Genomic DNA, 64,098 nt, shown 5'->3' with positions numbered 1-64,098 from the left:
TCCCCCTGCGAAACTTCAACACCGCCGTCAACACGGTCTCTGCTCCTACTGTGGGGAGTCGGACCACCCCTGGAACACCTGTCCCAGAAGGAGAACCAGGCGAGGAAGCGACAGGCCGAGGAGCCTCCTGCACTTCCCAGGTAGGCGTGGACGTGCCTTGCTCCTCTCTGTCCAGCCAGCCCGTCCTCCTCCCTGTCACCTTCCTGGACTATCCTTGTCCCCCACTGAGTTTCTCTCCTAGTGGTCTCAGGTGTTGCAGGTAATTTCCTAGACCGGTCAGTGGCCTTATCATTATGCATTCCACTAGTCCCTTTACAACCCCCTATCCCAGTCCCTGCCCTAGACAACCGTCCCCTAGGAACAGGACTGGTGAGCCAGACCACGATTCCCATTTCCCTCACAGTTGATCACAACCACCATGAACGCATCACGCTCCTCATCTTAGACTCTCCTGCACACCCTGTAGTTTTCGGTCACCCCTGGTTACAGTTGCGTAACCCCAGTATATCGTGGACAGAGGAGGTTGTTGGGTTGGTCGCAGGAGTGTCAGGGGAGGTGTCTCTTGCTGTCACCTTCGTGGAAAGTCCGGACCAGGCCACCTACATCCCTATTCTGGAGGAATACCGGGACCTACAGGTGGCTTTTTCGAAGACACGTGCCTGCCCCCTCATCGCCCATGGGACTGCACTATTGACCTACTGCCTGGTTCTACGCTACCGCTGGGGCACATCTACTCTCTCTCGCATGCAGAGACCGAAGCCATGGAGGTCTACATCCAGGAGGCGCTGGCCCAAGGATTATTTTGTGAAGAAGGACGGAGGTCTCCACCCCTGTATCGATTACCGGACACTGAATAAGGCTACGGTTAAATGCAGTTATCCCCTGCCTCTCATACCCACTGTGATCGAACAGATGCACAGTGCTAAGTACTTTACCAAATTGGATTTACGCAGTGCCTACAACCTGGTGTGCATCAGAGAGGGGGATGAATGGAAGACAGCCTTCAGCACCAGCACCGGGCACTACGAATACAGGGTAATGCCCTACGGCCTGACAAATGCACCCTCTGTGTTCCAATCCTTCATTAAAAAGGTGTTTAGAGATGTGTTGGGTCGCTCTGTAGTGGTGTACATAGACGACATCTTGGTGTACTCCACTACACGCGAGCAACATGTCTCTCATATCAGGTCAGTTTTGGAGAGAATGATAGGGCATCACCTGTACGCCAAGGCGGAGAAGTGCCTTTTCTTCCAGCAGGCGGTCTCCTTCCTGGGCTATCGGATATCCACCATGGGAGTGGAGATGGAAGAGCAGAGGGTCAGTGCAGTACGGTCGTGGCCTGTTCCCTCCAACATCAAGGCGGTGCAGCGCTTCCTAGGTTTTGCCAACTATTTCAGGCGCTTCATTAGGGGTTTCAGCACAGTGATGGCCCTTCTCAACTCCCTCCTGAAGGGAGGTCCTCGACAGCTGCGTTGGACTGGGGAGGCCAACGAAGCCTTTCGTGCACTCAAGGAACGGTTTACGAACGCACTGGTTCTGGCTCACCCTGACCAGTCTCTGCACTTCATCGTGGAGATGGACGCCTACGAGGTTGGGGTAGGGGCTGTTCTCTCCCAATGTATTGGATCGCCGCCTAAACTCCATCCATGTGCCTTCTAGAAATGGAAGCTGTCTCCCGCGGAGTGGAATTACGATGTGGGGGATTGTGAGTTGTTGGCCGTGAAGAAGGCACTGAAGGCACACTGGCTGGAGGGTGCTCAACACCCATTCCTTGTCTGGACGGACCACTGGAACCTAGAGTACATTCGAGCAGCGAAGAGGCTGAACCCGCGTCAGGCCACGTGGGCCCTATTCTTCACCAGGTTTGACTTTACCCTCTCCTACCGGCAGGGATCTAAGAACGTTAAGGCCGATGCGTTGTCCCGGGTGCATGACACAGAGGATCGGAGGGAGAAAGTGACACCCATTATTCCCCTGTCCCGCATTGTGGCTCCTGTCGTGTGGAACGTGGACATGGACATCCGTCGAGCCCTGCGACAGGAGCCCTCACCTGCCCACTTTCCCGAGGGGCGTATCTACATGCCCTCTGATGTGCGGGACCGTCTCTTTTCGCCTGGGCACACACAGCACCTGTGTCGGGGCACCCGGGTATAGCCCGTACTATCAACTCTCTCTGCCAAGTACTGGTGATCCACCTTGGCCCGGGATGTCCGGGTTTACGTCTCTTCCTGCTCCACCTGCGCACAGAGCAAGACACCGAGACACCTCCCCTATGGCAAACTCCACCCGCTGCCGGTACCAAAATGACCCTCGTCCCTTCTCTCCGTGAACTTTGTGGAAGCTTGTTTTCCTGAGCGGAATCTCTCCTACTATTTCCTGAGTACTTTATATTATGCACTGTGGGTTTCGTCACGCTTTAAGCTATGGCGCTTTAATAAATTCAGTAGTTCTAAACCTGCGACTGCCTACTCCTCTCTACACATGTGACAGGTGGCATGTCTTGTGTGGTATGTATGAGTGTCTGAGCTAAACAGACAGTTCGGTACCTTTAACACGTCAATACCTCTCACAAAGACCAGTAGTGATGCAGTTCATCTTTCCTCTACTTTCAACCAGGAGAGATTGATATGCATATTATTGATATTAGCACTCCGAGTACATTTAAGGGCCAGATGTTGCTGCTTTGTTCTGGGCCAACTGTAATTTGCCTAGGTCCCTCTTTGCAGCACTTGACCATATAACTGGGCACTAGTCCAGGTATGATAAAACTATGGCCTGTAGGACTTGTTTGGTCTATTATGATGTCAAGAAAGCAGAGCAGCACTTTATCACGGACATACCATAACATTGTGCTTAAACTCTTGTTCTTATCATGGCCATCCATGGTCCCTCAGACAGGGTTTTTGTAAGGTTGGTCCTTTCATGACGACCGAATAGGGGGGAATCTGTGGTTACAAGCTTTCATTTTTATCTCTTGCAAAATGTATATAAATACCTGCATTTCCTAACTGAATTATGCCTGATATTATAATAATGCATAGAAAAGTGAAATCAGTCAAAATGTTGTTTCTCCACCAAATATAGATTTTAGAGCAGTAAGAAGTGTCATACTGATTTATTGCATACTTCATTGAATACCATTTCATTGAGAAACTGCAGACTGCCCATGGACTAATTGTGGCATGTAGTGATCCACAAAATTGGCTAGCCATAATGCTATGTTCATAACGAAGTGGGTAGGTGGTAATTTCCTGTTGTGAAGTAGTACATATGAGTTAGATGCAGTCAAGTGCTTTGAACTCGTTGAGAAACACTGATTGGCTAATAGCAAACAAGCTGCGTCAACCATACACTAAAAGTACAGCTATCATGCTTGCAAACAAATTATAGTGTTCCAAAACCATATTAATAGATTGCTTTTTATAAATAATGTTTTGTTGAATTTAACTGCCGAAAATGCTGTTATCGTGGTCATTTCCTTAGTAGGTGACGTCAGAGGACAGCATGTTGGAGAAGTGGGAGCTCAGGATGATGGATGAGTTTCCTACTAGTAATTAGGAGTTGGAGGGCAGTTCAAGTGGATTTTTCTCAGTCATATGTGGATAATTTGGTTATAAACTCAGGATAAGAGCCCGTTAATTTGGGCAACATAATTGATAGGCATTATCTCCAATAGAGATTACTAAAATTGATATTTGGTTCATTTATTGGATAATACACTGACTAGCCTCTAACTGTTGATCCAATTTTTACAAATGTAGTTGATTGACGATTATTTTGACCAATGATAATTCAGTATGTCATTTTGGGTGGATCTTTCAAGAGTGAGGGGTGGGATTTTCGAGGTCATTCAGTACCTCGGCGTGCGTTTGAGGGGACGGGTGGTTGGAGTGGAAGGAGTTGCCGGGCGATAGTGCATCACAAACGCTTTTTTCGGGAGGATTCTTCCTAGCAAAATTGTACTTCAAAATAAAATAAAGGAATCCCTGCGACGTCTTTCTACAAAAATTTCACATTTATACGCCTGTTTTAACATCCCCGCAAGTGACGGAATCAAGGCGTTGGTGATAGCTAACATTTCCCTCACGTAGCAAGCTAGCATTATTAGTTTACTAGCTTTGAAGCACATTGCAACTTGACCGCCGCGGTCCCCGTCTCAACGCAGGACAGCACCTTGCTTGTGCGGTTGCACGCCAGCTAACAAAGCTATCGATAGTTTGCTGGAGACTGTATCTACCTATCTGTTGATCCCATTAACACCCAAGTCCCCAACCCCCTTCACCCCTCTCCCTCCACCACCCGAAACACTGGAAATCCACAAGCGGTTGGAGAGCGGCGACGGGCCAGCGGCTGCGAAGCTGGGGGTGGTACCGGAACCGCACGGAGTCGTAGCGGCTTCAGAAAAGACCAGTCGTGGGGACCTAACGTTACCGACTACTATGGACGGGCTGGCGGTGGAGGTTCGCGGTTCGAACGGGGCCTTCTACAAGGTAAAGGAAATAACTAGTGTAACTAAGTTAGTAATGCGCTAGTTGACGTTAGACAATTACACATATGAATCTGTCGACAGTGTTTTGTTTTAACTACAGTAACTAGCTAGTTAGAATATCGTCGTTAGCTAGCTGGCAGATTCGGGTCGCATCATTCATTGAGTAGGCCCAACATCAAATGATAAGGTCGCTATTCATAGATTTCTTCTTCGTCAGGGTTGGCCATTGTGGTGAACGCTTGTCGTGGCCTGTTTTTGCTAGCTAAATTCCAAATGTCTTGGCTATGCTTTGTCTGTTTGGGCTGTTCAGTTAGCTAACGTTAGCCAGTTAGCTACCTATTCTGGCATCGCCAAACATCTCGGGCACTCCTTTCTTTGGTTGGAGTTGCTAGCTAACCTCTCAAATTTGCGAGAATGAGGGTGGTAGAATGATGCCACATCTGAAATGCTGATACCAAATGAAATATCGATCTGTTTGTTTGCTCTCCCGGTTTTTCCCGACCAATATCTTTTTTTTCTTTTAATTCTCTTTCCAATGAGTAGGCTGAGTCAGCCTGCGTTGTTATTCCAGTGAATCAAATTACTTACTTTGATAGCCATGTGACTGACTGACACTCTCTGTTACCAAAAAATAATCACACCACAATGGCCTACTAACTGTAAGTGACTAAACACGGGGAAGTCAATGCATTCATTTTCAGTATGAGGATGTCAGTCCTTTTATTTAGTGACAAGTTGAGTCAAATGAATTCATTCAATGTCTGTGCCAAATGGTTGCTGTAGTGTAAGTGTGTGTACTTGGCAGACTGTTGAATAGGCCCTAGTGATTTGCTATGGGTTGAATGGCCCAGGGCTGACAGTGACTGAGGGACTGAATCAGGTGTTGGTGGAACAGATGATCCTAATCTCAACACTCAGCCAGTCAGTCAACGCTGTAGTCCTCCCCCTCTCCATGCTCTCTTCCTATCCCTCTTCTCCCCTCATCTTTCCATTCTGTCATTCTCTACCTCTTTCGTTTAGCCCCCTAGCTCACTTGTTTCCTCACTCTTTCCTGTCTTTTCTCTAGTTCCTCTCCCCTATCATTGACTCATGGTTTATACTATTTTTACTCTCTTCTCACCTGTTGTTCTGTTTACTGGCTGCCAGTTTAGCACTCCGTCCTGAAAGTACATGTTCCATTCACCCTTATTTATCTCCCCTCTCTCTCACTCTTGTTCATATAACACACCATTGTCTGATACCCCTCAAGTTCCCTAAAACCTTTGGTATTTTCTATATATTTAGAGTAGTTCTGTTTCGCCATGTGTATTCTAAAGGTGTGATGATGATTTCCAGAGGAACCAGATTGGTTGGGTAGTTTAGGTGAAGACAACATGCCTCATGCCTTGCACATGCTTAACACACACAACTACAATCCTCTTCAGCGCTGTTGTTTCTGCACAGTCATAATAACCCATACACAGATGCCAAAAGGAAAATCCTGCTATACCAGTAATGACAGGGGGGTGTGTAGCGTAGACCTGGCACCCCCACACCAGAGCGGACCCATCTTTGGGCATGTGGGGAGTTCTAGTCCTCCTGGAGCAGCACATGGCTGGAGAAGGAGTGACATCACTGTATGAATGACCACTCTAACCTCTGTGCTCTCCTGGGTCATGTGACCATCACTGTCATGCCAAATGGTTTGCCTGACCCTTGACCTGGTAGTAGAATGGAACACTCTTCATTACGTCACACAGCACATGTGGCTACTTCAGCAGGCCCTATAATGGAATATAGCTGTTAGGCCTATCTCCTTTCTTCAACCAAGGCAGCTATCAGGACAGTGTTTTTTCACCCTGTGGTAGCTACTAGCTATCCAGTCTCTGTGCCCATGCCTGCAGTTTGAGTGACAGCGACACAAACGGTGGCTGTTTGTGTTGTGACAGTGCAGTTCAATCTGGCTTCCATCTGGCTCTTTGGCCATCTCTCTCTGGGGCCTGAGAAAGCGGCAGTAGAGCTGTGAGAAGTTACTGTGAGATTGTGTGATATGAGGGAATCTGATGCTAAGGGATTTCATACGTAGCCTAATGCTCGTGCAGACTGCCTCCTGAAAGCTAAGCAGGTTTTCCTGGGAAGTGCCGGCCCTTTCATTTCCAGCAGGTGAAACTCCCTCACCTTTGACACTCCCTCTCATGCCCTAGTGCCACTGCCAGCGACGTCGGCCCCATATAAGGCAGTGTAACACTGAGCACCGTGGCAACCCCCCACGCCGCTCCACTCTACTCCCACCCTGATGGAGAGTTTATGGCACTGTGATAGGTTTGTGGAGGGCTGACTGTGATGGATGAGGAACAGATTTGGAGGATGGGTCTCTCGTAATGGCTGTTTATCAAGGATACAGTATCGCCTGACTTTCTCCAGTGGGGACAGTCGTGTGCACTTTTGATACACATGTAGTCAGACCTGTTTTTACCCTCTGACAACACACACCAAGCTCTCATTTTAATTTAATAAATGTGTCTGTCCACCACAGCAGGACTGTCTGTACTGCTGTCAAGATAATTCTGAGTTATTTGCCACTTCCCCAGAGCGCTCTCACAGCCAGAGAGAAATTTCAGTGATGTTATATCTCTCTGTCCCCAAGATGGCTACACTGTCTTTTCAGTAACAGTCATAGTTAATTCCTGGTTTATGAGTGTCCCCGTTAAGCCCTCTGCACTCCCATCAGTCAGGGGTGTAGACTGTTGGCTAACATAACATTTGAGTTTTTCTCTTCTTTTTCAGGGGTTCATCAAAGATGTCCACGAAGACTCACTCACAATAGTATTCGAAAACAAGTAAGTTTTCATTCTCTCTGACATAATGTGTAGAGTAGACCCTCTGCTTGTGTGGTTACTGACTCACAGAAGATCCATCCTAGTACACACTACCACCAGTCTAGCCACACTGCTCAAGTCATCAGTCTCTTCCCCCAGTCCTTTGGCCTAGTTTTACCCCCTCCTCCTGAAATCCCCCTGTTTCAGCACCACCTGTGGTCTGGACACAGCTGTCCACAAAACCCTTTATAGTTGTTCCCCCCCTCTTTCTGGAACTCATATCCCCCTGTCCTGTTCCATCCCATCTCAATAGCCACCCTCCTTCTACCCCCGTTCCTCTTTCTCTAGTTGACTCTGTAAATATAGTCCCCTGCTAAATATAGTGCCCTGTGGTATGCAGGCAGGGGGGCTGGACAGTGGCCCCTGCCATTCTTGGGATGGCTCTGCCGTTCCAACAACCTCCCTCCCTCCTGTCCTCTTGCCTTGTGGAAGTGTTGGAGTAGCTGGTTGTGTAAGATACTACGTGAATGAAAACCATGCTTTCTATGAGAATGCCTGCTTCTGCTCCTTGACACTATTTTAAGAATGTCTAGTTCATATTTGAACCACTTTGACCTCAAAATAGGGTTGACCTGTACACTATATCGGCTAGCTAGCCTATAATACAGCAATGATGAACCACCTCACATTGTACATAAATATCTTTCTGTGAATTTGAAGCCAGTAGGTTGAACTCAGCCGCAGTCCAGTGGGCTGTTTTTAGACCGAGCTCTCGTTTTGAGTGTTTTATGTAAAAGGACACGCTACTAACCTACCGGATATCCTATTTTTATTTATTATTTATATCCTAGTTGTATAATCTACTGATGATTATCATATATATACAGTCTTCCCGTAGATAAATGATCTACTGTAGATTATAGGTGTTGTCTTAGGATCATTACCATATATAATCCAGTAACTCTATTAGGTTAATGGCTTTCCCCTTCTTGTAAATGTGCATTACTCTCTTTCCCTGGCCCCCACTGACTGACTGTCACCAAGTGATTTGTCTGTCAGCTAGAGAACACTGCTTCAGGCAGAATAACTATTAAGCCTTAGTTATGTTAGGGGTTGACACGCTTTTTGGTCTGTCTCCTGTGTTTCTTTGTGGTACTTTCATTAGGGTCTGTGTTCAGGAAGTTTCTGCTACACACACCCCCCAGAGGAGACTGGTGGAAGGAGCTATAGGAGGATGTGCTCATTGTAATGGCTGGAATGGAATCAATGGAACAGAGTCAAACACATTGTTTCCATGCGTTTTATGTTTCGTACCATTCCATTTATTCCAGCCATCACAATGAGCCCATCCTCCTATAGCTCCTCCCACCAGCCTGCTCTGACACACCTATACACACACACACTTTATTCTGGACCTAACTGGTGTGGTGATTGATGTCTGTCAGTGTAATATAAAGTGTTGGACAGGAGGTGAGCTTTCATAAATCACATGACAGGAAGAGGGGGTCAGCTGATGTTTCTCCTCCTGTTGTGACTGAAAGGTGTTTGTTTGTTTCCCCTGTCCCCATCTCTATCTCGCTCTCTCCTCGCCGTTATCTCTCTCCCTCTCTCCCTGTCCCCCCAAAAAGCTGGCAACCAGAGAGACAGCTGCCCTTCAGTGACGTTCGGCTGCCGCCCCCAGCCGACTACCACAAGGACATTGGCGAGGGAGAGGAGGTGGAGGTACGTCTGCCTGCTCATGTTATTATGTCCCCATATTCTCCAGACCCCGCTATCTCCCGCTAGGGTTGCAAAACAGATTCCAGAAACGTTCCAGGAATCTTCCAACTGGGAATTCTGGGGAAACCTGGGAATTTTGGGAACGTTTCTGGAATTTTGCAACCAATTCCCTTCATTATTGTCTGAGGGCCAGGTGTTTTTCCTCACCATGTGACCTGACCAGAAAGACAGGGAAAACTCCTACCTGTGTTGGTTTCTACCTCCTGTTTAGTCCACTACCACACAGTCCGTGCTATTCAAGATCTTTGGGATGTCCCTGCCCCATTGAAGTTGACATTTTTAAAAGGGTTAAGTTTAGGTAAGGGTAGGGGACGTCTCATGGATCCCGGATAGCAATGACCATGCCCACATAAAGCATACCATACCACACATGAATCACTATCAGTGGTTTAGTTTGCTTCCTCCGTCGTGATTCCATTCATAGCTGGAGATTACTACCCGTGAGCCCGGGTCCTAGCCAGTCCAGAGATTACCCAGAGTCCCGTTCACTACGGCAGAGCGATGTAGAGACGGATTAACCACAGTCCAATTTAGACATGATTAGCAAACTAGGATTCCATTCTTCATCACAGCAGCACTCTCATCACCATCACCATAGAGACAAACTCCATCTCACTGTAAATATCATATATATCATACATCCACAATTATCACTTTACACAATCTTTTGCCTGATCTGAAAGTAAAGTGGATGGATAATGTTAAATGGTAGATTTCAGAAAGTTCTCCCTCCCTCTTCTTGTAATTGTCCAGGTATCATTGGTCTGGCGTCATCTTTGCTGTCTGCATCCCTAAGCAGGTATTAGGGTTGCAAAATTACGGTAACTTTCCAGTTTTTTTTTAGAAATCTCATTGGGAAGATTCCTGGAATCAGGATGAAATAAACAGGAAATCCAGAATTTCTGGGAAACCTGGGAGTTACTGGAATTTTGCAACCCTAGCAGGTATAAACATCTGTCTAGGTATAATAATCTCTCCTGTCGTCTACCCCTCCAACAGGTGTACTCGAGGGCCAACGATCAGGAGCCATGTGGCTGGTGGCTGGCCCGGGTGAGAATGATGAAGGGAGAGGTGAGTCAGGGACTGGTGAGTTAGGGGTCGGGTGCACGCTGGGGTCGGCATGGGGTCGGTAGGGGGGGGGCACTGTGTGAGTGTGATTTTATATTTTTCCTGTGTGTGTGCTTGTGTGCAACATGGTCGGGTCTTACGCTCTTATGTGAACAGAGGTGATGAACATCCCTGTATCTCAACCAAGACTTTGGTGTATTGTTGCGAAATAGTCCTCTTTTAATGTTCCTGATCAATCGAAGTGGTCATTTGTGCAATGTCATGTGCATGTTGTGTGATGCAACAGCGTTTTACACACCCGCCCCGTCCACTATGGGATACCCCTCAGTCATCCCTTGGTTAGACCCACAGACAGCAGTCTAATGTAGGCTAATTGGGTTAACTAACGCAGCAGGAAGCACGTGGTGTTTAAAGCAGGCATGCACATACTGTAGGGTCACCTAGACGACACAGAGACTACATTCCATATTGACCCCTAGCACTGCTGTAGATCCCACCTAGTCTATGAGAAGGAAAGCTGAAGCAACTACCATTGTTTAAACCTTTCCAATCCTCCCAGATCTTCTGGAGTGGCTATTGAGTAGGGGCCTAAGGTCGATTTTGGAATTCAGCGACTAACATAAAACACTATTCCCTGTCTGACACACTGGGTGCGTCCCTATGCTTACTATATAGTCACAGTTCACTATGTTTTAACCAGAGCCCTGGCCAAAAGTAGTGCACTATTGGGACGCAACCACTTTGTCCTCCAGACAGGCAGACTGACCCTGGGTCAGTAGAATGAGACTGAGGAGGTGTTAAGGCTTCCTCATGCTTCGGTTTGGCTGGCGCCGTACTTAAATCGGCTAGGCCAACCGAACAAGTCTGCACGCATACTTAAAAAAAAAAAAAAAGACCTTTGCTTGAAAACCGAGAGCGGCAATAGAACTGTTTGTTCGTCTTGAGACACCGTAGCCAGTATACACTTCCTCAAAATAGTCAGAATTAATCTAAGATGACTCAAGAAATCGGTCAAATGTTTACGATTTCGCGGAGGAGATCTAAGTCGCGCAATTTCCCGTCTAACTAAGATGTTTGGTGCAGTATTTCTCAATGAAACACTGCATGAAAACGAATGGTCTATCGTTGAATGACAAAAAACACTTAATTGAAGAATCCCTACTGTTGACTTCGGCTCCAAACTTCGGCTTGGCTCAAAAAGATGTGTGTGCACGAACAGCCGAAAAAAAACCTTGCCAAAGACCAAAACGAACAGAAATGTCACAATGTCGTCATAATATATGCACAAACTGTTCCGAACTGTTTCGGATGGGAAGCCTTTAGTGAGGCTTGATGCTGGATTTTACCACTGCATTTTGATCAGCGATAAAGGCTTGTTGGAATGTCAGCTTTGTTGAGTGATGGTTTTTATACTGGCCTTAGAGCATGGTATGTGGAGTTCCATCTCTCTCTCTCGCTCTTTCTTGCTCTGAAGGGTCTAGGAAAATGACTATTGGTTCATTTATCACATGAATAAGACCTTAGCTGAATTACATTTTAAAGATAAGTGCCATTTCTGATTAACCTGGCCCCAAAACCCTATGAATATTCAATGTCATGGAGAAGTAAGTTGTCTTGTGTGTGGAATGAGTAATTGCAGTCTTTTGGTCTGTTTTTGATTTTTTTTGCCGTGTTTGCTCCCTAGGTAGTTGGGTAGTAGTACCTCGTCTAGCCTAACACAATATAGTCCCCCTTTCTTATTATTCGGCACATAAACGTTTAGTTCTCTTGCCATTTCTCAATCTCTGAACCCTTGTTATTTGAAATGACGTTGTTTGTTTATTAATAAAGGTATATGGTGGAGCTTATGTGTATGCATGCTCTGTATAAAATAAATATACATTGTATGATCCTTGTTATTTTCCCTATATTTATATTAATCTGGGTCTGTTTCTATTTATTAAATACTCTTTAGTACATACTTTTAGGCTTTCTTTCTCTTGCAATTTCGCTATCTCTGAGAACCCTCTCTCTATTTGAACCCTTTAGTTCTACGTCATCGAGTACGCAGCCTGCGACGCCACATACAACGAGATAGTCACGCACGAACGCATCCGGCCCGTAAACCCCAACAGCCCTTCCTCCCGAAACTCCTTCCACAAGGTCCCCATCGCCATCCCAGAAGACCTACGGAACATGTGAGTTTGACCTCTGACCCCGGCAGTGCACTACACCAGCCTCACCACTGGGGCGGCGCTGTAGCACTGCACTCAGATTGAACGACGAGAGGCAACATGTTACTCCACTGTGAAGGGGTTCTTGTTAGACAGTTATACACATCGAAATGTTTTCATTGGAGCTTTGTCTTTTTGGGCAGGCCAACAGTCTCACAGTAGCTACATGGTGCACTGTTGTTGTGAATAACTGTGGTTTGACCCGAGTTCTTTTTTTAACCAACAGCTGTGCGAACGACAACATCCACAAAGACTTCAGGAAAGCCATCGGAGCCAACTGCATTTTCTACAGTGCAGCCTCACACGAGCTCATCGTGCTGGTCAGCATCACAACCACTACTACTTTCAGGGCCTGTATTCACTAAGCTTCTCAGAGTAGGAATGCTGATCTAGGATCAGTTTGCCTTTTAGATCAGTATTAGTAAGATTACATGGACAGGGGGGACCTGATCCTAGATCAGCACTCCTACTCTGAGACATATTTTGAATGTGCTACAAGGCTAGTCTTTCTAGTATTGTCCCTTTCTTTCTGTAAACAGCTTTCTCAGACTAACACTTTCTCTTTCTCTAGTCAACGAACGAGACAACAGTAAAGCGTGCTGCTCTCCTGAGCGACATGCACTTCCGCAGCATCCGTACCAAGCTCATGCTCATGTCCCGCAACGAAGAAGCCACTAAACACCTTGAGGTATGCACACAAACACTTCTCCCCTCATGTTCATTCAATTAGATTCAAAAACGCATGAGAATGTAACTTGGAGACTGGCCATCAACATGCACACTACCGGTCAAAAGATGTAGAACACCTACTTATTCAAGGGTTTTTCTCTATTTCTACTATTTTCTACATTTGTAGAATAATAGTGAAGACATCAAAACTATTAAATAACACATGGAATCATGTAGTAACCAAAAAAGTGTTAAACAAATGAAAATATATTTCATATTTGAGATTCTTCAAATAGCCACCCTTTGCCTTGATGACAGCTTTAAACACTCTTGGCATTCTCTCAACCAGCTTCACCTGGAATGGAGTTCCCACATATGCTGAGCACTTGTTGGCTCTGTCGCAGCTGGCCGCGACCGGGAGACTCATGGGCGGCGCACAATTGGCCCAGCGTCGTCCAGGGTAGGGGAGGGAATGGCCGGCAGGGATGTAGCTCAGTTGATAGAGCATGGCGTTTGCAACGCCAGGGTTGTGGGTTCGTTTCCCACAGGGGGCCAGTATAAAAAAAAAAATAAAAAAAAAATTAAAAAAAATTAATCACTAACTGTAAGTCGCTCTGGATAAGAGCGTCTGCTAAATGACGTAAATGTAAATGTAAATGTTGTTGGGTGCTTTTCCTTCACTCTCCGGTCCGACTCATCCCAAACATCTCAATTTGGTTGAGGTCGGGGGATTGTGGAGGCCAGGTCATCTGATGCAGCACTCCGTCACTCTCCTTCTTGGTAAAATAGCCCTTACACAGCCTGTAGGTGTGTTGGGTCATTGTCCTGTTGAAAAACAAATGATAGTCCCACTAAGCCCAAACCAGATGGGATGGCGTATCACTGCAGAATGCTGTGGTAGCCATGCTGGTTAAGTGTGCCTTGAATTCTAAATAAATCACAGACAGTGTCACCAGCAAAGCTCCCCCACACCAGAACACCACCTCCTCCATGGTTTACGGTGTGAAATACACATACAGAGATCATCCGTTCACCCACACCGCGTCTCACAAAGACAACGGCTGTTAGAACCAAAAATCTCAAATTTGGACTCCTGACCAAAGGACACATTTCCAGCGGTCGAATGTCCATTGCTCGTGTTTCTTGGCCAAGCAAGTCTTTTCTTCTTATTGGTGTCCTTTAGTAGTGGTTTCTTTGCAGCAATTCGACTATGAAGGCCAGATTCACGCAGTCTCCTCTGAACAGTTGATGTTGATGTCTGTTACTTGAACTCTGTTAAGCATTTATTTGGGCTGCAATTTCTGAGGCTGGTAACTCTAATGAACTTATCCTCTGCAGCAGAGGTAACTCTGGGTCTTCCATTCCTGTGGTGGTCCTCGTGAGAGCCAGTTTCATCATAGCACTTGATGGTTTTTGCGACTGCACTTGAAGAAACTTTCAAAGTTCTTGAAATTGTCCGTATTGACTGACCTTCATGTCTTAAAGTAATGATGGACTGTCGTTTCTCTTTGCTTATTTGAGCTGTTCCTGCCATAATATGGACTTGGTATTTTACCAAATCTTCTGTATACCCCCCCTACCTTGTCACAACTGATTGGGTCAAACGCATTAAGAAGGAAAGAAATTCCACAAATTAACTTTTAAGAAGGCACACCTGTTAATTCAAATGCATTCCAGGTGATTACCTCATGATGCTGGTTGAGAGATTGCCAAGAGTGTGCAAAGCTGTCATCAAGGCAAAGGGTGTCTATTTGAAGAATCTCAAATATAAAATATATTTTGATTTCTTTAACACTTTCTTGGGTACTACATGATTCCATATGTGTTATTTCATAGTTTTGATTTAGTTACAATGTAGAAAATAGTACAAATAAAGAAAAACCCTTGAATGAGTAGGTGTTCTAAAACTTTTGACCGGTAGTGTAGACACACACACTGACACCCTATTGTCCTTGTCCCCCAGACCAGTAAGCAGCTGGCGTCCGCGTACCAGGAGGAGGTGAAGGTAAGGGAAGACCTGATGGGTCTGGCCATTGGCTCCCACGGTGCCAACATCCAGCAGGCTAGGAAGGTTCCCGGCGTCACCGCCATCGAACTGGAGGAGGAGAGCTGCACCTTCAGGATCTACGGAGAGGTGGGTGGGTATGTTTGGGTGAGAGCGGGGTCTTGATGTGTGTGTGTGGCAGGCTGTCAGTCGCTCTCTCTCTGTGTTTAATAGCAGGTTGCATTGATGTTGTGTTTGCGTTGCAGACCCCAGAAGCAGTGAAGCTGGCCAGGGTTTTCCTGGAGTTCAAAGAAGACTACTTCCAGGTGCCCAGGAACCTCGTAGGTGAGTCGACACCCACACCCATGATTTAGTCAATCAGAAAAGGTCCTGCATATACATGTATTGAAAAACAATGATTACTATCTGAATTGTGCCATCTTTTATAATTTGATATAAACTTGACTCTTCCAACTAATCCTTGGTTTCCAAATGTCCCCTCTTCTACCTCGCTCTTCTCTTCCAGGCAAAGTGATCGGCAAGAACGGCAAAGTCATCCAGGAGATTGTGGACAAGTCGGGGGTGGTGCGGGTCCGGATCGAGGGGGACAATGACAAAAAGCTTCCCCGTGAGGAGGTAGGCAGGCAGGGGGCTGGCAGAGAAGACACTGCCCCTAAACAAGAGGTGAATGGAGCGCTGGGGCTGCCCAAACAACTGTAACCTTACCAGGGTGCTAGCTTCTGTTTCCACCGTCACCACCAACGCTGTCCTTTTGACTGTTAGACTGTCTGTTGTAAGGTTGCACAATACCGGTAACATTCCTAAAATGCAGAGGTTTTCCAGAAATCCCTGTAGGAAGATTCACGGAATCACAAGAGAATAAGCAGGAAATGCAGGAATGCTTCAACCGGGATTTATGGGATTTTGGAGAAGTAACCAGAATTTTGCAATCCATAGGCTCTGTCTGTCGATGCTGTCACAGTTGTCCCATTTCAGTTTCCACAGCATGTCTGTACTGTACGTTACCCGTTCTAGGGGGGGGTTGGCTGTGGTCGCTCCATCGGTTGGTGTATGTCACTGTTCAGTGTGCTTCCCCTGTGATTGTGAGCGTACACGCAAGTCCACTTTCTTTTCAGAAAATGTCAGTTCAAAGAGAACCCTCTTTCATTCTATGTATTTCTACATCAACGTAAAGACACCATTTCTTTGGCCTTTACGAAAATGCACAAATGTGTCCAAATGTCCATGACTAAACATCAGGACTCGCCCACCTCCAAATGTATAATGAAGCGTAACAGTCTACCAGTCCACTCTCTCACACCCTCTCCTCCTTCTCTCCAGGGCATGGTCCCCTTCGTCTTTGTGGGAACTAAAGAGAACATCAGCAACGCCCAGGCCCTACTGGAGTACCATGTGGCCTACCTACAGGTGAGACGCGCACACACTGAGAGGGGAGCGATCACCGCCAGACCAATAGGGGGCAGCACTCAGGCCTGACCTCTGCTCATGTCAATTAAACATCGGACCCGTCTCTGTTACGACACTTTCTGCTATATATTGACCCTATATGCCTTTGAATATATAAAGAGTAAGCCTAAGGCACTGAATGACTGTGGGCAAATGGCCTGAAATATACACGCATGGTAGGAGTTCCCCTTACCCACAGATCTAGGATCAGATTACCCAACCCCCCAATGCTAACCTTAACCATTAAAGGAATGAAAAAATATCTGACCCTGAATCAGGGGCAAGTTCTAGTCTACCTACTTTTGTGTGGACACTCATGGAAGACTGTGTCTTACACTGGTTGGTATTCTTCTGTGTACTCTACACACCATCACCTCTGTATGGGGTGAAGGGAGTAGAGGCAGTCTGGGGTGGGTGGAGGTGTCAGATCATTCCAGATTGGTTACCTGTCCCCCCTCCACCCACCCTCCTCCACCTACCTCGTGTGAAAGCTGCTGAGAGCGACTCCATTTTGCCCTTACCCTGTGCTTTTAAAAATAGTCCCCTACTCAGGGTTGGGACAAGGGGGAGAGGAGGGGGTAGGAGTGTAGATTACAGGATATCTGGACCCTAGCCTCCAAAAATAACACCCCCTCTACTCATCCTTGCACCCGCTCACCCATAGTCAGCCACCTCCCACAAGGCTCAGCGGCGGCAGCTGTCGCATTCTGAAGTGACACCCTCCAACCCCCCACCCCCACCCTCAACCACCTAACCAAAAGGCCCCAGTAAACTGCTGTCAGTGCACTTTAGCCCCATCCCTAAGACTCCTAAACTGACCACCCCCTTGTCCACACTGCAGAACCCGTCTAAGGTTGCATCCCAAATGGCGCCCTATTGCGCCCTATTCCCTTTTGTAGTGTACTACTTTTGAGCAGGGCGCATAAGTATGGGTGGGTCCCTGTATGTAGGCAAAATAAATGAATTATCAAATCATATACAGTGAGGGGAAAAAAGTATTTGATCCCCTGCTGATTTTGTACGTTTGCCCACTGACAAAGAAATGATCAGTCTATAATTTTAATGGTAGGTTTATTTGAACAGTGAGAGACAGAATAACAACAAAAAAATCCAGAAAAACGCATGTCAGAAATGTTATAAATTGATTTGCATTTTAATGAGGGAAATAAGTATTTGACCCCCTCTCAATCAGAAAGATTTCTGGCTCCCAGGTGTCTTTTATACAGGTAACGAGCTGAGATTAGGAGCACACTCTTAAAGGGAGTGCTCCTAATCTCAGTTTGTTACCTGTATAAAAGACACCTGTCCACAGAAGCAATCAATCAGATTCCAAACTCTCCACCATGGCCAACCAAAGAGCTCTCCAAGGATGTCAGGGACAAGATTGTAGACCTACACAATGCTGGAATGGGCTACAAGACCATCGGCAAGCAGCTTGGTGAGAAGGTGACAACAGTTGGTGCGATTATTCGCAAATGGAAGAAACACAAAAGAACTGTCAATCTCCCTCGGCCTGGGGCTCCATGCAAGATCTCACCTCGTGGAGTTGCAATGATCATGAGAATGGTGAGGAATCAGCCCAGAACTACACGGGAGGATCTTGTCAATGATCTCAAGGCAGCTGGGACCATAGTCACCAAGAAAACAATTGGCAACACACTACGCCGTGAAGGACTGAAATCCTGCAGCGCCCGCAAGTCCCCCTGCTCAAGAAAGCACATATACATGCCCGTCTGAAGTTTGCCAATGAACATCAGAATGATTCAGAGGAGCACTGGGTGAAAGTGTTGTGGTCAGATGAGACCAAAATGGAGCTCTTTGGCATCAACTCAACTCGCCGTGTTTGGAGGAGGAGGAATGCTGCCTATGACCCCAAGAACACCATCCCCACCGTCAAACATGGAGTGCTGTGGAAATTCACCACTATACTTTATTAACAATCAAAGATCTTACAGAGTTTTTGTTGAATCAAGATTTACTTTATTGAATTTCAATAAAAGGAAGCTGGTCTGCAGAGTAGCCTCTCCCTCCCTCTCTCCATCTTATATAGTACCCTCCAGACACCCTAGCTTTAAAATCCCTCCCTCTTCAGTTTCCTGCTCTTTTATTGCTCCGCCCACTCCCTTTGTTTATGGTGGCGGCTAAATTTGACTTTCATTCAGTTCAGAATCAATAGTAATACACTCAATCAATCCCTTATCTTGCAAAAACACTCATGTTTAGTTTAAACTGTTCAACCCGGGCACCACTCTTTATCACTTTGTTTGAGGAGAGAGACAAAAGGCCACAGGATTAAGTTCTTGCCTAGCCACAGAAAATGTTAACTATATGTTCATGATTAACTCAGTTTTATCTCATAGTCCACTACAAAATCTCCAACAGGAGGTGGAAACATTATGCTTTGGGGATGTTTTGCTGCTAAGGGGACAGGACAACTTCACCGCATCAAAGGGACGATGGACGGGGCCATGTACCGTCAAATCTTGGGTGAGAACCTCCTTCCCTCAGCCAGGGCATTGAAAATGGGTCGTGGATGGGTATTCCAGCATGACAATGACCCAAAACACACGGCCAAGGCAACAAAGGAGTGGCTCAAGAAGAAGCACATTAAGGTCCTGGAGTGGCCTAGCCAGTCTCCAGACCTTAATCCCATAGAAAATCTGTGGAGGGAGCTGAAGGTTCGAGTTGCCAAACGTCAGCCTCGAAACCTTAATGACTTGGAGAAGATCTGCAAAGAGGAGTGGGACAAAATCCCTCCTGAGATGTGTGCAAACCTGGTGGCCAACTACAAGAAACATCTGACCTCTGTGATTGCCAACAAGGGTTTTGCCTCCAAGTACTAAATCATGTTTTGCAGAGGGGTCAAATACTTATTTCCCTCATTAAAATGCAAATCAATTTATAACATTTTTGATATGCTTTTTTCTGGATTTTGTTGTTGTTATTCTGTCTCTCACTGTTCAAATGAACCTACCATTAAAATTATAGACTGATCATTTCTTTGTCAGTGGGCAAACGTACAAAATCAGCAGGGGATCAAATACTTTTTTCCCTCACTGTAGATGTTTGCCAGTCCACATAGTCTACACCCATACGGATTTAGTGGGATTAAAATGCATTTCATTGTAATTTTGTCAACGATCTACATAATACTGTGTAATGTCAAAGTGGAATACAATTTTTCTACAAAAAAAAGATTCATGAGAAATAAAACGCTAATATACCTTTTATTAGATAAATATTCACCCCTGAGTCAAGACATGTTAGAAACACTGTTTGCAGCGATTTAGATGTGAGTTTTCTTGCGTAAGTCTCATCAGCGCTTTGCACACCTATATTGTGCAATATTTGCCCATTTTAATTTTTTTTAAATTCTTCACGCTCTGTCAAGTTGTTGGGGAACAGCAATTTTCAAGTCTTGCCATTGGCCACTCAGGAACATTCACTGTCTTGGTAAGCAATTGCAGTGTAGATTTGGCTTTGTAGGTTATTGTCCTGCTGAAAGGTGAATTCCTCTCCCAGTGTATGGTATAAAGCAGACTGCAGCAGGTTTTCCTCTAGGATTTTGCCTGTTCTTAGCTCATCCCGTTTATTTTCATCCTGAAAAACTCCCCCGTCTTTGCCAATGTCAGGCATACCCATACCATGATGCAGTCACCAGCATGCTTGAAAATAAGGAGCCAGCTACTCAGTGATGTGTTATGTTGGATTTGCCCCAAACATAAGGCTTTGCAAAAAGTGTAGGCCTTTGCCGTGTTGTTTTTGCAGTATTACTATAGTGCCTTGTTGCATACATATGCATGTCTCCCATGTGGCTTAGTTGGAAGAGCATTGTGTTTGCAACGGCCTGGGTTGTGGGTTCGATTCCCACGGGGACCAGTATGTAAAATTACAAAAATGTATGCACTCACTACTGTAAATCGCTCTGAAACATGACGCATTCTCTATTGCACTTCACACTGCCCTTTCACACCTTGACTACAGCTCGGCGTTCAACACCATAGTGCCCTCCAAGCTTATCACTAAGCTAATGATCCTGGGACTGAACACCTCCCTCTGCATCTTGATCCTGGACTTCCTGACGGGCCACCCCAGGTGGTGAGGGTAGCCGCCACGCTAACCCTCAACACGGGGGCCTCCTCGGGTGCATGCTTAGTCCCCTCCTGTACTCCCACGACTGTGGCCACTCATGACTCCAACACCAAGTTTGCAGACAACATGACGGTGGTAGGCCTGATCACCGACGACTGAGACAGCCTGTAGGGACAAGGTCCAAGACCTGGCAGTGTGGTGCCAGGACAACCTTTCCCTCAACGTGAGCAAGACAAAGGAGCTGATCGTGGACTACAGGAAACGGAGGGCCAAGAACGCCCCCATTCACATCGAGGCTGTAGTGGAGTGGGTCGAGAGCTTAACGTTCCTTGGCGTCCACATCACTAAGGATCTATCATGGTCCAAACACACCAACACAGTCGTGAAGAGGGCACAACAATGCCTGTTTCCACTCAGGAGGCTGAGGATCTGAGGTCCCATGCCAAATATTTTCAAAGTTCTATAGCTGCACCATCGAGAGCATCCTGACTGGTTGCATCACCGCTTGGTATGGCAACTGCTCTGCATCCGACTGCAAGGCACTACAGAGAGTAGTATGTACGGCCCAGTACATCACTTGTGCCGAGCTTCCTGCCATTCAGGACCTTTATACCAGGCGGTGTCAGAGGAAGGCCCTAAAACTTGTCAGACTCCACCCTAGTCATAGACTGTTCTCTCTGCTGCCGCACAGGCAAGCGGTACCGGAGCGCCAAGTCTGGGACCAAAAGACTCCTTTACAGCCTCTACCCCCAAAGCTTAAGACTGCTGAACAGTTAATCAAATGGCTACCCGGACTCTTTGCATTGACCACCTTATTTTCTTATTTATTCTTATTTTTTGCACTGACTCTCTTGCTCTGGCTCGACGTACATTCACTGGACTCTAACCACACACACACACACGCGTATTGACGCCACACACATACTGTACATTCACATTCCTTCACATTCTTCACATACACTGCTGCTCTTTTATCTATGCATAGTCACTTTACCTACATTTACCTCGACTAACCCGTGCCCTGCACATTGTCTTTGTACCAGTACCCCCTGTATATAGCCTCGTTATTTTGTTACTATTTTTCCTTTTAGTTTATTTAGCAAATTTCGTACATATGGCATTGTTGGTTAAGGGCTCGTAAGTACGCATTTCACGGTAAGGTTGTTCTATTCGGCGCATGTGACAAATAACATTTGGTTTGATGTTTTGGAATATTCTGTATATTTTTATTATTTTCACGCTCATTATTGTGGATTCACTACAATGTTAATCCATCCTCCGTTTTGTCCAATCACAGCCATTGAACGCTGTAGCTGCTTTAAAATCACCAATGGCCTCATGGTGACATCCCTAAGCAGTTTCCTTCCTGTCCTGCAGCTCAGTTCAGCTGGATGACTGCATCTTTAATGTGTCTGGGTGGTTTAATAAATCATAATTATTAACTTGACCATGCTTAAAGATCTATTCAATGTCAGATTTTTTTTTGTTACCCATCTACCAATCACTGCCCTTCTTTATGAGGCTTTCAAAAAGCTCCCTGGTCTTTGTAGTTGAATTTGTGCTTGAAATTCAATACTTGACTGCGGGACATTATGTATGTATGGGGGACATAAAAAGTCATGTCAACCCCTATTTCGCACAGTGAGTCTATATAACAGCCAAATTTGACTTCTGAACTAATTCTGGCTTGCCTAAACAAAGGGGTGAATACTTATGCTATGACTATTTTAGTTATTACAATAATTATTTTTGTATTTTGTGTAGATCAATAACCACGTTTCCAACCATTTCATGCAGATGAATTACCTGACGCGTGAAAAAAGTCACGACCAGGCTGATGGTAACATGAAATGCTAGTACAATTTTATAAATTCCGACAGACAATTTCTTTGTTCGACATGGGCTCTTTTTGTGTCTGTAAAATTAATTATGCGAGAAATGGCGGAAATGCCTTTACGCGCAAATATTGATAGAATAACCATCATATCGAAGTAAATTTGGAGTCACGCCATATGTTGTGTGGTCCTCCCACTACGTCTCGGGAAACCACAGTTTATTGGGCTACATATGAAGTAAGTTACGTGAACTTCACAGTGTGGTGACTGTGCTAGGTGATGAGGTTGATACTCCTTTCCAATAAATATTGAGGGTCTGTTTGACAAATGCAAATAATATCGCTCTTCTCCATAATAATCTCAATGTAGGTCAACTACCCGCACTGTATGTGCAAGCTGTTAGCTAGAGCGCTTGTGCCAAGACCAGAGTGAACACATTGGCAATACAACGCAACTGTCAGTTAAATGCGATGGAAACCCATTTAACTTGTACTTATGATTCGGTACATGGGAATTTAATGGCAGAAGTTATTTTTGTGTGCACTACGTCATCATGCACAGCCTTTTATCCGCAACAACTCCGTTTGATGGAAACATCTCTGGTGGGAAAATGCACATTGTTTTAGGCAGATTTGAGAATATCCGCATGAAAATCTGTCGTAAATTGAATGGATTAAATGTATTTCAATCCCAGTTTATAACGCAACAAAATATGAAAAGTTTAAGGGGGTGTAGACTTTCTATAGGCACTGTATGTCCTAACATGTACCTCTGTCTCTCTGCCCTATAGGAATCTACCTAGTTATATGTTCTAACGTCCGTCTTTGTCTAACAGGAAGTGGAGCAACTGCGTCTGGAGCGGCTGCAGATTGACGAGCAGCTCCGTCAGATCGGGGTGGGGTACCGTGCCCCCCCTAGTCGGGTCGGGGGCACCGGCCCCGGGGACAGGGAGAAGGGCTACCTGACAGACGAGAGCAGCAACTCCACCAACCTCCACACCTCCCGCACCTATGGAGGCCGTGGCCGAGGACGCAGGCCCTCCAACAGCCAGTACTCTGGATATGGTGAGACTAGACTACAACTCCCATGATGCCTCACTGCTAACTGCATTCTATAATCTGATAAGACCAATATCTCAATATACAAACATTTATCATACAAGAGGCCAAACTGAGTGACGTTTCAAATGTTTACTCAGCGAAGGTGTACAGCTGAATACATTTACATTTTAGTCATTTAGCAGACTAGTGTCCACTTGTACCCTGAGCTCTCACCCCCTCCCTTCCACAAAGATTTACTTTTCCATCACCCAGGATTTCTCCATGCTCCTCCGTACATATCAAAGGACTTCTCATCAGTCAGGAGAGGCCTTGAGCTATTGGGATTACACATACCTACAGTCCACTAAATAACTACTCTTCTCATACACAGAGCTTGTCCCGAACACTAGTTTCAATCTCTAAGGATATAAAAACAATCTATAGAATGTAAAGCTATAAAACAGTAATTTACAATCTATCAACCCAACAATCTGCGCATGCTTCCATCTAAAACAGCAAATCATAATTTTGAGTACAAGTGGATAGTTTGGTTCTGTGTGAACTTGGTGTTTGCAGGCTACACTGTCAGTAGTTGACATGAATATCTGGTTAAATTTTGAGCTTTGCTGCAGTGAACATCAACCAGTCTGACACTATTTGGTGTTCTCTCATGGGTTTTCTGCTGAGACAACTGGTACACGACACACACTTGGGACTAAAAACTACACTTTTGTACAAAACACCCCACATCCCATTCCTGCTTCACTCACACCTTTATCCCCCTCTCGGCATCTGTTTATTTCACTCCATCTCTGTCAGAACAAAACATTTTAGAGCTGCTAATTTACTAATCTATACTATTGTCTGTTGAAGTTTAGTCTCTAGCTGCCCCTTACTCTGTGTGTTTTCCAGGCACCAACTCTGAGCAGTCCAACGCTTCTGAGTCCGAGGACCTCAACGAGCGTGACCAGCGGCCCCGAGGCGTGGGCGGAGATGAGAGGGGTTCCCGTCGGGGTGGCAGGGGCCGTGGATCCAACACCGGACGGGGCCGCGGAGGACCCACCTCAAGGACTACCAACTCTATCAGCGCAGGTGCAATACAGCAGGCTAATTAATAGTCCAAGCTGGGGTACTGGGTTGTATTCATTGGGCACCAAATAGAAGAAAACAAACTGAAATGGGGAGGGACTTCCTGACCTTGTTCAATGAGAAACGTCATTTTGCGTGTTCTGTTCCGGTGTGCTGTAATTAATCAATCAGTCCTTGGTTATACTGGGATCTTTCAGGTCAAACCTCATGGTCAAGTTTTCCTTCATTATGACTGGAAGGTGGTGCAGTTTGATATGCTAGGCCTCACTTTTTCTTTCGCTCCTCTCTCCTGGTCAGTGCTGAGGGACCCGGACAGCAACCCGTTCTCCCTGCTGGAGGGTGAGGGTGAGCAGGGCGATACGGACACCAGTGAGGGAGTGGGAGGAGTAGACCGCAGGAGACGCTCCCGCCGTCGCCGTAACGACCAGGAGCCGAGCGTGATGGACGCCGCCGCCACAGAGTCAGACAGCCAGGCCGGACCCAACGAGAACGGACTGGGTAGGAAGTCTGGAGAGGGCGGACATTTTGTAGAGTGCCAGTTGGTTATGCTGTGTGACTAGTTTGAAGTTGAAGTGTTAAAGTTTAGTTTCTCATACTTCCTCCCTCTCCTTTTTTAAAAATCAGATGAGGAGGGCCGACCCCAGCGCCGCAACAGGAGCCGCCGCCGCCGTAACCGTGGAAACCACCCCGAGGGAGGATCCTCCAGCCGTGACAGACAGCCAGCCGAGGGTGAGTAGTGTCAGACTTCCCAAACCTCTCTCCCTGTTGTCAGTCTGGACCTTAAAGGAAAATGGTATCCTTCCTTAGTCTCATTCCTCACTGTGTTGTGCTGGTTTTGTCATTAAACTGTATATCCTGTTGAAATCACTGTTCTCTGGGTTCTTGTCTGTAGTGACCGTGGCAGACTACATCTCCCGCGCCGAGTCGCAGAGCCGACAGAACCTTCCCCAGGAGACACTCGCTGCTCCCGAGCCCAAGGTACACACACACACACACACACACACAGTAGAAGATATCAGCTTATAGCAACTTGTTAAACTGACACTTTCCCTTCCTCTGCTGTTTCCCCAGGAGAACGGGAGCAGCGCCAAGAGGGATGAGCTCACGGCGCCCACAATGCGGTCCCCTAGCAACGGCATGGCCACGCCCAGCGAGACCCTGGTCAACGGCGTCTCGTAGAGGACTAGGTCCCGCCCCCTAAAAACCCACGTCTAGAGCAAGACTTCATGGCAAACTCTGTCCCTGCTTGCATTTACTTAAACCTTAAAACAGATGAGTGAAAAACAACAAAATACCTGATTCATACTATGAGCGAGAGAGGGGGAGAGAAAAAGTACAAAAAAACGACAAACGCATCTTAAACACACGTAACGGTGTATGTTATCCTATCTATCAGTACTTAGTGCTTATTTTAAAAAACAACTAGCTTGCCAAAAGGGCTGGTGGATGTGACTTGATTATAAAAGAGAACTGAATCACAGAAAACAGGACGAGACTTTTTTTGTTGTTGTTATTTTTGTTTTATTTTGATGTTATCACTGGTTTGGACTTGTGGTCGCTCTCCCATTCAAACAGATGCATCTCTAAAAGTCCAGAGGAGAGGAGGATAGATGCCAACTGGAGAAAGGGAGGGATAGGCGGATGAGTCCAAGAGGTGAAGAACAAGTGACAGGAGTGCTACGTACCCTGGCCTAAACGTCGGTTGGTGATGACGGACAGACAGATGGGATTATTGATAGACATTGTGCCTTGAATTTGAAAAAAAGTTCATTGTTGAGTTTTGTTTCACAGGAAAGGGGTTTTTATTTTCTTTTTTGCTCAGAGAGAACAGACCAGTAGCGAGGGGATGGGAGTTAAACGAGTGCAGAGGTGTTAACTGTGGTAGGACAGAAAACAAGGGAACGAGTAACTGGCCAGAGAGTCTGGTGCCAAACAAAAAATTCAAGGCGCTTGTCCTCAGTGAGAGTGGACTGGACAGCGTTTGGGCTGTGTGTGTGTGATTGTGTGTTTGTACGTACGTGTGCACAGTTGAGAGAGCTGGCAACCACATGATTAAAATCGGGAGGGATGAGAACGCAGAATTCTTGGAACATAGCCCTGGGTCAGTGGTGAGGTCAAAAAGGCAGGCGAGGCCGCTCTATTTGCTGGGCGGGTAGGAAGAAGTGTTGCGTCACTTCCCGTCTCCAATGTTCGACACTAGTGTCCAGGGCTGTCCCTACACAGCCTTACAGACAGACTGACCGACAATGAGTGATTAAGGACTTGATGATCTATGGATTGATTTAGATTTTAAACAAGATAACTTTAGTGCCTCTTTCTCCTGGCCCACAAGCAGTGTGGAATAGGGAGGTAGGGTAGCACGGCGCTCTAGCTTCCAGCCACACTAACTAATGCCTGGGTGAACTGCAGCATGGCGGTCTGAACGTACACGCCACGATGACCACGAGGGGAGGGAGGTAGACTGTTGAAATCGAGCCACGTTGTTTCACCCTTCTAGAATGGTCCGTGTAGCGCGGGTGGGGTAGGAGACAGGCAGACTGACTGTGATGCGCACAGCTTCATAAGGGATGAGTAGAGCCATACACACGCAGGCTTACACAGATGCACAAACCGTGCAGGACCGCACCACGACACTGTTGCAATTCAGTCACGGGTGGTGGGGTTCAGTCAGTGTGGATGCCTGCGCGTTGCGGTCGAAGGAGAAATGACAGTGTTTTGAGAAACTATAAGCGAGGTGGTTGTCCTGTTCCTAAAGGTGGTGGTCGACAGGCAAGGGGCGGGAGGGAGGGGGGAGTGACTCAGAAACCCTCGGTGGCTCATGTTACTGTCTTGGTTACCGCTCTCAACTACGTTTTGTTCTTTCCACATAGAAAATATGAAATAAAATGGAAATGAAATCAACAACTGTCTTTTGAGATGAACTGATTGATTTCTTCTGAGTTCGCACTATTTTTCTAAATCAATCAACAAACCAACTGCATGATCATTCAGCACTAGCTTTGCACGAGGGAGAGGGTTTAAGTTTCTGTTTCACCATTATTTCATCCACTACTAGAACTGCTGCTAATGTCCACCTTTGAATGTCTTTTAGAATCCACACCTTAGACACTTAAGTACTGTTGTGGCTTCTGAATACCTTTCCACCACTCAAATTCACCCACAATATGGCCGCCTTTTTACAAGGATGACTAAGAATAAAATAAATCCCATCTCCTTAGTGTAATTGTTTCCTACACTGAGTATTACGATAAGTATTTAACGAGGGAAACATTGAGCATGATAGGTGATCACACAAGTATTGAGGCTAGTTAGGGATGGTATGGTGTTTACTGAATTAAAATCACACAGATTAATTGACCCCTTTGGGTTCAACTGTGGGTGTTTAATGCGTCAGTATGAGCAGCGCACTGAGTATTTCTACCTTTGGTTCATTTGTGCATGCCTGCATGTAAGATTTGAGAAAGATGGAGCACTTAGTCTTGTTTTACTGTGAAATGTATACCACTCAGTTGTGTTTGTTGAATACTATCTGCCGCTTGTGGCTCACTATCCCCATGTCTTTCTGGGTGGAGAGAATGTTGACCTTTCAGTGTGTGTATGCTAGTAGTACTGTTTCGGGACTGTCAACTCCTCAGTGTCAGGTAGGCTGGTCTTCTCACTCATGTTCTGATGGCAATAAAGAAACTTCATTTTTTGATAAGCATTTGTACATTTGGCTAAATCAAGAACATTTGACACACAAACCTTGGACTGATAACTGAAATCACTTATCACTCACCTGATGACAGGAACATTGAATAGTTTAGTCTAATGCCAACCTTTACACTGTAAGTCGCTTTGGATAAAAGCGTCTGCTAAATGGCATATTATATTATTATTATTATAGTCTTCTACGGCAGGATTTCCCTAAACTGTCCTGAGGCCCCCCCTCGGTGCACGTTTTGGTTTTTGCCCTAGCACTACACAGCTGATTCAAATAATCAAAGTTTGATGAGTTGGTTATTTGAGACAGCTGTGTAGTGCTAGAGCAAAAACCAAAACGTGCACCCAGGGGGGGCCTCAGGACCGAGTTTGGGAAACCCTGTTCTACAGCAGCTTTACATTGATGTCTACATACAGAAAAGAGCTCTGTTAATAAGAAAGAAAGCAGTCGCTGAGCATTTAGATCTGACCCATTATGGCTGAGGCAGCACGGCACCCTGGATCTTGTTAGTCTCATGGCACTATATATATATATATATATATATATATATATATATATATATATATATATATATATATATATATATACACACAGTTGAAGTCGGAAGTTTACATACACCTTAGCCAAATACATTTAAACTCAGTTTTTCACAATTCCTGACATTTAATCCTAGTAAAAATTCCCTGTATTAGGTCAGTTAGGATCACCACTTTATTTTTAGAATGTGAAATGTCAATCATAGTAGAGAGAATGATTTATTTCAGCTTTTATTTATTTCATCACATTCCCAGTGGGTCAGAAGTTTACATACACTCAATTAGTATTTGGTAGCATTGCCTTTAAATTGTTTAACTTGGGTCAAATGTTTTGGGTAGCCTTCCACAAGCTTCCCACAATAAGTTGTGTGAATTTTGGCCCATTCCACCTGACAGAGCTGGTTTGAGTTAGGTTTGTAGGCCATTTTGGCACAACTTTGGAAGTATGCTTGGGGTCATTGTCCATTTGGAAGACCCATTTGCGACCAAGCTTTAACTTCCTGACTGATGTCTTGAGATGTTGCTTCAATATATCCACATAATTTTCCTTCCTCATGATGCCATCTATTTTGTGAAGTGCACCAGTCCCTCCTGCAGCAAAGTACCCGCACAGCATGATGCTGCCACCCCCGTGCTTCACGGTTGGGATGGTGTTCTTCGGCTTGCAAGCATCCCCCTTTTTCATCCAAACATAACGATGGTCATTATGGCCAAACAGTTATATTTTTGTTTCATCAGACCAGAGGACATTTCTCCAAAAAGTACGATCTTTGTCCCCACCCAGTCTGGGTTTTTTATGGCGGTTTTGGAGCAGTGGCTTCTTCCTTGCTGAGCTGCCTTTCAGGTTATGTCGATATAGGACTTGTTTTACTGTGGATATAGATACTTTTGTACCTGTTTCCTCCAGCATCTTCACAAGGTCCTTTGCTGTTGTCCTGGGATTGATTTGCACTTTTCTCACCAAAGTACGTTCATCTCTAGGAGACAGAACACGTCTCCTTCTTGAGCGGTATGACGGCTGCTTGGTCCCATGATGTTTATACCTGCGTACTATTGTTTGTACAGATGAACGTGGTACCTTCAGGCGTTTGGAAATTGCTCCCAAGGATGAACCAGACTTGTGGAGGTCTACAATTTTTTTATGAGGTCTTGGCTGATTTCTTTTGATTTTCCCATGATGTCAAGCAAAGAGGCACTGAGTTTGAAGGTAGGCTTTGAAATACATCCACAGGTACACCTCCAATTGACTCAAATGATGTCAATTAAGCTAATAGAAGCTTCTAAAGCCATGACATCATTTTTTTATGAGGTCTTGGCTGATTTCTTTTGATTTTCCCATGATGTCAAGCAAAGAGGCACTGAGTTTGAAGGTAGGCTTTGAAATACATCCACAGGTACACCTCCAATTGACTCAAATGATGTCAATTAAGCTAATAGAAGCTTCTAAAGCCATGACATCATTTTTCTGGAATTTTTCAAGCTGTTTTTAAGGCACAGTCAACTTAGTGTATGTAAACTTCTGACCCACTGGAATTGTGATACAGTGAATTATAAGTGAAATATTCTGTAAACAATTGTTGTAAAAATTACTTGTATCATGCACAAAGTAGATGTCCTAACCGACTTGCCAAAACTATAGTTTGTTAACAAGAAATTTGTGGAGTGGTTGAAAAACAAGTTTTAATAACTCCAACCTAAGTGTATCTAAACTTCCGACTTAAACTTTATACACACACACACACACACACACTGAACAAAAATAAGCACAGCGTGCAACAATTTCAAAGATTTCTGAGTTACAGTTAAGGAAATGTCAATTGAAAATGTCCCAGTTATTCCATGGCCTGCATACTCACTAGACATGCCACCCATTGAGCATGTTAGGGATGCTCTGGATCGATGTGTGTTCCAGTTCCCGACAAAATATCCAGCAACTTTGCACAGCCATTGAGAATTGGGACAACATTCCACAGGCCACAATCAACAGCCTGATCAACTCTATGCGAAGGAGATGTTGCGCTGCATGAGGCAAATGGTGGTCACACCAGATACCGACTGGTTTTCTGATCCACGCCCCTACCTTTTTTTAAAGGTATCTGACCAACAGATGCATATCTGTATTCCCAGTCATGTGAAATCCATAGATTAGGACTTAATGAATTTATTTCAATTCAATTTATTTCAGAGGAGCCTTGTCTGGCAGCGAAACAGTATATTCAGCCTTATTTACTGCCTTTTTAAAAACCATAGCTGATATGGCTGACTTGCTTAAACAAATGTGGTTTCTACTGACAATTGCGATGTACAAATTATGGCATAAGGGGACGACGAGCGGATGAGATGCAATCCGTAATTTCGATTTAGACATTTAATGAGCGAGCTAGGACGCACGTAGTCACTATAACTATTTGTTCAGCACTTTTGAAATGTACAGTGACAGAATTCAGAACATGGCCCGTTCTTACAGTATTCTACCTGTACACCAAGTAAGAACCGTAGGATAAATAAAGGGGGCATGTAAGCAGACAATGAAAGCTCTTACAATATTCAATGATGACATTTCTCTAAAACAGGTTATAGGCTACATGTGCACCACTAAGTCAGAACAGTAGGCTAAATTATTAGGGAAAAATTGACCAAATGATTAGGGTGAGGCACATGGGCTACTAACAGTTTACTACACAACATACACTTAGTATTACTTTCTTAGTTACAGTATACATATCTCCCTGGCATATTACATCATTTATGCAGGAGCATACAATACATTTTTGGACTCACTTGAACAGGAAGGTGGCACGGCGGTCCTTCGTGGGCAAATTTTGTCATCAAAGTCTGGCATTCTCTGGATTTATGGTGCTTTCAAGACAACTTGGAACTCTGGAAAAAAAAACAAGGTTGAATCATGATGACGTCAGTAATCTTCAGGCTCTAGAAAGAGGCCTGAGTTCCCGACTTGCAATTCCAAGTTGGATGACTGTTCAAAATGTATTTTCCCAGTTGGAGCTTTTTTTTTCAGAGTTCCCAGTTGTCTTGAACTCACTGAAGTCTGAGATTTCAGTTGTTTTGAGAGCAGCAGAAGTCATGCTGGATTGACAGCATGGCCAATGTTGAATGTTTATCCTTTTAAGCTTGGAAAAGAGACCTTTAAACCCAGACTTGGACCACACACCCACTTCACTGAATAGCAGGCTAGTGATTTCTTAGCAATGCTTGCAGTTAGCCACTGATTCCTTCCAAATTACTCATCGTTGAATTTGCGATTTCCAACTTGTTGTGTAATGTTTATGTCCAGCGGCCGATGAGCAGTGATACCTTTTATTTATTATTCCTCTTCATTATTTCTGTTCATACAGTGGCTTGCGAAAGTATTCACCCATGTTTCCTATTTTGTTGCCTTACAACCTGGAATTAAAATGGATTTTTGGGGTGTTTGTATCATTTGATTTACATAACATGCCTACCACTTTGAAGATGCAAATTTTTTTTGTGTGTGAAACAAACAAGAAATAAGACAAAAAACCTGAACTTGAGCATGCATAACTATTCAACCCCCCCCCAAAGTCAATACTTTGTACAGCCACCTTTTGCAGCAATTATAGCTGCAAGTCTCTTGGGGTATGTCTCCCTAAAACACTTTAGCGAGCAGGCCTTCCTAATTGATCTGGCCCAGGTATCCTGGATGGATATAGATCTCATTCCGTCAGTAGAGGATGCCTGGTTGTTCTTTAAAAGTAATTTCCTCTCAATCTTAAATAAACATGCCCCATTCAATAAATACAGAACTAAGAACAGATATAGCCCCTGGTTCTGCTCAGACTTGACTACCCTTGACCAGCACAAAAACATCCTGTGGCGTACTGCATTAGCATCAAATAGCCCCCGCGATATGCAACTTTTCAGGGAAGTTAGGAACCAATATACACAAGCAGTTAGGAAAGCAAAGGCTCATTTTTTCAAACAGAAATTTGCATCCTGTAGCACTAACTCCAAAAAGTACGATCTTTGTCCCCACCCAGTCTGGGTTTTTTATGGCGGTTTTGGAGCAGTGGCTTCTTCCTTGCTGAGCTGCCTTTCAGGTTATGTCGATATAGGACTTGTTTTACTGTGGATATAGATACTTTTGTACCTGTTTCCTCCAGCATCTTCACAAGGTCCTTTGCTGTTGTCCTGGGATTGATTTGCACTTTTCTCACCAAAGTACGTTCATCTCTAGGAGACAGAACACGTCTCCTTCTTGAGCGGTATGACGGCTGCTTGGTCCCATGATGTTTATACCTGCGTACTATTGTTTGTACAGATGAACGTGGTACCTTCAGGCGTTTGGAAATTGCTCCCAAGGATGAACCAGACTTGTGGAGGTCTACAATTTTTTTATGAGGTCTTGGCTGATTTCTTTTGATTTTCCCATGATGTCAAGCAAAGAGGCACTGAGTTTGAAGGTAGGCTTTGAAATACATCCACAGGTACACCTCCAATTGACTCAAATGATGTCAATTAAGCTAATAGAAGCTTCTAAAGCCATGACATCATTTTTCTGGAATTTTTCAAGCTGTTTTTAAGGCACAGTCAACTTAGTGTATGTAAACTTCTGACCCACTGGAATTGTGATACAGTGAATTATAAGTGAAATATTCTGTAAACAATTGTTGTAAAAATTACTTGTATCATGCACAAAGTAGATGTCCTAACCGACTTGCCAAAACTATAGTTTGTTAACAAGAAATTTGTGGAGTGGTTGAAAAACAAGTTTTAATAACTCCAACCTAAGTGTATCTAAACTTCCGACTTAAACTTTATACACACACACACACACACACACTGAACAAAAATAAGCACAGCGTGCAACAATTTCAAAGATTTCTGAGTTACAGTTAAGGAAATGTCAATTGAAAATGTCCCAGTTATTCCATGGCCTGCATACTCACTAGACATGCCACCCATTGAGCATGTTAGGGATGCTCTGGATCGATGTGTGTTCCAGTTCCCGACAAAATATCCAGCAACTTTGCACAGCCATTGAGAATTGGGACAACATTCCACAGGCCACAATCAACAGCCTGATCAACTCTATGCGAAGGAGATGTTGCGCTGCATGAGGCAAATGGTGGTCACACCAGATACCGACTGGTTTTCTGATCCACGCCCCTACCTTTTTTTAAAGGTATCTGACCAACAGATGCATATCTGTATTCCCAGTCATGTGAAATCCATAGATTAGGACTTAATGAATTTATTTCAATTCAATTTATTTCAGAGGAGCCTTGTCTGGCAGCGAAACAGTATATTCAGCCTTATTTACTGCCTTTTTAAAAACCATAGCTGATATGGCTGACTTGCTTAAACAAATGTGGTTTCTACTGACAATTGCGATGTACAAATTATGGCATAAGGGGACGACGAGCGGATGAGATGCAATCCGTAATTTCGATTTAGACATTTAATGAGCGAGCTAGGACGCACGTAGTCACTATAACTATTTGTTCAGCACTTTTGAAATGTACAGTGACAGAATTCAGAACATGGCCCGTTCTTACAGTATTCTACCTGTACACCAAGTAAGAACCGTAGGATAAATAAAGGGGGCATGTAAGCAGACAATGAAAGCTCTTACAATATTCAATGATGACATTTCTCTAAAACAGGTTATAGGCTACATGTGCACCACTAAGTCAGAACAGTAGGCTAAATTATTAGGGAAAAATTGACCAAATGATTAGGGTGAGGCACATGGGCTACTAACAGTTTACTACACAACATACACTTAGTATTACTTTCTTAGTTACAGTATACATATCTCCCTGGCATATTACATCATTTATGCAGGAGCATACAATACATTTTTGGACTCACTTGAACAGGAAGGTGGCACGGCGGTCCTTCGTGGGCAAATTTTGTCATCAAAGTCTGGCATTCTCTGGATTTATGGTGCTTTCAAGACAACTTGGAACTCTGGAAAAAAAAACAAGGTTGAATCATGATGACGTCAGTAATCTTCAGGCTCTAGAAAGAGGCCTGAGTTCCCGACTTGCAATTCCAAGTTGGATGACTGTTCAAAATGTATTTTCCCAGTTGGAGCTTTTTTTTTCAGAGTTCCCAGTTGTCTTGAACTCACTGAAGTCTGAGATTTCAGTTGTTTTGAGAGCAGCAGAAGTCATGCTGGATTGACAGCATGGCCAATGTTGAATGTTTATCCTTTTAAGCTTGGAAAAGAGACCTTTAAACCCAGACTTGGACCACACACCCACTTCACTGAATAGCAGGCTAGTGATTTCTTAGCAATGCTTGCAGTTAGCCACTGATTCCTTCCAAATTACTCATCGTTGAATTTGCGATTTCCAACTTGTTGTGTAATGTTTATGTCCAGCGGCCGATGAGCAGTGATACCTTTTATTTATTATTCCTCTTCATTATTTCTGTTCATACAGTGGCTTGCGAAAGTATTCACCCATGTTTCCTATTTTGTTGCCTTACAACCTGGAATTAAAATGGATTTTTGGGGTGTTTGTATCATTTGATTTACATAACATGCCTACCACTTTGAAGATGCAAATTTTTTTTGTGTGTGAAACAAACAAGAAATAAGACAAAAAACCTGAACTTGAGCATGCATAACTATTCAACCCCCCCCCAAAGTCAATACTTTGTACAGCCACCTTTTGCAGCAATTATAGCTGCAAGTCTCTTGGGGTATGTCTCCCTAAAACACTTTAGCGAGCAGGCCTTCCTAATTGATCTGGCCCAGGTATCCTGGATGGATATAGATCTCATTCCGTCAGTAGAGGATGCCTGGTTGTTCTTTAAAAGTAATTTCCTCTCAATCTTAAATAAACATGCCCCATTCAATAAATACAGAACTAAGAACAGATATAGCCCCTGGTTCTGCTCAGACTTGACTACCCTTGACCAGCACAAAAACATCCTGTGGCGTACTGCATTAGCATCAAATAGCCCCCGCGATATGCAACTTTTCAGGGAAGTTAGGAACCAATATACACAAGCAGTTAGGAAAGCAAAGGCTCATTTTTTCAAACAGAAATTTGCATCCTGTAGCACTAACTCCAAAAAGTTTTGGGACACTGTAAAGTCCATGGAGAATAAGAGCACTTCCTCCCAGCTGCCCACTGCACTGAGGCTAGGAAACACTATCACCACCGATAAATCTACAATAATCGAGAATTTCAACAAGCATTTTGCTACGGCTGGCCATGCGTTCCACCTGGCTACCACTACCCCGGCCACCAGCTCTGCACCCTCCACTGCAACGTGTCTGACCTAGAGTATGTGGACAACTACAAATACCTAGGTGTCTGGTTAGACTGTAAACTCTCCTTCCAGACTCACATTAAGAATCTCCAATCCAAAGTTAAATCCAGAATCGGCTTCCTATTTCGCAACAAAGCCTCCTTCACTCATGCTGCCAAACATGCCCTCGGAAAACTGACTATCCTACCGATCCTTGACTTCGGCGATGTCATTTACAAAATAGCCTCCAACACTCTACTCAGCAAATTGGATGTAGTCTATCACAGTGCCATCCGTTTTGTCTCCAAAGCCCCATACACCACCCACCACTGTGACCTGTACGCTCTTGTTGGCTGGTCCTCATTACATGTTCGTCGTCAAACCCACTGGCTCCAGGCCATCTATAAATCACTGCTAGGCAAATCCCCGCCTCATCTTAGCTCATTGGTCACCATAGCATCACCCACCCGTAGTATGCGCTCCAGCAGGTATATCTCACTGGTCATTCCCAAAGCCAACACCTCCTTTGGCCGCCATTCCTTCCAGTTCCCTGCAATGACTGGAACGAATTGCAAAAATCTCTGAAGCTGGAGACTCTTATCTCCCTCACTAACTTTAAGCATCAGTTGTCAGAGCACCTTACCGATCACTGCACCTGTACACAGCCCATCTGAAATTAGCCCCCCAACTACCTCATCCCTATATTGTTATTTATTTTGCTCATTTGCACCCCAGTATCTCTATTTGCACGTAATCTCTTGCACATCTATCATTCCAGTGTTAATACTAATTGTAATTATTTTGCACTATAGCCTATTTATTGCCTTACCTCCATAACTTGCTACATTTGCACACACTGTATATATATTTTCTGTTGTATTTTTTTGACTTTATGTTTTGTTTTACCCCATATGTAACTCTGTGTTGTTGTTTTTATCACACTGCTTTGCTTTATCTTGGCCAGGTCGCAGTTGTAAATGAGAACTTGTTCTCAACTGGCTTACCTGGTTAAATAAATGTGAAATAAAAAAAATAACCTGGCACATCTAGCCACTGGGATTTTTGCCCATTCTTCAAGGCAAAACTGCTCCAGCTCCTTCAAGTTGGATGGGTTCCACTGGTGTACAGCAATCTTTAAGTCATACCACAGATTCTTAATTGGATTGAGGTCTGGGCATTGACTAGGCCATTCCAAGACATTTAAATGTTTCCCCTTAAACCACTCAAGTGTTGCTTTAGAAGTATGCTTAGGGTCATTGTCCTGCTGGAAGGTGAACCTCCGTCCCAGTCTCAAATCTCTGGAAGACTGAAACAGGTTTCCCTCAAGAATTTCCCTGTATTTAGCGCCATCCATCATTCCTTCAATTCTGACCAGTTTCCCAGTCCCTGCCGATGAAAAACATCCCCACAGCATGATGCTGCCACCACCATGCTTCACTGTGGGGATGGTGTTCTCGGGGTGATGATAGGTGTTGGGTTTGCGCCAGACATAGGGAATTCCTTGATGGCTAAAAAGCTCAATTTTAGTCTCATCTGACTAGAGTGCCTTCTTCCATATGTTTGGGGAGTCTCCCACATGCCTTTTGGCGAAAACAAAACGTGTTTGCTTATTTTTTTCTTTAAGCAATGGCTTTTTTCTGGCCACTCTTCCGTAAAGCCCAGCTCTGTGAAGTGTACAGCTTAAAGTGGTCCTATGGACAGATACTCAAATCTCAGCTGTGGAGCTTTGCAGCTCCTTCAGGGTTATCTTCGGTCTCTTTGTTGCCTCTGATTAATGCCCTCCTTTCCTGGTCTGTGAGTTTTGGTGGGCGGCCCTCTCTTGGCAGGTTTGTTGTGGTGCCATATTCTTTCAATTTTTTTATCATGGATTTAATGGTGCTCTGTGGGATGTTCAAGTTTCTGATATTTTTTTATAACCCAACCCTGATCTGTATTTCTCCACAACTTTGTCCCTGACGTGTTTGGAGAGCTCCTTGGTCTTCATGGTGCCGCTTGCTTGGTGGTGCCGCTTGCTTAGTGGTGTTGCAGACTCTGGGGCCTTTCAGAACAGGTGTATATATACTGAGATCATGTGACACTTAAGATTGCACACAGGTGGACTTTATTTAACTAATTATGTGTCTTCTGAAGGTAATTGGTTGCACCAGATCTTATTTAGGGGCTTCATAGCAAAGGGAGTGAATACATATGCACTCACCAACAAAATAGGAAAAACGCCAAGGGGGATGATACTTTTGCAAGGCACTCTATGACAAGGATTGAAAAGGATTTGCCAGTAGATTGTTGACTTGATTCATGATGATGACTGCTAGCTTGCTAGCTAAGATTTTGAAAGTATGATGTTGACATGATCAGTCCAATCAATGCTACTGTAGATATAACGTGATTTGACGTCATTTTATCTGTGGCCAATGTTTGAGCCTCCTTGGATGGGCACTTCGATTGTAACTCTAGGGCAGCACCCACTCTACTTGTAGATTTTGTGGTGACGTAGTATCACCATGAGTGACAGAACACTGAGCCAATCACGGCACAACTAGAGAACATTACCAACCCCTACGCTCCGTATTTTCCGCTGGCGGCCCACCACCACAGAAAGCACTGAGCTAGGCTGAAACACCTGCATTTTGGAGCTGCCTTACTCAAGAAAGCTAAAAAGAGAACAAGTTTGTATGCGCCTTATGAACTCAATTATTATTATTTTTTACATTCTTTGCAAACTGATATGTAACACTTATTAATGCCAAAATAACATGCAAAAAAGGCAACAACAACCAAATATATATATATAGCTAAACAGGGCTCTGCCCCCACCTTCCCTGAATGACGGGTCGCCACTGCTTATGCAGCGTTCAGAACAGGGCATACGAGGTCAAATCATGACGTCAGTGACCTTCAGGTCGGAAAGTCGGAGCTTTAGAAAGAGGCCCGAGTTGGATGACCGTTGAAATCGATTTTTCCAGCCGGAGCTGGCTTTTTTCGCAGTTCTCAGTTGTTATGAATGCACTAAAGTCGAAAGTAGGAGATTTCCGAGTTCCAATTTCCCAGTTGTTTTGAACGCGGCATTTGACCAGGGTAAAAAAAAAAAACATAGATCAAGTGTATTCAGGATGCTTTGAACATTAAATGGACGACTTTGTTACTTTTGTGGGATGAAATGTAAGCTAATATTTTTTAGCCCTTTTTCGTGATATCCAATTGGGAGTTACATTCTTCTCCCATCGCTGCAACTCCCGTACGGAGGAAACACCGTATAGCTGGCGACAGAAGCCAGCGTGCATGCGCCCGGCCGCCACATGGAGTCGCTAGAGCGCGATGGGACAAGGACATCCCAGACGGCCAAACCCTCCCCTAACCCGTGCGACGCTGGGCTAATTGTGCGCCGCTTCCCGGTCGCGGCCGGTTGCGACAGCCCGGGATCGAACCCGGATCTGTAGTTAGGCCGCTGCGGCACTCGGGAGCCCCGCAAATGTTTTTTTAAACATTTTTTGGGGGGTGGTTTGATGCATCATTCAGACAGTAATGAAGTGAGATAGGGAGACAGGCAAGTGCAAGAAACAGTGGGAAGTTTGGAAGCAGGGATTGATCCCTGTTCTCAGGTAGAAAGTTGTATGGTACACGTGCTGGGGAGTGTTACCACTATATCAAGGCTCTGCACGGGATTGTTTTTATATTAATGGTTGATGGCAGAGGATAACCAAATCATAGATTGCTATCTCTTTGTCCATAGACTGCTTTCAAGGCAAGGACACAAACATTTTGTAATTTGTGTGAACTATCTCTTTGAAATAGGGCTGGAAGAAAATCCTGCTTGCTTTCCATGAGGGTTGGCCACCCCTGATCAAGTGCTGGGTGTTTGAAAATATTATTGTTATAACAATTCATTTCTCTAAATCACCCAACCTTCAAGAAAAATCGAATGAATATATTCAGGTGGTTTATGCCTACTAGTTGAAGATCCTTGCCGTCATTTTAATCTATATAGACAAAATATGATGTTTATGAGTTGTGAGTCCACCATCTCTGCCAAGCATGTGCATAATACTAAAATGTCAAATTATATTTCATTCCTGGTGCATTTAATTTATTCAAAACAGTCCATAAATGGCTGCAAAAATACATAGCCTCATATCATTCATTTTCAAATACACAAGTAGGCATATCAGATTTATAATATGTGATTACACTGGCAAAATTGGGAAGAAGTGGAATAATAACATACTTTGGGAAATAACAGTATTGTTCTTGCTGACAAGCACAGTAATTACCCTATATTTTAGCCCATTAAGAATGAGAATTGTTCCACTGATCAGACTAAGTAAAGGAAATAGATAATGAAATCTCCTGAAGACAAGATGACATAAATCTGCCCCTACACCCTAACCAAATTATGTTCCTATTTGTTTTCCCACTCTAGAATCAAATGTAATCTGTTTGACAAAATTATTTTAATAGTTACAAATTAGGTCACCCTACATCTACCAAACTTCCATGCTAAAACGTACTGTAGGTCTGTCTGCTGCCTTTTTGTCGTCACAGCCTAAATGCCAATCACCAAACTAGGGGACTAATGCAAGTGTGGATTAAATCGACTTTAGTACATGCTGTCAAAAGGCTACATTCTGCAATAGATGTATGGAAGGGAGTAACAGCTACCAAATTTAGTTGACATTTTACATAAAACAGCGCTACCATGGTGCTCTTTTTAAAGTTTTATCAAATCAACGGAGAACGTTCTTTCTCTCCATTCAGCTCCACTCTAATCTTCAGGGGCGTTTCTTTAAAACATGCAATCCCCTTGATCCCTCACATAACTAGACCAACCATATGCTTCAATGTGCCGCGGTTCACATCTGCGAGGGTTGAGGTGAGAAGGGCAGGAGCGATCTGACCCTGAGCTCGGAGAGAAGTGAGGGAGAAACCGAAGGTTAGCGATCAATCGTTGATAAACAAACAATCAAACTTTACTCGGTGTGGCGGCGGTTCGGCACGGCTGTGCTGTGACTGTCAGAGATGGTAGGAGATAGTGATGGAGAAGAAAGTGAAGCAAGTATGGAGCATAGTGGTACAAATAAAGGAAGGAGTAAGAAAGAGAAAAAGAAAGCGGGAGAGAAAGGGAGGAGGAGTTTGAAGGGGAGCGAGAGGTCTATGGAGGCAGAAAATGAAGTTTGAGGAGAGCAACAAAGTTTCCAACGTTAGCGGCAGTTCGGAGGTAGAAAGTGCCGAGGAAGGGCAAGATAAGACGCGAGGGGAGCATGGAGGTGAGGAGGAGCATAAAGTGATTCTGAAGTTTAGGGAGGAAGGGGGAGTTGGGGCCGATAAGGTTGACGGCTGTGATAAGAGTTGATTGGGGAAGTTGTCAATGCTAAAGTGTTAAGAGATGGGAGCTTGTTGGTGTTCTGTAAGGACATTGCGCAGAGGGAAAAAGCTCTGAGTGAAGCAAAAAGGGAAGTGTAAAGTGGTGTCGAGCAGCTGGACTGATCAAGCAGGGAAGCAGTGGGATTAAAGGGGTGATAACAGGAGTGCCTGTGAGTGTTAGCACTAAAGAGATAAGCCACAATTTGAGGAGGTGTTCTAGTGAATGTTTAAAGATTGCTAGCAACAAGGGGTGGAGTTAGGGTAGATAGCCTGTCTATTCTGTTACACTTCAAGGACAGGGTACTGCCAAATAAAGTAACCATAGGATATATGAGTTATTATGTGAGGGTTTATGTACCAAAGCCTATAAGATGTTATAACTGCCAGAGGTTTGGGCATGTGGCAACAGCCTGTAAAGTATGAAAATGTATGCACTCACTAACTGTAAGTCGCTCTGGATAAGAGTGTCTGCTAAATGACTAATATGTAAATGTAAAGAGAAAAAGAGGTGTGCAAGGTGTGGAGGGGAGCATTAGTGTGGGGATGGTGTACAACCAAAGTGCTGCAGCTGTGGGGGTGCTCATAGTGTGGCATATAGTGGGTGTGAGGCTATGAAGCAGGCAGTGGAGGTGCAACAAGTGAGAGTGGAGAGAAGGGTGTCATATGTTGAGGCAGTGAGGGTGATCCAGGTCCAGGGAGATACAGGTTCAAGGGAGAGATGGGTGGGAGCATCTAGACTGGGGATTACGGGGCAGGTGGGTGGTGATATGGTATACATAGATAAGAGAAAGCTGGTGATGTTCATAGCAGGAGCTATCAATAGCACTGCTAATGTAGAGTCTAAAACAGAGAGGATTCAGCTAATAGTGAAAGCTGCTGGGAGACATCTAAGTATGACAGGGTTGACATGGAAAGAGGTTCGAGATGACCTCAATCAGCCGAGGGTGGAGTCATGTATTACTGGATCTTAGTTATGGTGGTAGTACTTCAATGGAATGCTCGAAGCCTGTTGGCTAATGGGCAGGAGTTCATGCAGTTCATTGTAGATATGCAAGCTAAGCCTGTGATTTGTGTGCAGTAAACATGGCTCAAACCGACTGTGGAGTTTATCACACTGGGATATGTAGTGGTTCGTAGGGACATAGATGTAGGGGCGGGGGGGGGTGCCACCTTCCTAAACCAAGGACTTCCCTACAGGATGCTAGGCAAAGGTATTGAACAGAAGGTGTGTGGAGGTGTGGTTGAGAGGAGGGGTGATAGTGGTAGTGAACTACTATAATCCGTGTCAGACGTGCTGGAGAGGGTGGCGGGCCAGGATAGAAGTAAGGTGGTGTGGGGATTTTAATGCCCATAACATGCTCTGGGGGGGAAACGGATGGATGGAAATGACCAAGTGATAGAAAATCTGATTGAAATGAAAGATCTGGTGTGCTTGAATGATGGCCGACGGACCAGGATTGATGTAGCCACAGGGAAAGAGTCTGCCTTGGACCTCACTCTGGTATATAGTGCGATGGCAGGAATATGTGAGTGGAAGGTATGGGAGGAGTCGACAGTAGGGAGTGATCATTACCCCATAGTATGCACAGTAGGCCGGAGGGAGGAGGAGGTGTCAGTGGATGGGGTAGGCAGGTGGGTGTTTGGAAGGGCAAAGTGGGATCAGTTTCAGGAGCTGAGTGAGCAGGTGATGGCTCGGGTGGATATGAGAGGGGATGTGGATAGTATGAATAACTGGGTGAGAACAGCGTTTGTGGGGGCAGCTACTGAGGCTATACCAAGAGTTCAGGGAGGAGGAGGAGGAAAGCAGTCCCATGGAGGAGTGTGGGGCAATGGTGAGGAGTAGGAACAGGGCATGTAGAGTACTGAAAAGGATGCATAACTTCCAACATCTGATTCAGTATAAGCAGGCCCAGGCCCTGGTGAGGAGAACTATCCATCAGGCAAAGAGGTCCTGTTGGCGTCGGTTCTGTGACACCATTGGAAGGGCGACACCTGTGGGAGAAGTGTGGGGGGTGAGTGGGGTCAGAAGGGAGTTCGGATTATCCAGTGTTGACATGTGGGAAGGATGTGTCAGTAACAGATGAGAAGGCAGAGATGATGGCCAAAGCGTTTGTCCAAGTGCATAGCTCTGTAAATTTGTCAGAGGAGGGGCAGAGGGGGAGAGAGAGAACGAGAGAGGCGTATCCTGGAGTGCTGGATAGGAGGGAGGATGTAAATGATGCTTTGAATGCACCATTTACCATGGCAGAGGTGAAAAGGGCAATAGGTAAGGCTGGGTTAACTTCACCTGGGAAAGATGAGGTGTGCTATGTTATGTTGGCCCATCTTAGTGATGAGGCACTGGATAAGGTATTGGTGTTGTACAACAGAGAGTGGGAGGAGGGAAAACTACCAGGCAGTTGGAAGGAGGCAGTAGTGGTACCAATCCGGAAGCCAGGGAAAGACCTAACGATGCCAACAAGCTATCGGCCAATAGCTTTAACATCACATGTATGTAAGATTATGGAACGTATGATTACGGAGAGGCTAACTTACTTCCTGGAGAGCAGAGGGCTAGTATCGCCACATCAGTGGGTTCAGGAAGGGTAGGGGAACTATGGATCCAGTGCTCTGCTGAGAAGCAGAGGTCAGGAAGGCTCAGGTGAACAAGGAAACTGTTGTAGCTGTCTTTTTTGATGTGGAGAAGGCGTATGATATTATGTGGAAGGAGGGGTTGTTAATCAAGCATGATATTATGGGGGTAGGAGGAAGAACGGAATTCCTGTTTGGAAGGTCTATCCAGGTGAGGGTGGGGAAGTCTACCTGGTGGATAACGGTACACCACAGGGGAGCATGATTAGTCCTCTGTTATTCTCAATCATGATCACTGATGTTTACTCTCAGGTACAGCTGGATATTGGGAGGTCGTTATTTGGGAGGTCGTTACTTCCTTATGGAAGAGGGGAAGAAATGTGCCATACATAGTCAGGAAGATACAGGAAGCAACTGATGAGGTAGAGCGGTGGGCAATAATGTGGGGATTCAGGTTCTCTGTAGAGAACTCAGACAGTGTTCTTAAACAGGTGGGAGGTGAGGTATGCTTGAGGTTATATGGGAGAAACTTGGAGAGGGTGGGGGCCTTCAGGTTCCTTGGGGTATACTTTGACACTAGACTGACCTGGGCAGAACACATTGAGAGAGTGGTGGGAAAGTGTAAGATGGTACTAAATGTGATGCGCTGTCAGACGGGGAAGGATTGGTGGGCTGGGTCGTTCCTCATTGAGGACCATGTATGTTGCATTGATCCGATCTGTAATAGACTATGGCAGTATAGCATATGGTTCGGCAGCCCGGACCTCACTGGAAAGGCTAGATGTCATACAGGGGCAAGGACTCAGAATATGTAGTGGGGCGTTTCGGACGTCCCCAGTGGCTGCACTACAGGGAGAGATGGGGGATATGCCATTGCAGATTAGGAGACAGCAACTGGCAATTAATTATTGGGTCAACCTACAGGGACATGAGGTGTCTCATCCAGCGAAAGGGATTTTAGATGTACAGTGGGGGAAAAAAGTATTTAGTCAGCCACCAATTGTGCAAGTTCTCCCACTTAAAAAGATGAGAGAGGCCTGTAATTTTCATCATAGGTACACGTCAACTATGACAGACAAAATGAGAGAGAAAAAAATCCAGAAAATCACATTGTAGGATTTTTTATGAATTTATTTGCAAATTATGGTGGAAAATAAGTATTTGGTCAATAACAAAAGTTTCTCAATACTTTGTTATATACCCTTTGTTGGCAATGACACAGGTCAAAACTTTTCTGTAAGTCTTCACAAGGTTTTCACACACTGTTGCTGGTATTTTGGCCCATTCCTCCATGCAGATCTCCTCTAGAGCAGTGATGTTTTGGGGCTGTCGCTGGGCAACACAGACTTTTAACTCCCTCCAAAGATTTTCTATGGGGTTGAGATCTGGAGACTGGCTAGGCCACTCCAGGACCTTGAAATGCTTCTTACGAAGCCACTCCTTCGTTGCCCGGGCGGTGTGTTTGGGATCATTGTCATGCTGAAAGACCCAGCCACGTTTCATCTTCAATGCCCTTGCTGATGGAAGGAGGTTTTCACTCAAAATCTCACGATACATGGCCCCATTCATTCTTTCCTTTACACGGATCAGTTGTCCTGGTCCCTTTGCAGAAAAACAGCCCCAAAACATGATGTTTCCACCCCCATGCTTCACAGTAGGTATGGTGTTCTTTGGATGCAACTCAGCATTCTTTGTCATCCAAACACGACGAGTTGAGTTTTTACCAAAAAGTTATATTTTGGTTTCATCTGACCATATGACATTCTCCCAATCCTCTTCTGGATCATCCAAATGCACTCTAGCAAACTTCAGACGGGCCTGGACATGTACTGGCTTAAGCAGGGGGACACGTCTGGCACTGCAGGATTTGAGTCCCTGGTGGCGTAATGTGTTACTGATGGTAGGCTTTGTTACTTTGGTCCCAGCTCTCTGCAGGTCATTCACTAGGTCCCCCCGTGTGGTTCTGGGATTTTTGCTCACCGTTCTTGTGATCATTTTGACCCCACAGGGTGAGATCTTGCGTGGAGCCCCAGATCGAGGGAGATTATCAGTGGTCTTGTATGTCTTCCATTTCCTAATAATTGCTCCCACAGTTGATTTCTTCAAACCAAGCTGCTTACCTATTGCAGATTCAGTCTTCCCAGCCTGGTGCAGGTCTACAATTTTGTTTCTGGTGTCCTTTGACAGCTCTTTGGTCTTGGCCATAGTGGAGTTTGGAGTGTGACTGTTTGAGGTTGTGGACAGGTGTCTTTTATACTGATAACAAGTTCAAACAGGTGCCATTAATACAGGTAACGAGTGGAGGACAGAGGAGCCTCTTAAAGAAGAAGTTACAGGTCTGTGAGAGCCAGAAATCTTGCTTGTTTGTAGGTGACCAAATACTTATTTTCCACCATAATTTGCAAATAAATTCATAAAAAATCCTACAATGTGATTTTCTGGATTTTTTTTTTCAATTTGTCTGTCATAGTTGACGTGTACCTATGATGAAAATTACAGGCCTCTCTCATCTTTTTAAGTGGGAGAACTTGCACAATTGGTGGCTGACTAAATACTTTTTTTCCCCACTGTATGCTGGGAACATGAGCGAAGACAGAACACAAGCATTGGATGTGTGGCTAATACCCCGGCGAAGGAGATGGGACTGTATGGAAGGGAGTTTAGTCCAACGGTAGCTATTCCTGTAAATCCACCAAGACTCCTCCCGCCTCCAGTAGTTGATCTAGAAGTGTTGGAGAGACTTGTGGGGATCTATTCTCTTACAACTAGATGTGATGCCTAGCTTAGAAAGAATACATTAATGATTAAACATAATAGATTTGTGCTGTACTGATATAGATTGTTTAACATAACAAGCTGTGATTAATGTGAGGAACCGTCAGGGGGTAGGCTGAGATAAACTTGTGACTCACACACACACACACTGCCTCTTTGTTAAACTGCTCAAGGACATGTGTACTGCTACAGAAACAACTAATGCCCGGCAACAGGGATGCGCCAAGGGGCTGGGACCAGCCTGAGCGCCAACGATAGGTTGGGTAAGTTTAAACCACACCCAGCCTCTACTCTGACAGGCCCAGCCTGGAGCAGGAACTATCTCTGTCAGAGTATTAAAGAAGAACCTTTGGTTGAAAAAGTTAGTTCTCTGACTGCCCTGCGTGGTGTTTCAGTGGGCCCGTATATACGAATATCATATTTACCATTCAAGTGTTTGCATTAATTAAAATACTAGTCTATCTTAGAAGACGTGTATTGACCTCTTTTTGTTCCTATACCAGATTTGAATTGACGCAACTTGACAGACTACAGAAAGATAGGGAGGGTGTTGATCCATCTGATTTGTTTAAGAGATGTCTGGATACAGTGTATGGATTTTGTGGCCATTTCCACAGATGGTTCAAAAGATCCAAGGACAGGATGTACTGGGTCAGCATTTGTAGTGCAGGAATGTGGGGTGGAAGTCAGGAAATGTATTACAGATCATCTGGCTGTATATACGGTGGAGCTGATGGCCATACTGTTGGCCTTGCAGTGGGTGGTGGAAGTCAAGCCAGACAGAGTAGTTATTTGCTCTGATTCATGTGCAGTGTTAATGAGTCTCCAGTCCTTTAGCTCACGTAGCTGACGACCTGCTTTATGAGGTGCTACAAACCGGCAGGATTAAACAGATGGGTATACAGATAAGATTTACTTGGGTCCCAGCCCATGTGGGGGTGGAGGGGAACGAGGCAGTAGATGAACAGGCTAAACAAGCACTTAGTAGTGGGGATGTTGGTGTTGTAGTTTCAATGAGCAAGGCAGAGGCAAAAAGCCTGATATGGACAGTGATGGTGCAGAGATGGCAGGAGCAGTGGAATAGAGATACTAAGGGCAGGCATTTATTTCAAGTACAGAGGGGAGGACGACAGGAAGGGACAGAAGAGAGGCGTCTATTTTTTACAAGATTAAGGGTGGGACACAGCCATCTGAATAAGACCTTAAATGTGATAGGAAAGCATCCAACAGGAAAGTGTGATTATTGCCAGGAAACAGAGACCATGGAGCATGTATTGCTACAGTGTGGGCAGTATCAGAGGGAAAGAGAGGCTGAGATCTAGTATGAGGGAGAAGGGGATACAGGAAATTAGTTTAAAGTGTATATTGAGTAGAACGTCATTAGATATAGTCTCAAATATTGTTATATTTTTTAAGCGCAACGGGGCTGGCAGGTAGGATTTAGTTTCTCCCTGTCTCTGGCTCACACTCCAGTACAGTAGGTGGCGGTAATGCACCATAACGTTGGATGCCAACCGCCGATAAACCCCACCCGAAGAAGGTTCACAGCTGTGGAAAGACAGGATAATGACAGAGGTTACGCTCGTAATGTTACATTGCAGGCGCAGATGCTCCGATTTCAAAACGATTTGGAGCACAGTTGAAAAGTTAACGCGCTAATGGACTAATTAGAAAAATAAAAGCTGTAGTTTTCAATGCATGAGATTTGAGGTGTTCTGAGAGAAGTGTCAAATGTGTGTGTCTCACGGCCAATCGTGAGAGTTGGCAGCTCTGCATTGTTGTTCCGAACTCACTTCACTCGCGCTAAAGAAGGAGGCTCGCTCGGCTGGTGCCAGTGTTGCCAACTCCTCAGTAAGGAAAGTAGCTATTGGCTGTCCTAAAAGCCGCTAGAAGTCGCTAAATGACTTCATCACCTAATTTGCATAATTGACCATGTGCATGTAATTGTGATGGACGCTGTAGGAGAGAGGAATAACGTCGTGGGAGAGACAAAAACGGAGTAAAAAAACACCCTAAATATGTTTAGAACTATGAATGAACTTTCTTCTGTCGATTCTTGTTTTTAAAAATGTTTTACATTTACATCCTGCCCTGAATGTAAGCCAGGGCGGGATCAGCCCTTCCCGCATGCACGATTCATTTGCAGTCTGCACTCGGAGGGGTGAACATCTCCTGCTCTGACTGCAGCTGGGAGGGACTGCTGCGCGAGGACTGGGCCGCCTGTGAGTGCTTTGGGACGGGGGTGGTGGGGGTGGGGCCCACGGCAGCACCCGCTGCTCGTTGAGAAGAGTAAGAACGATACGTGCTTTCACGTCAGTCTCCAATAACACCAGAAAAAGTCGCTAGATTGGCAACACTGGCTGGTGCTAGCACATGAGCAGATCAAATACACCCCAGGAACGCAGATTAAGGTGTTTACATGTCCTAAAAAGTCTAAATATTTCACAGAAAACCAAGTGTTTTAATCGGTGTAACCTTATTTTGATTTTGACCTTACACCAATTTAAGATAAACAGAGTAAGGTGTTTATATGACTTGCATAATCTGCCTACTGCCACAATATTTAATTATTAGTGTGCATGTAAACGTACTCATTGTCAATAACACACAGCACCCTTGAGTGAAAGGCACTTGTAAATAGGGATGATGACAGAATAACAAGACATGCTGATAATATAAGGCAGAATGGCGGTCTCTAGTCTCCCAAGAGTCCCTGTCACTTAAGACAAATACACTCCAGTTAATTGCAGAATGTGTTTTTACAGTATCTTATCTGGGGCTCACTCAGAGGAAGATGTATACTACTGTGCCAGAATATACATTTTGCAATCCCTATACATCCAAGTTTGACCAAAACAACACATTGACTGCTTAGATAGGATTTGCCGTTTTTGATTGTAGTTGTCCTTTACATGCATACATTGTATAAATGTCTTTGCTACAAATGGGTGGCACAGGATCTGATTGGCAGGATTATTTGAAGAAGAACACTGTTGTAACCCTCAGATCAGTGTGCACTGTGGGTCTACATACCAAATGGCACCCGATTCTCTGTATCAGGGCTACAGGACGGTAGCTCTCCAGGAACAGGGTTGGAGAGTCCTGCTCTATATAGTGTACTACAATTGACCAGGGTCCATAGGGCTCTAGTCAAAAGTAGTGCACGGTGTAGGGAATAGGGTGCCATTTGTGACGCACCTCAGAGAATACCTCTGTTTTACCACTTCTGTTTAGCTTAGCATGAACCCAGTGTTCTACAACCACTAGCAACACCCATATACAGTAGGATTCTTACTAGGCTCCTATTAGCGTGGTCGCAGATCTGTTTGTGCTCTTGCAAACTCCATTGCTGGCTTGACAATGAGTTGGCATGATAGTACAAAAATATATTTCTTACAGCCAATGAACAAGACTGTCCTTTGAGATGTCATTTGAAATGACATGTTTTATGTCAAGCCTATGTGAAATCATTGTTGTATTCTCTACACACAGTGGAGTGTAGTCATGGACGCCAAGGGAAGCCACATTTTTTAAACCAATTTTTAAAAATAAAAAACATAAAATACTTTATCTTTCATCTCTGTGTTTAATCATTTGCCTTCAATTCGCAAGAGGCTGAATGTATCTCACAGCAGAAAGCATCTGAGCAAGCGAAACAGCGCCCCTCTGTCTCTCTACGTGTAGGCCATCTATCTGATACTGTCTGGTCCAAATGAGTATTACATTGTTGCCGGCCATAGCATTGAATGCAAGGGAAGCCAGTGAGCATTTGGCCTCCCTTGACAAAAAAAGTATAAATTAGCCAATCAGCGTTGAGCTAAACTGAGTGAGCTCAACTGTGAATGGTCCTGGCAAAAATAGAAAATTAACAGAAACAACTTTAATTGTTGCATCTTGTTGTGTTGTTGTCCTCCAGTGGCTAGCTAGCTAGCTAGCAAGCTAAAATGGGCCCTTTTCTAAATTAGCTATGGATGGAAATAGGGATTTGGACTAGTGGTTTTACTTAATTCTCCGTACAAACCATTAATTCATACATTGTTGTGCCCCTGGCCTGAGAGGATGGAAGTTCAATATGTAGGTAGATGTAGAAGGCTAATGTTAACTAGCTAACATTGCCCATGAATGGAAGCTAGGCTAATGAGCAAGCATTTTAGCCGGGTAGCCTAGGACAACAAAAAATAAAAGAGTGTACTGTATGACAGTGTGATAGACCGTTTCGTCAACATGAGAGAGAGGAGGATGGCATTGGCGGTTCTCTAAGTAGGGTGAGTCAACATGTTTTTCTACTTGTGCACAAACAGAAATCAGAACCATGGACAGCCAAATCATATTTAGCTTATGTTGATTGGACTAAATTGTTTTTGGTGTCTTTTAGTTTTCACTGTATTAGACTAAGCAGAGGTGATTTGATGATGTTGAAGTTGAAATGGTGCTGGAATAGTGAAGGCAGCTCCTGTTTTCTTTGCGACTTGCGGAAACTCTCTGTGGTTCTAAATCAATAATTGTTGAATAAATAAAATGTGGGAAACATTAACTCGCTTAACCATGCTGTCCGTTACATGTAATATGCGTAGTGGACTTCACTGGACGGAGGTTGCTATCCTGTTTTGTGATAAAACAAAGGTGTGGTTGAATTTATTCTGCCACTGTCTTCTTATTGTTTTGGCCTTTAGGCCTATATATCATGGTCGCAAGGCATATGAATTAACAGCAAACAACGCAATTATCACAACACGTACAGTGATATATAGGCCTGAAGGTTGTAAGTGTAGGTTGCTATATTGGGGGCTTGGCTTCCCCAGTGATTTTACCAACACACCGCTACTGGCTACACATTCAAATATCTTGTGTCGTAGTAAATATAATTTGTTATAGATTGGTCTGACTAAAATGTTCTGTAAGACCCAGTTGGAGCCTGTTTTCAATAAATGCTGTGCCAGGTCAGAGAGCAAAAGGTCAGAGAACAAAAGGACAGAGAAAACCTTATCTTATCACCAAATGGCCTAGGAATGTGATAATAGACAACACCCCCACCTCCGGCCATAAACAACAGATACTCCTCAGGAGTTCCCTGGACACACACAGACATCTCAATGTGGACGCACACTCATTCTCAAACCCCCCCCTCTACTGGTCGGGTGCCAAGGGCAGAGGACTCTGCCGTGCACCAATGGGGCTTCTACTCTGGACAGAGCAGACCCGCCTCCTACGCCTCGGGAACCAATCAGGGACTAGAAGAAGGACCCCTTCCTTTGTGTTACATTGTATAAAGTATGCTGTAAACTCTGTTTAATCATCCTTCTCAACTGTCTCCATAAGAGGCAATTGATTGGGTCCATGCATGTTAATTAGCAGGATCCCATGCATGTAGCTTGAGCAGTACCAGCTATCTCTGTGTTTAATAAATTGCCTTTTGCTTAAGCAAATTCCTCTCTGTCTAGCGTCGTTGGTTTTGTACTTCCTCTCCTTATGGTTTCACCAACACTTGCCTGAGATGACTTTGAACTTCCTGTTCTACAGGACCTATCACTGTGAAGCAAGTATAATGTGTGATACAATTGTTGTACTTGGATTATTATTTTCCTGTCAATGGCGCTTTACCATACATATCGTGTATGCAAGTGGAAACAGGTTGAGTAAGGAGTACATTGTTTTTGTGTGAATGTTGGATGTTTTCTATCTCTTGTTGATGATGCGTTCTCAAGAGCACACCCCCATCCACATCGACGGGGCTGCAGTGGAGCGGGTTGAGAGCTTAAAGTTCCTCGGTGTCCAAATCACTAAGGACTTCAAATGGTCCACTCACACGCACACAGTCGTGAAGAAGGCGAGACAGCGCCTCTTCCTTCTCAGGAAGTTGAAAAGGTTTTGCATGGGCACTCAAATCGTTCTACAGCTGCACCATTGAGAGCGTCTTGACTTGCTGCAGCACTGCTTGGTATGGCAACAGCACCGCCCTCAATCACAGGGTGGTGCTGACAGCCCAGTACATCACTGGGGCCGGGCTCCCTGCCATCCAGGACCTCTATAACAGGCGGTGTGAAAGAAAGGCCCGGAATATCGTTAAAGATTCCAGCTACCCAATCCATAGACTGTTCGCTCTGCTTTCACACAGCAAACGGTACTGGTGCATCAAGTCTGACACCAACAGGCTCCCGAACAGCTTATATTCCCAAGCTATAAGATAGCTAACAGAATGGCTACTGTGGGAAATTATTCTCTTATATTTTAGATGTGCTGTTAGCTTAATAAGAAGGCATTAATGATTAAACATAAAAGGTTTGTGCTGTACTGATATAGACTGTTTAACATAACAAGCTGTGATTCATGTGAGGAGCTGTTAGGGAGTAGGGTGAGATAATAACTTGTGTCTCACATACAGTGGGGAAAAAAAGTATTTAGTCAGCCACCAATTGTGCAAGTTCTCCCACTTAAAAAGATGAGAGAGGCCTGTAATTTTCATCATAGGTACACGTCAACTATGACAGACAAAATGAGGAAAAAAAATCCAGAAAATCACATTGTAGGATTTTTAATGAATTTATTTGCAAATGATGGTGGAAAATAAGTATTTGGTCAATAACAAAAGTTTCTCAATACTTTGTTATATACCCTTTGTTGGCAATGACACAGGTCAAACGTCTTCTGTAAGTCTTCACAAGGTTTTCACACACTGTTGCTGGTATTTTGGTCCATTCCTCCATGCAGATCTCCTCTAGAGCAGTGATGTTTTGGGGCTGTCGCTGGGCAACACAGACTTTCAACTCCCTCCAAAGATTTTCTATGGGGTTGAGATCTGGAGACTGGCTAGGCCACTCCAGGACCTTGAAATGCTTCTTACGAAGCCACTCCTTCGTTTCCCGGGCGGTGTGTTTGGGATCATTGTCATGCTGAAAGACCCAGCCACGTTTCATCTTCAATGCCCTTGCTGATGGAAGGAGGTTTTCACTCAAAATCTCACGATACATGGCCCCATTCATTCTTTCCTTTACACGGATCAGTCGTCCTGGTCCCTTTGCAGAAAAACAGCCCCAAAGCATGATGTTTCCACCCCCATGCTCCACAGTAGGTATGGTGTTCTTTGGATGCAACTCATCATTCTTTGTCCTCCAAACACGACAAGTTGAGTTTTTACCAAAAGGTTCTATTTTGGTTTCAACTGACCATATGACATTCTCCCAATCCTCTTATGGATAATCCAAATGCACTCTAGCAAACTTCAGAAGGGCCTGGACATGTACTGGCTTAAGCAGGGGGACACGTCTGGCACTGCAGGATTTGAGTCCCTGGCGGCATAGTGTGTTACTGATGGTAGGCTTTGTTACTTTGGTCCCAGCTCTCTGCAGGACATTCACTAGGTCCCCCCGTGTGGTTCTGGGATTTTTGCTCACCGTTCTTGTGATCATTTTGACCCCATAGGGTGAGATCTTGCGTGGAGCCCCAGATCGAGGGAGATTATCAGTGGTCTTGTATGTCTTCCATTTCCTAATATTTGCTCCCACAGTTGATTTCTTCAAACCAAGCTGCTTACCTATTGCAGATTCAGTCTTCCCAGCCTGGTGCAGGTCTACAATTTTGTTTCTGGTGTCCTTTGACAGTTCTTTGGTCTTGGCCATAGTGGAGTTTGGAGTGTGACTGTTTGAGGTTGTGGACAGGTGTCTTTTATACTGATAACAAGTTCAAACAGGTGCCATTAATACAGGTAACGAGTGGGGGACAGAGGAGCCTCTTAAACAAGAAGTTACAGGTCTGTGAGAGCCAGAAATCTTGCTTGTTTGTAGGTGACCAAATACTTATTTTCCACCATAATTTGCAAATAAATTCATTAAAAATCCTACAATGTGATTTTCTGGATTTTTTTTTCTCAATTTGTCTGTCATAGTTGACGTGTACCTATGATGAAAATTACAGGCCTCTCTCATCTTTTTAAGTGGGAGAACTTGCACAATTGGTGGCTGACTAAATACTTTTTTTCCCCACTGTACACAAACACAGCCTCTTTGTTAAACCGCGCTCAAGGACATGTGTTCTGCTACAAACTGTGTCTATGGGTGCTGACTCGGGACAAGTTGTGGAGATAACAATTAATGCCTGGCAACAGTGAAGCGCCAAGGGACTGGGACCAGCCTGTGCGCCAACGATAGGCTGAGTAAGTCTAAACCACGCTCAGACTCTACTCTGATAGGCCAGCAGGGAGCGGGAACTATCTCTGTCAGAGTATTTGGAGAAGAACTTAGAACAATGGATCAGTTCTCTGTCTGCCCTGCGTGGTATTTCAGTGAGCCCGTATACGAACCTTCATACTTATCATATATACATTTGCATATAATAAATGTAGCTTGAATTGAATACCTCTTGATCATGTTTTCTCTTATTCCAATACCAGATTTGAACTAACGCTATTTCTAACACTACACTGACTATCTGAGCTGACCTTTGTATTTTATGCACACTCACAGGATTTGACACTGACACGCCAACACACACATAACATGCACACACATTTATACTGACTCTATACACACACACACACATACAATGTGGTCCTCTGTAGCTCAGCTGGTAGAGCACGGCGCTTGTAACGCAAAGGTAGTGGGTTCGATCCCCGGGACCACCCATACACAAAAATGTATGCACGCATGACTGTAAGTCGCTTTGGATAAAAGCGTCTGCTAAATGGCATATTATTATATTATTACAATCATCATATACGCTGCTGCTACTCTGTTGATCAAATATCCTGATGCCTAGTCACCTTACCACTATACATATGTACCTCTATCACTCCAGTATCCCTGAACATTGTAAATATGGTACTGGAACTAACCCTGTATATAACTTCTTACTTTCTCATGTTCTTCTTACTTTTATTTCTTGTGTGTTTTTGTTCTACCTTATGTTATTTTTAGTGCTACATTTGATTTTGATTACTGCATTGTTGGGTTTGGAGCTTGCAAGAAAGGCATTTCACTGTACTTGTGCACGTGACATTAAAACGTGAAACTTTAAACAAACCGTGGGTTACTCAGGTTTGAAGTTTCCGCACCAATCATAGCGACCAACACAGCCAGAAAAAAAACACTAATATTGCAGTAGTGTCTTTCTGTGGTCTTCAATAATCTCTTCATCAACATTACCAAGAAACTGTGTATGTGTGAGAGAGAGACACAGAGAGAGACAGATTCATAGAGGGAATCAAAACCATAAGGTTACAGTGAGGAATGAGGAAATTAACTGATCTTTGTCTTTAATCTGTCACAAGCTTTTCATCCCATTGTTTAACTGATTAGTAGGTGGGAATGCAGGTGCGTCAGTGCGTTTGAATATTCACCCATCATAACTACACTCATCACAACCAGCTCAACAAGTCTCCCAACGTGGACTCAGCACAAGAACCACGGTTGCATCTCACAGTGGGGACAAAATTCTCAGGTAACGTGTGCTTTTATTTGTAATCCATTCATTTTAAATGTTTAACTCAAATATACTGAACAAATTGTTTTACGCAACATGTAAAGTGTTTCATGAGCTGAAATAAAAGATCCCAGAAATATTCGATATGCACAGAAACCATATTTCTCTCAAATGTTTTGCACAAATATGTTTACATTCCTGTTAGTGATCATTTCTCCGTTGCCAAGATAATCCATCCACCTGACTGGTGTGGCATATCAAGAAGCTGATTAAACAGCATGATCATTACACAGGTGCACCTTATGCTGGGGACAATAAAAGGCCACTCTAAAATGTGCAGTTTTGGCACACAACACAATGCCACAGATGTCTCGGGTTTTGAGGGAGCGTGCAATTGGCATGCTGACTTCAGGAATGTCCACAAGAGCTGTTGCCAGATAATAATGTCATTTTAGAGAATTTGACAGTACATCCAACCGACCTGACAACCGCAGACCACGTGTAACCATGCCAGCCCAGGACCCCAACATCCGGCTTCTTCACCTGCGGGATCGTCTGAGACCAGCCACTCGAACAGCTGAGGTAACTGTGGGTTTGCACAACCGAAAAATTTCTGCACAAACTGTCAGAAACCGTCTCAGGGAAGCTCATCTGCATGCTCGTCGTCCTCACCAGGGTCTTGACCTGACTGCAGTTCGACGTCGTAACCGACTTCAGTGGGCAAATGCTCACCTTCGATGGCCACTGGCACGCTGGAGAAGTGTGCTATTCACGGATGAAACCCAGGTTAAACTGTACCGGGAAGATGGCAGACAGTGTTTATGGCGTCGTGTGGGCAAGTGGTTTGCTGATGTCAACGTTGTGAACAGAGTGCCCCATGGTGGCGGTGGGGTTATGGTATGGGCAGGCATAAGCTACGGACAACGAACAGAATTGCATTTTATCGATGGCAATTTGAATGCACAGAGATACTGTGAATTACCAATTTTCGTGCCATTCATCCGCCGCTATCACCTCATGTTTAAGCATGATAATGCACGACCCCATGTCTTTTTCCATGGCCTGCATACTCACCAGAGACGTCGCCCATTGAGCATGTTTGGGATGCTCAGGATCGACGTGTAGGACCGCATGTTCCAGTTCTCAGTAAAAAATTGTTGCATGTTGCGTTTATATTTTTGTTCAATGTAGATGAATTCTAGAATAACAGACACATTTTGGGATCTGTATTTAATGTGAAAGTTAGGCTTACACAAAAGCTATAGACTACATTTTCATCAACACATGAAAGGTTAGCACTATTTAAAGAGGTAAGTAGTAGAATGTGATTTTGTGCGATGGCTTTCACCTTTATAGACATTGCGAGCCTACAGAGTGTTTACAATGAGTACAGAGGATGTGGAGCGCGTGAGATGGAGAGATAAACCATCTCTCTCTCTCTTATCCGTTTTAGATGTCTTGTACAGAAACCACAATGACTAATAATGTGTTCAACAGTTGCACAACAGTATCACCTGCAAGTGCCTGATCGCCATTACTACTGACAACATTACAATCCTTAATGCATCTTTGCCTTGTGTTTCTTTGCAATGTTGGGCACAGGAATTCAGAACCGAAGTGGACAAAGTGTCAGAATCAGAATCACAAATGAACACTTCCAGCAGCCCTGTCTACTGCCCTTTCATCCAGGCCATGGTGAACGTCAGCGTGCCCTACAACTCCTCAGCCAGAGCGGGGGCTTTGAACCTGGCTATGGTGTGTCTCCACGGCCTGGTCTCCTCCTTCGGTATCCTGGAGAACCTCCTCATCCTGTGGGTGGTGGGCTTCCGCGTCCGCCGCACAGTCATCAGTGTTTGGATCCTCAACCTGGCTGCCTCGGACCTCCTTTCCACAGCCTCCCTCCCCTTCTTCACCATCTTCCTGGCCCGCGGAGGCACTTGGACCCTGGGCACCACCTTCTGCAAGCTCCACTCCGCCGTCTTCTTCCTCAACATGTTTGTCAGTGCCTTCCTGCTGGCAGCCATCTCCCTGGACCGCTGTCTGGTGGTGCTGAAGCCCGTCTGGGCCCAGAACCGGAGGAATATACGCCTGGTTGGAAGAGTGTGTGGGATCATCTGGGCCCTGGCCGTACTCTGTACGCTACCATACTACCTGTTCCGGGATACTATTCGCCGGCGTGACGGGCGGGTCATGTGTTACTATAACTACGCCCAGTATTCCCTTGTTAGGGAGTTTGACCTAAGAGAGCTGTGTGAGGCTCGCCAGGATGCCCTGGCCTTCTCTAAGCTCCTCCTGGCCTTCATACTCCCCCTGGTGGTCATTGTGGGAAGCTACGTGTTGGTGACCATTGGCATCGCACGGCGTGGCCGCAACCGGCGCTCTTTCCGCTTTGTGCGGCTAGTGGTAGCGGTGGTAGTGAGTTTTGTGGTCTGCTGGGCTCCGTACCACATCTTCAGCGTCCTGGAAGCTGTAGCCCAGTATCAACCCTCCCTCCGGGCCCTAGTGGCCAGCGGCCTGCCCCAATCCGCCAGTCTAGCCTTCCTCAACAGTGTGCTAAACCCCATCCTCTATGTGTTCAGCTGCCCGGACCTGTGCGGTAAGATCAGACAATCTCTGGGAGCGGTGCTGGAGACCGTGCTGGCGGAAGACCTAGGGGAGTTGTCACGGCGACGCAGCACCCAACACTCCTCTATCAGTGCTTCAGAGCTGCTGCTGAAGGGGATGAGGTCCCACAACAACAACCCCAGCCTGAGAGGAGGAGACTCCAGGGCGGAGGAGGAGATGGAGCAGGAGAAGCCACACCCTGCTGATTGAGAAATTCTGAGGGGGAGGTGTTCTGTCAAATTTGGTTCCGGTCCAGGTTCTGCAACTGTGGGATACATCATGATTCATTGATATGTCATGGACTTTTGAACCAGTATTATGTACAGCATACACGCAGAAAGGACATATTTAGTGTGTTTTTGCAATGCTTTCCATAGCGTGCTCAATCTAGTGAAATGTAGAGCAATGTGAACTGTAAAGTATAGACTCAGCTATGCGCTAGTATGCTTTTATATTTGCTTGCTAGTTTCTTTACGGTACCCATTCCGAGTAGGCTAAATACATCTGCTATATTTCTGATGGTCTTGTAGTACAGCCTTGACAGACAATTTTGAACATTAAAATAAACCACAAGCCACAAAACTGCATGATGGTCATTCGGTTTCAGCTCTACCAGTGAACTGAGACTCAACTGGCATCCAATTATTCAAACCTCTGCTCTGAAACTGGGCAACCTTTTTACTCTACTGAATAAGAGAGAACAGCTGCGAGGAATGGTTTGGTTCTGTATGTGTGTGTTGGTATATTTCATTGGCTGAGGATGGTATACACTTTTTTGGAATGATATATCTGTAATTAAGGAATATATTTCAATTGATGTTATTTACTGCAATAAGCAAATTAAAGTATAAAATCATAACAAGCAAACAGTCGAGACATATTTGACATTATTACATTATTGTTATAGTACATTCACATGGCAGTAGTAACTGAGGCAGCTATGGCAGTGCATCAACAGGTAGAGAGGACGGGCACAGCAGGAAAGTGAAGCTGATGAAAGGCAATTTCAAATTTCAGCTAGCAACATATATGCTCTCCCCACTGGGTGGCACAATCGCTGCTTTTTTCCATCACCAATGCTCAGCAGTCAAACCAGTGGAGTCAGTTCCTTGAGCAAGTCCAATAAAACACTATAATATACTATAATATACTGTCTGTATGTCCATCAAAGAACAGGAAACATAACACAGTTTATCCAGGTTCTTTCTTCATTCAGGATCAAAGAAACCGTTCATCCAATCCGGTCTTTACACACTGTCACTCGGATCAGGATGCCCTCTGAGACTAAGTCTGACCTGTTTGGGGGCTGTGTGCCCCCGTCCCAGACAGGGCATTAGGGACCTTTGGAGCTCCAGACGGGCGTCGTGACACAGGAAGATGTAGAACAGAGGGTCCAGCAGGGTGTTGAGGCTGGTCAGACCGTAGCACAGCCGGTAGCACAGGAAAATGGACTGTTCCAACTCGCAGGGGTCGTCTATGAGGAGGAGGGAGACGAAACGGTACCCCCCGACCAGATGGTAGGGTCCGAAGACGACGATGAAGATGACTGTGATGACGACAAGGATGCCAGTGATTTTGTGACGGTCCTGGTCGGAGACGGAGGGCGACTGTTGGAGGGTCACCCCGATGCGGACGGAGGTGTAACTGAAGAAAGCGAGAGAAATACAAAGGCCAACGTCAAAGGTCATCTGTATCAGATAAATATGTTAGATATGACCATTTAATATAGAGGCGAAAGAAACGCACACCTATTTAAGCGAGGTGCTGGCTAACTGAGTAAAACACTTGAAAAAGAAAAGGAGAGCAGCACACTCTAGGAGCTCAGATGCAATAATTTAATATCCTAATAACCAACGTTTCGACAGACAAGCTGTCTTCATCAGGGTATAATGACAAACACTGCGGATCACTAGTTTATATAGTGTCAAAGGACACACACAGGTGTCTGTAATCATGGCCGGGTGTGGCCTAATAGCATTGGTTAATTCACAGTTAAACAGAACACACAAAAAACATGGATAGCATACGATCATAGATAAAACTTGGCTACATAGGCCCACAAACTTTTACAATGAATAGCAAAATCACAATAATCACAAGATTATCCTGCAGGTTCATGCTCTACAACATTCGCAGAGTACGACCCTACCTTACACAGAAAGCGGCACAGGTCCTAATCCAGGCACTTGTCATCTCCCGTCTGGATTACTGCAACTCGCTGTTGGCTGGGCTCCCTGCCTGTGCCATTAAACCCCTACAACTTATCCAGAACGCTGCAGCCCGTCTGGTGTTCAACCTTCCCAAGTTCTCTCATGTCACCCCGCTCCTCCGCACACTCCACTGGCTTCCAGTTGAGGCTCGCATCTACTACAAGACCATGGTGCTTGCCTACGGAGCTGTGAGGGGAACGGCACCTCCTTACCTTCAGGCCCTGATCAGACCCTACACCCAAACGAGGGCACTACGTTCATCCACCTCTGGCCTGCTAGCTCCCCTACCTCTATGGAAGCACAGTTCCCGCTCAGCCCAGTCAAAGCTATTCGCTGCTCTGGCACCCCAATGGTGGAACAAGCTCCCCCACGACGCCAGGACAGCGGAGTCACTGACCACCTTCCAGAGACACTTGAAACCCTACCTCTTTAAGCAATACCTGGAATAGTATAAAGTAATCCTTCTTCCCCCACCCCTCATTAAAAAAAAGGTGGTTGTCCCACTGGCTATCATAAGTTGAATACACCAATTTGTAAGTCACTCTGGATAAGAGCGTCTGCTAAATGATGTAAATGTAAGAATGGTTTCAAATCAAAGTCTACGTTGAGACCGAAGGGAGCAAGGGTCTTTAAATTAAAGATCCAGGCAGCCTCTCGTTTTAACAATAAGTTGTCGAGGTCACCCCCTCTCCTAGGGAGGGTGACATGTTCGATGCCGATATAACGTAGGGACGAAATCGAGTGGTTCGCTTCCAAAAAGTGGGCAGTGACTGGGTATGTCGAGTTTTTGCACCTAATGGTGCTACGATGCTCAGAGATTCGTACTTTTAATACGAGCTTTGTTTTACCCACATAATGTTTACCACAAGGACAAGTTATAAGATAAATAACTGCCTTAGTGGAGCACGTGACAACACCTTTGATTGGGATCTGTTTCCCTGTTTGGGGGTGTTTAAAGGATCTACATTTCTAAGTGCCATTGCATTGAGCGCAGCCGTTACACTTGTAGTTTCCATCCGGTAGAGGCGCAAATAGATGTTGTGCAGGGATATTTAGGGGTGGTAAATCAGAGTTAACCACTTGATCTCAGAGGTTTCTGCCCCGCGAGAATACAACCAATGGAGGGTCCAAAAACACATTACCAATACTGTCATCGGATCTTAGAATGTGCCAATGTTTGTGAATGATTCCCTTAATTTGTTCAGAGCACTTTGAATAGCATGTAGTTAGAATGCAAGAATGGTTCTTTTTGCGAGACTGTACCTGAAAGAGGATATTCAATTATTGCATCTGAGCTCCTAGAGTGTGCTGCTCTCCTTTTCTTTTTCAAGATTTCCATTTGTCAAGACCCTTCTAATAGCCATACATAATTTTCCATCTAAGAACATGTTATTACAATGGTGTTTCTAGTTTATATAGTTACTACATGTGTATATAAAAGCAACTTAATGTTGGTTGTCCAATATCAACACATACAGACAAATTGTTATTGAAAAACTTTAAAGGGACATACATTTTGCAGAGTACCGGCAACATTCCTCTATTTCCTTATGAAATCACACATTGAGTCAGCCAATCATTCCTCATACTCAGTTTCCCACTCACCCCAGTATACCACAGGGCAGCAGGAACCCCATGATGACTGTAGCGATCTTAAAGTGGGCATATCTGAGGCTGACGGGGTACTGCTCCAGACACAGCAGCCTCTCCGCGTCGAACACCGATGGAAGCAACCCGCCTAAACAGAACAGGAAGGTCAGCGTCCAGACCGCCACTCCAGACACTGCCGCCACCCGCACCGTCCGCACGCCACGACTACTCAATGGGTGTACTATCGCCAGGCAACGGTCCAACGCTATCAAACAGAGGAACACCACGCTAGCGTAGACATTGACGTAGAAGACGTAGCCCACGAACTCGCAGGAGGGGCGGCCGTAGGGCCATCGGTGCGCCCCCTGGAGGTAGAGGATCCAGAGGGGGAGGGTGAGCAGCTGGAGGAGGTCAGAAAGCAGCAGGTTGAGGATGTAGACCAGCTGGCAGCCACCCCCACCGGAGCGGCCCAGTTGGTACAGTCCCCAGAGGGACAGCAAGTTGCAAGGGAGACCCAGTGAGAAGGCCATGCTGTAGATGTAGGTGAGACCAAGTGTGTCGGTGTTCAGGGGGAGGTTGCAGCTGTCATTGTTGTTGGACATGGTCTCTAACAGTCTCTGGGTGAGGGGGGGAACCCTCAAAGTCCTTTTACAAGAAACCAGGTGCTACAGTACACAGGTGCTTATTCTCACCCTCTGATACAGATCTATATTCCCAGAGAGAGACGGTGGTGTGAGAGTCTCTGGATTTTAGATCCATTAAATTAATTCACAATTCCGGTAGAAAAGGTGAAAATAGATGTGTTTGACCAAGGAAGTTGTCTCTAATCAAAGTCATCCATAAATTCATATGCATGTGATCTGTCCATATTGTTTCTTTTAGCTCCAAGAGTCGGGTGTCCAGCACCAATATCTCACTCTGCTTAGGATCTATTGATTGGGTGTCTCTAGTCCTGGTGGAAAACCTGAGGATAATGAAGATGATAGGAGGATCATTTTACAACATTATTACAACATTTCTACAACATTCAATCAGAACATTACACAAGCATGTAAACTACAACCATGTCAACAGGTGGTGCATGATATTCAAAGTCAAACCCACTCAACTAAAGCATAAAAAAGAGATCTAGCACAAGAAAACATATTTTGAGAGTCTTTTCACTCACGTCTCCCATACAGTTCTAAAATCCATCCAGTAGAAATAGTTCCACAGAACCCCTTCTTCCCTCAATCTGCTTGGTGATCTGTGCAGCACAAAGTGTCTGCGTCCGCTTAGGGAACACAGCGTCTTAACCCCAGGGCCTTGTCTGTTCTCTGATCGTTTCCCTAGACAGGAAGCCCACTTCTCCAGGCTTTAACAGCAACATCCTGAGAACACAGGAGAACGCCTTTCTCCTCCTGAACAAAAACACTCACTCCTCTCCTCCCTCTTCCCTCATTCTCCCCTCATTCTCTCACCGTTAGAGGAGGAGAAAGTGAGCGAGAAGGAGAGGGGTGTTATGAGTGTAGGGAAGGAAAGGAAGGGAAATGAGGTCTATGGAGGCCAAGGGTGGTCATTTGGGTGATG

General features: G+C 44.9%; 3 protein-coding genes across 6 annotated transcripts; 2 read left to right on the top strand and 1 right to left on the bottom strand.

Annotated features, from left to right (window-relative positions):
* Positions 1-3,855: 3,855 nt before the first annotated feature.
* Positions 3,856-28,221, top strand: LOC311131739 (RNA-binding protein FXR1-like). Of its 4 annotated transcripts, none has more exons than XM_084164866.1 (17): positions 3,856-4,490; positions 7,256-7,308; positions 8,916-9,009; positions 10,066-10,137; positions 12,163-12,311; positions 12,574-12,667; positions 12,919-13,035; positions 14,980-15,150; positions 15,267-15,345; positions 15,527-15,636; positions 16,342-16,428; positions 23,230-23,458; positions 24,347-24,526; positions 24,821-25,021; positions 25,148-25,252; positions 25,416-25,501; positions 25,595-28,221. In XM_084164866.1, exons 1-17 carry the CDS (start codon positions 4,440-4,442, stop codon positions 25,700-25,702), a joined length of 1,986 nt encoding a protein of 661 aa, XP_084020992.1. In that variant the 5' UTR covers positions 3,856-4,439; the 3' UTR covers positions 25,703-28,221. The 4 variants fall into 4 exon arrangements, with proteins under 4 accessions (XP_084020992.1, XP_084020990.1, XP_084020991.1 ...); XM_084164864.1 differs by having other exon boundaries at positions 15,527-15,684; XM_084164865.1 differs by having other exon boundaries at positions 10,066-10,152.
* A 29,551-nt stretch (positions 28,222-57,772) lies between these two features.
* Positions 57,773-58,939, top strand: LOC311132565 (prostaglandin D2 receptor 2-like; the record flags this gene model as incomplete). Its single annotated transcript, XM_084165825.1, has 1 exon — positions 57,773-58,939. One exon carries the CDS (start codon positions 57,773-57,775, stop codon positions 58,937-58,939), a length of 1,167 nt encoding a protein of 388 aa, XP_084021951.1.
* Positions 58,940-59,668: 729 nt separating this feature from the next.
* LOC311132036 (G-protein coupled receptor 4) lies at positions 59,669-63,768 on the bottom strand. The gene is made up of 3 exons (XM_084165201.1): positions 63,698-63,768; positions 62,545-63,493; positions 59,669-60,373 (listed from the first exon to the last, which is right to left on the bottom strand). Exons 2-3 carry the CDS (start codon positions 63,129-63,131, stop codon positions 59,977-59,979), a joined length of 984 nt encoding a protein of 327 aa, XP_084021327.1. The 5' UTR covers positions 63,132-63,493; positions 63,698-63,768; the 3' UTR covers positions 59,669-59,976.
* Between the last annotated feature and the right edge of the window lie 330 nt (positions 63,769-64,098).

Source organism: Coregonus lavaretus (genome assembly GCF_964263955.1).
Source record: "Coregonus lavaretus genome assembly, chromosome: 7".
Taxonomy (NCBI): domain Eukaryota; kingdom Metazoa; phylum Chordata; class Actinopteri; order Salmoniformes; family Salmonidae; genus Coregonus; species Coregonus lavaretus.
Note: the sequence above shows the minus strand (reverse complement) of the source record. Positions and strands in the feature narration are given on the sequence as shown.

Bases quoted from the DNA above. Each gene is read 5' to 3' on its own strand.
- LOC311131739 (XM_084164863.1), top strand. From the start codon at position 4,440: ATGGACGGGCTGGCGGTGGAGGTTCGCGGTTCGAACGGGGCCTTCTAC. The intron at 4,491-7,255 runs GTAAAGGAAATA...CTTCTTTTTCAG, and splicing joins CGAACGGGGCCTTCTACAAG to GGGTTCATCAAAGATGTCCA. The intron at 16,429-23,229 runs GTGAGACGCGCA...TTTGTCTAACAG, and splicing joins ACCATGTGGCCTACCTACAG to GAAGTGGAGCAACTGCGTCT.
- LOC311132036 (XM_084165201.1), bottom strand. From the start codon at position 63,131: ATGTCCAACAACAATGACAGCTGCAACCTCCCCCTGAACACCGACACA. The intron at 60,374-62,544 runs GTGAGTGGGAAA...CGCTTTCTTCAG, and splicing joins CTGCCCTGTGGTATACTGGG to TTACACCTCCGTCCGCATCG.